The following is a 72,089-nucleotide window of genomic DNA, read 5'->3' as shown; positions in this document are numbered from 1 at the left end:
TCTCTTCATTTTCACTGCTGTATAATATTCCCCAGTGTGGCTAAGAATCTCTAGAAGCTGGAAGTTTGGGTTGTTTCCACCTTTTGTGGTTAGGAATAGTCCTTCATGAATCATTCTTAGATGTGTCTCAGTGCAAAACTCTCTTGTGTGTCCTCACTTCTCTTGATAACAAATCATCCTAGGAGTGAAATCATTGGGAACAAGGTTCCTAAAGGTCCATTTTCATGCAATAATGTACAATTACATTTCAAAATGATATTAGCAACATTTTTAAAGATGGATTTTATATCTACCAATCCCACAAACTTGGTGCCGTGGTTTTTAATTTCTGCCAATTCATAGTAGTAAAATATATCCTGGTGGCTTTGATTTGAATTTTCCTGATCTCTAGTGAGCTTGGCATCTTTCTCTATTTCTTGGCTATATGCCCCATTTATTTGAAATATGTTCTCATTTGTTGTCCATTTTTTTCTTATTGGATAATTTTTTTCCTTGTTTATTTCTAGAAATATGCATTTGTTCTTTAATTATTGCATAAATCTCCAGACCTGAGGCTTGTCTTGTCACATGCTTTAAGGCATCTTAGGATGAGGAAAAGTTCCTGATTTAGTTCAATCACATTTATCTCTCTACTTTATCATATGGGGATATTTGTTTTTTTCTAAGTCCATCCTGCCCCTTTGCTGATATCTTGGATCCAGTCACAAAGACTTGAGTGAGTCCTTCACTGAAGCATTTCCATTCCTGTGTCTTCTCTACCCCATGGAGAAATGAGCCTGCCTGTTCCATTTATCATAAAAGTGTTTGAAGATAAAAGTGCCCAGTATTTTATTTATGAGTCCTCTGTGGGTAAGATGTTTTCACTGACACTATGAATAATACTAATAATTCCAATTTTCTCACAGGTCCTTATTCAATCAAAAATAAAATACAATCATTGGATTGGATTAATTAGGGTTCCAGAAGGCAGGAATCCCTGGCAATGGCTGGATGGCTCACCCCTATCTCAGCAGCTGTAAGTTTTCATTTCACAGCCTTGCTCCCTTTCCTGCTCAATAACGGATTGGTAGATTATTGGTGAAGAGAGGAACAGATCCTTGGGGACTTAGGGAATATCGTTCACTCCATTTGATCTCGCTTCTTAGATCGGCAACCGAGTGCAAATCTGAGACCTCAAGAGACCTAAAGAGCATGATTTATTCCATGTTCTTTAATGGAAGGTCCTTCCAAACCCAGTGAAATGATATTTTGCTTTTGTATCTTGTATGTTATGATACAAGCACGTCCACAGATATGGTTGCAGGAAATGGTAAAAAGATAACGAGGAGAGAAAAGTGGCTACAGCCGGCCTCCTCTGTACGTGAAATTTGTACCTGTTTGCTTGGTATCATTCGAGAACAACAACAACAAAAGAGCTTTTTCCAAAGGAGTCATTTAGTAATCTTGCAGCTCTAATATGGTGTTTAATATCATACATGTTATCGTCCAGCACAAGTCCACAAGAATTTCTGGTAGCCCTGTTTCATTAATACATCACATGGGTTTGTCAGTTGATGTCTCCGAAATGAGTTTAGAAAATGAAGAAAAGTGATCCGTTGTAACTAAATCTAGCTCACATGGGGGACAGTATGAGAAACACGGGCTACTTAACAGGCTGTTTATTGATGGCCCACAATGTGCCTGGCACCCTTCTAGCCACTGAAGCTATGGTGGTGAATGAAGCAAGCTACAGTCTTCTGCCGTTGTGGATAGTACATTCCAATGCAGGCTTGAATGAGCTCTTGGTGATGAGTGACGACAATCTCAAAGTGCCAAGTGAATTTCATGGCACATTAGAGGGTGATACATGTTATGGAGTGATGTGAAATCTCTTCTTTTTTGCTACAGTGCAAAGTGTCTTTTGTGTATGAGGTAAGAGGGAGAGATTTCACTGCTTTCAGTGGAGTGGTCAGGACAGACTCCTTGAGAAATGAAGTTCGCACAGCATCTTGAATGAGTTTGGCATGAAGGTTAGCTGATACAAATGCATCCCAGCAGTAACAACAGCTGTGGTCAAGACTCAGAGGTAGGAGTGTCCTTAGCATTCCTGAGGAAATAGCAAGAGGGCCTGGGATGCTGGAGCAAGGGGAACGAGGTGGGAGAGAAGTAGGTCAGAGAGGGAATGACAGTGGGAGCATGTGGGGATCAGAAAAATGTAAGATCTTGGATTGGTTCCTGAGGGTCATGAGAAGATATTAGAGGGTTTTAAGCGGAGGAGGGACAAAAGCTGGCTCCTGCTTTGGAGACGCTCTCTGGACAGTCTGTTGAGCTGAGATGGCCATGTGGCCAGATTCTACACTTGTTCCACAGATGTGTGCGAGACGGACAAGTCAGGGATGGTGTCAAGGTTTTGGTCCAAGTGTGGTAGGAATGATGTTCCCATTAACATTAATAGGGCATATTTGGAATTCAGTTTTAGAGACAATGCTAGTAAAACTGTTAAGCATTTAGCTATGTATGGGGGTGTCGTATGGGCCTTGTGATAGATGATCATGGCGATCAGGTGAGAGGTCTGTGCCTGGGATGCAAATGTTGTGTGCAGCAGTGTATATAGACAGTATGACAAGTGCGAGGCTGGGATGATTCTCAGGAATCTAAGGGCTGAGCCCTCGGACACCCTCATGTTTAAGGTCATGTAGAGATAAGGGGACAAGAGGATAACCAGAAAACATCACCGAGAAAAGTGTTTCAAGAGACAGAAGGAAACCCATGAAGGGGCAGGGAAGGCAATGGAACCCCGTACAAAGAAGTTCTACTGAAATAACAGCTGAATGTAAAAAGTTGGGGACACCTCCATTTTATTTCCTGAAATCGTTACTTCCCATCAGATTCTTGAGGATTTGGGTGAAAATTAAAACTAAGAAACGTGTTTTTTCTGGGCAGTGTAGCCCAGCCTTCACATTTAAAATCCAGGTACCTCATTCTCATTGCCCAATTTCACCGAAGTCAAATGCTTCGTTTGTTGTGGAAGACATTAGGCTCAGTGGAGAAAAAGTGCACTCTATTTTAAGTGCAAATCAGCACCTTTTTTGCTCAAAGTGAGGCTAGCAGTGGAATTGCTTGCTCTGGGCACATGAGTCTGAATTATAGGCACTTGGAAATATGTTTATAAGTAATTTCAGTGTATCACTTCATACACATTCTTTATTTATCACTTCCCAGACGTGTCAGGAGTCTTAGGAGCATATTTCAAGTGTATATGTATAACTCCCTCTACCTCGCAGTCTACACTACCCTTTGTACTTCTTCACTAGTTCCAGTGGTCCATTGGCAACATTTCATTAGGTTTAGATACAATTACGCTTCCTGATCTTAACGCTCTATGTCCCTGTCAACATTTGTAAGGCCATTGAAATAACTGCACATATGTTTTCAATTTGTGATAAATTTTGCCTGAGAAATGTCTTTCTAAAATGAATTTATTTTCTGGTGCAGGAATTTCCAACAGAGTTTATCTCCTGTGAAATGTGGACACCTGAGACCATCAGCTATTTATAGTGCTGATTGTAGTAAAAGCTTCCGTTACATTTGTGAAAAGGAGTTCTCTGGCCCTGATAATTAAAGAAGTGCTGTGATCAAATATTCACTATTTTCATTCTTTAACAGCTGTAAGGAAAAACACAGGGTATTCGCTCAAATTAGTCAACTACGCATGGCGTATGAAGGATTATGATCTTTCACACATCCCTCAGCATGGATAAAAGAGTAAGTTTTAGAAATAGTAAAATCATCCATCCAAAAATGAAGCTTTTTTTTGAAATTTCAAGAACCATTCCATCAGAGAATGTGAAAAAAGTTTGAGTGTAAGACTTTACATTTAAAATATAACTAAATGATCTTGATTTAGATAGGTAGTGAATACATTTGCAATGTTCACAGTGTAAGAGGTCCTAAACGATGAACACATCCTCTCAACCCATCTTGTATTCTGTTCACCTAGTTGCCACCTCAGAGGCACACATGTAACTGGTTTATATAGTATTCCAGGGGTGTTCTAGTAAAGTACAAGTATACACAGGCCGTCTGCTAAACAAAATGTTATGTGGCTACAAACGACAGTAACGATCCTTTATGTTTCTGTTGAAAATGTACCACGCGTGTGTTCCATATCAGTACATAGGTAGCTGCATTACTTTGTTTAAATTTCTGCAAATGTCACACTGATAAATGTTTTATTTCCAATGGACGTTTAGGTTTGTCCCAGAATTTTAGAATTGTGTGAATGAAAGCACTTAATACTGTATTACTTGCCATAGAGCGTATACATAGGGTAAATGTCTAGCAGTGTCATTTCTATGTCAAAATGTGTCCACATGAAATTTGCATACACGTTGAATTTATAATAGATGCTCTACATCTCTATCTGCAGTCAGCAGCATTCAAGAATTCCTGCTTCCTCCCTTGGTTACCACCGCAACGTGTTATCAGTCTGATTTTGCCAATAAAATCTTCACCAATTAAAAAAAATGTTTATTTGATTCACTTCAATTTACTCTGTCCTGTTATTTGTGTCTCTGAGCATGTGTTTATGGTATTTCTTTTCATTTAAAGTGTCTGTCTGTGTCTTTGTGGATTAATATCACACACGTAAGTTTGAGCAAAGAAAACCCAGACACAAAATCGCTCCTCCTATAAAGTTCCAGTTATTTATAAGGTTCTACACCAGGTAAGTCTAGCCTATGCTATTAGAAATGAGGACAAAATTTCCTGCCATATGGATTTATTCCTAAAACAAATAGTAATGGGAAATGACTAGTCTTTACCATGGTGCAACGTTATGCTTGGAAAGAAACCATGTCCAAGGTACATTTCTCAGGTGCTGATAATATGGAGTGTAACAATCTGGGTGCTGGTTACAGGGTGTTGTAGTGATCCCTTGGGCTGCTATGACAACTACCACAACCTGGGTGTCTTTGAACAACATACATTCATTTTTTCATTATTTTGGAGGCGAGAAGTTTAAACGTGAGGTGGCAAGGTCAAGCTCCATTTGAAACTCTTTAGTTTACTCTGTTGGACTAAATTCTTCCTTGCCTCAGATTAAGTCATGAAGAAAATTTAAAAAATGTTTTTGCCGTTGTTTGTTTGTTTGTTTTTTAACGTTTATTTATTTTTGAGACAGAGAGAGACAGAGCATGAATGGGGGAGGGTCAGAGAGAGAGGGAGACACAGAATGTGAAACAGGCTCCAGGCTCTGAGCAGTCAGCACAGAGCCCGACGCGGGGCTCGAACTCACAGACCGCAAGATCGTGACCTGAGCCGAAGTCGGACGCTCAACCGACTGAGCCACCCAGGTGTCCCTGCCGTTGTTTGTTTTAAAGGATAAATTTGGCATAGTTTGAACTGGATGAAAGCAAATCACCAAGAGATCAAAATATGTGGAGGCAGTTCAATCAGTGTTTACAGGGACAATGCTTACCTGGGAAGCACCTTTTCAATCAAGAATCACAACTTCTGCCTTGAGAAAGTAGAAGGAGGAAAAGAAATAAAACCCAAATCAAATAAAGGTGGAAATCATAAAATGAAGAGCAGAAATCAAGGAAGTTGGAAATAAAAGAAATAATAAAATAAATGTAACAGTGAGTTTTGCAAAGGCCGACAACAGTGATAAACCTCCAGCTGGACCGATCAAGAATAGGCCTAAATGACCAATTTGAAGCATGAATGAGCAGCATTATTAGAGACATTGAAGGATTTACTGATGATTCTAAGGGAACATGATGAAGAATTTTTTGCCAATGAATTCTAAAACCTGAGAGACATTGATTTCTTGAAAGAATTGATCTTTCAAAACACACTTAAGAAGAATTTGATACCTTGAACTTGTTGTATATCCAAAATGAGTTATTCAATTTGTAGTTAAACACTCCAGAGAGAACCCCAGATGGGTTCGCTGGTGAAATCTGTAAATATTTACTGAATAAAGAGTCAAATTTAAAAGGGAAAAAAAAGTGATCCAGGAGACAGAAGAAAATTGAAAATGTTCCAACTTTTTCTGTGAGGCCAGTGTTACTTGGATAGTGAAACCAGATAACCAAGAATCCACAGCCCATGTGCACCAAACAAGCAAAAATTCCTAACAAATAGTGCACATCGAATTGCATGCAGCAATTTATTGAGAAGATTATACATCACGATGGAGTGGGGTTTATTCCACATGTGCAAGATTAATGAATTGGGGTGATTTACTTGATTGATAGGCTGAGGAAGGAAAGCCACATGATAGCCTTAGTAGATGCAGATAAAGCACCCCAAAGTCGCCATCATTTCATGATAAATCGTCTCAGTAAACTAGGAATAAGTAAAGTAGGAATAAGTGAGATTTTTCTCAATATGATAATGACATTAGAAAGAAACAAACCCTCCAGTTAGTAATCTACTGAGCAGGGAAAGATTGAGTGCTTTCCCTTAACACCAGTAAAGAAGCAAAGATATCTGGACTCATCACCCCTCTTGACCATCCCAAGGGAGGCCATTTCAGTTCGATACGCAAGAAATAAAAAAGGGATACAGATTGGAATGCAAAAAGGAACGACCCCCATTTGCAAAGGACATAATTGCCAACATAGAAATCCCAGCGTTTCGCCTCATTCCACCTAACACTAATATGTGAGTTTAATTTGGTTCCAGATCAAGGACAGTATGCGAAATTCAGTAATGTGTCTATGTGCTAAAAATAAGCTATTGGAAATTGAAATAAACAAAAATACCATTTACATTAGTATTGTCACTTGCTAGACCCCAAGATGTGACCTTTACTGCCCACCAGCTTATACTCACCCACCTTCGTCCCACAGTTTTCCTTCCAGTGTCTCTCTTAACTCTGGCAAGTGGAAAGCAATAACATCCCTCAAACAATAGTGACTGTCTTGACCAAACTTCAGCCTGCCCAGATCCCCCAGGGACAGTTTGAGTGTCATCCTGACTCACACCTGCTCAGATGGACCATGGAGTGACCTCTAGAGTGATTGATGATACCTTTACCTCATTATAATTCTAAAATCTCAACCCAAGGAGGAGCCTGAGCCTTATCACAAGCCTTATTTACATAACACACGGTGTGCTTGGAGGCCTGTTTCCTTGAGGTGCATGTGTGACCTCAGGCCCTCCTCTACCTATGGTGACCTGGATCCTCTTTTTCATCCTAATTCAAAAAAAAAAGGAGGGGTGCCCGGGTGGCTCAGTCTGTTGAGCTTCCTACTTCGGTTCAGGTCATGATCTCATGGTTTGTGAGTTCGAGCTCCTAGTCGGGCTCTCTGCTGCCAGCTCAGAGCCTAGAGCCCGCTTCGAGTTCTGTGTCTCCCTCTCTCTCTCTGCCCCTCCCTGCCCCTGCTCACACTCTCCTTTCTCTCTCTCTCAAAAAGAAATAAACATTAAATTTTTTTTTTCACATGAAAAAAGGAAACTATTCACCATTGCTTCGGGAGTCATGACTTTGGAAGTTACTCCCAGGATCTCCTCATTTGCTGCAAATAAAGTTTCCTTTTGTGACAACTCACATGGTGTAGTTCCTTTCTGTGACTCACCAAGGAGCAAACCCATGTTGATTTGGTTACAGTATCGCAGTAAATTAATAGTGTATATGTGCCAAAATATATGTACCATCTATGTGCTGAAAATGATGAAATACTTATAAGAGAAATTAAGACAAGTAAGTTGATAACTATACTATCTATGGTCCTAGATGGGAAGCTTCAAAATGGTTATGATTTCTCCAAGTTGATCTAAGATTAAGTCAATTCAAATCCGAAACCAAGTAACATTTTTTTCTTTTTGGTCGTCACCTACATGCTGATTTTACTTTTTTAAATACAGGTTATTTTTAGGACAATTTTAAATGTACAGAAAGAAAATTCAAAGATAGTACAGAGTTCCCAAATACACTGTACTCTTATATTAACATGCTATCTTAATAGTGTATATTTGTTACAATTCAGAAACAAAAGTGATATATCTTTTTATTATTTAACATGCGTAATTTACTCAGATTTTCTATTCCAGGATCCCATCCAAGTTACCACAGCACAGTTAGCTGCCCTGTCTTCTTAAGTTCCCCCTTGGTGTTACAGATTTCCCTTGTTCTTGATGATGTGGATAGTTTTGAGGAGGACTTTCTAGGTACTTAAAAAATGTATCCTTTAGTTGAGATTTGTCTGATATTTTTCTCATGCGTAGACCGGGGTCATAAATTTGGGGAGGAAGCCCACACAGGCCCAGAGTCACTTTTATCACATTATTATATCAAGAGTGAATGCTATGAATATGGCCTGTCACTGTTGATGATAACTTTCTTCAGTCCGGTACTATTTGCCAGGTGTTCCAGTGTAAAGTTATTCTTTGTTTCCCCTTCCATATGATTCTGTAATGAGTTTTTGGAAGGAAATGATTATGTGCAGTGCGTACTTAGAGAGCGAGGAGTTATACCCCTCTCCTTGAAGCAGGAGTAAAATGATACCTGGAGTTGTATTTGGAATTCTGCATGCAAATTTTGTCTCATTGCCCCCATGTATTTATTTGATCAATTCTTTTATCCTGGTATGGGTTGATGGATATTTATTTTTTATTTTGGTTTATAGTACAATGGTACTTGATTTATTTTGCCATTTATTTAGTTGCTTAAATTGCTGTTGCTTTAGCCATTTGGAATTCGTTCGTCTGGTCTCTCGATCCCTTTGACCACCCCACATTATGTTAAGTGCTCCCCTCTCTTCCAGCAGCACACATGCTCCAGACTCACCTTGTATAACTCCTACCTCTGACTTATAATCAATCATTTCTTCAAGAAGCCCAGATTCCATTAACTGGGTATTGGAATTCTAATAAAACTATGGCCACTACCTGAACTTTTCTTTTAAAAAAAAAAACTGTGACCGCAAATTCGAGAAAGAACAAAGTAGGAGCACTCATATTACCACACTTGAAGACTAGCACAAGGACACAATAATCAAGGTATTTGTAGGGCACCTGGGTAGCTCAGCGGGTTAAGTGTCTGCCTCTTGATCTCAGCTCAGGTCGTATCTCAGGTTCATGAGTTCAAGCCCCACACTGGGCTCCACGCTGAGCATGAACCCTACTTAAAATAAAAGATACTGATGAAAGAAGATAGATACTCAGATCAATGGAACAAGATAGAGAGTTTAGAAATAGATTCACAAATAAATGGTCAATTGACTTTTGGCAAAAGCGCCAATGACATTTCAATAAGAGAATGTTGCTTTCAGCAAGTGATACGGGAATCATTAGACACTTATATGCAAAAAACTTAAAGAAAGGAATTCACGCCATCACAAAAAAATTAACTTGACATGGAGTGTAGAATTCAATGTAAACTTACAGCTTTTAGAAGACTTCATGGGAGAAAAAAATTCAACCTCAGGTTAATTAAAATTTTCTTAGGACAGAAGATGGCAGAACAGCATGGAAGTGTTTTGTGTGTCTTGTGTCCATGAACTACAGCCAGACCAACACTAAACCATCCTACACACTAGAAAGTTGACTGGAGGTTAATACAACAATCTGCACCACCGGAACCCAGAATTCAGCAGTTATGTGGTGCAGAGTGGTGAACTTGGGGAACGAGAAGCCATGGGAAGGGAGGTGCTTTTGTGGGTGGAGAGAGGATGGACACTGGGCAGGGGGGATGAATACAGGAATAGCACCCCTCCCCCAAAGCAGATGGAGAGAAAGTGGAAAATTGGAAACAGCCACAGGGACTAAACTAAGAGGGAGAAAGGAGAGGGTTTATATTCCATTAAGACTGTAACCAAGGGTAGCACAAAGTCTGCAACTCTGCAGCTCGATACCTGGTGGTGCTCTGGGGGGAAGGGTGAATCCCCGCGAACAGAGTGGGGTCCGGGAGGTCCTCGGGCCACATGGGGAAAAGCAGTTCCACTGCTGGAAGGACACTTGGTAGAGACTGTTGAAGCCACTTGGTCCCAGTGGACCCCAGAAAACGGCCACATTCGCTGGTGCTGGAACAAGGTCGTGCAGGGTGAAGCCTGGTGCCAGAGGTGTTGTGAATTTCCATAATCCCTGAAAAGCTGCTGCTACACTATCTCACGAACTTTTTATTATAATCTATTTTAATATGACATTTATTGTCAAATTGGTTTCCATACAACACCCAGTGCTCATTGCACTGGGTGCAATTAACAAATTATTAACAAAATTATTCACCACGACTAAGTGAGGTTTATACCTGGGATGTAGGGATGGTTCAATATCTGCAAAACAATCAGTATGAATCATCAAATCAATAAAAGAAAGGACAAGAGCCATATAATCCTCTCAATAGATGCAGAGAAAGCATTTGACAAAATACAGCATGCTTTCTTGATAAAAAACCTCAAGAAAGTAGGGATAGAAGGATCAAACCACAAGATCAAAAAGCCATATGTGAATGACCCAAGGCTAATATCATCCTCAATGGGGAAAAACAGAGAGCTTTCCCCCTAAGGTCAGGAACAAGACAGGAATGTCCACTCTCACCACTGTTATTCAACATAGTATTGGAAGATGTAACCTCAGCAATCAGATAACACAAAGAAATAAAAGCATCCAAATTGGCCAGGAAGAGGTCAAACTTTCACTCTTCGCAGATGACATGATACTCCTTATGGAAAACCCCGAAGGTTCCACCAAAAAACTGCTAGAAGTGATTCATGAATTCAGCAAAGTTGCAGGAGAGAAAAGCAATGCACAGAAATCCGTTGCATTCCTATACACCAACAATGAAGCGACAGAAAGGGAAATCAAGGAATCGATCCCATTTACAGTTGCACCAAAACCCATAAAATACCTAGGAATAAATCTAACCAAAGAGGTGCAGAATCTATACACTGAAAACTATAGAAAGCTTATGAAAGAAATTGAAGAAGACACACAAAAAAATGGAAAAAGATTCCATGCTCCTGGATAGGAAGAAGAAATATTGTTAAAATGTCGATACTACCCAAAGCAATCTACATATTCAATGCAATCTCTATCAAAAGAACACCAGCATTCTCACAGAGCTAGAACAAATAATCCTAAAATTTGTATGGAACCAGGAAAGACCCCAAATAGTCAAAGAAATCTTGAAAAAGAAAACCAAAGCAGGAGGCATCACCATCCCAGACTTCAAGCTATACTACAAAGCTGTATCATCAAGGCAGTATGGCACAAAAACACTACTGGCACAAGAACAGACGCTCAGATCAATGGAACAGAATAGAGAAACCAGAAATGGACCCATAAGTGGATGGCCAACTAATCTTTGACAGAGCAGGAAGGAATATCCAATGGAATAACGACAATCTCTCCAGCAAGTGGTGCTGGGAAAACTGGAGAGCGAATGCAGGAGAATGAACCTGGACCACTTTCTTACACCATCCACAAAAATAACCTCAAAGTGGATGAAAGACCTCAACGTAAGACAGGAAGCCATCAAAATCCTCGAGGAGAAAGCAGGCAAAAAACGTCTTTGATCTTGGCCGCAGCAACGTCTTACTCAACACGTCTCTGGAGGCAAGGGAAACAAAAGCAAAAGTGAATTACTGGGACCTCATCAAAATAAAAAGCTTCTGGACAGCGAGGGAAACAATCACCAAAACTAAAAGGCAACCGACAGAATGGGAGAAGATATTTGCAAATGACATATCAGACAAAGGGTTAGTATCCAAAATCTATAAAGAACTTACCTAACTCTACACCCAGAAAACAAATAATCCAGTGAAGAAATGGGCAAAAGACGTGAATAGACACTTCTCCAAAGAAGACATCCAGATGGCCAACCGACACATGAAAAGATGCTCCTCATCACTCATCATCAGGAGAATACAAACCAAAACCACGATGAGAAACCACCTCACACCTGTCAGAATGGCAAACATTAACATCTCAGGCAACAACAGATGTTGGCGAGGATGAGGAGAAAGAGGATCTCTTTTGCACTGCTGGTGGGAATGCAAAGTGGTGCAGTCACTCTGGAAAATAGTTATGGAGGTTCCTCAAAAAATTAAAAATAGAACTACCCTACGACCCAGCAATTGCACTACTAGGCATTAATCCAAGGGATACAGGTGTGCTGTTTTGAAAGGACACATGCACCCCAATGTTTATAGCAGCACTATCAACAATAGCCAAAGTGTGGAAAGAGTCCAAACGTCCTTTGATGGATGAATGGATCAAGAAGATGTGGTACACACACACACACACACACACACACACACACACACACACATATACAATGGAGTATTACTCGGCAATCCAAAAGAATGAACTCTTGGCAAGTACAACTATGTGGATGGATCCAGAGAAGATTGTCCTAAGCAAAATTAGTCAGAGAAAGGCAAATATCACATGACTTCACTCATATGAGGACTTTAAGACACAGAACCGATGAACAGAAGGGAAGGGAAGCAAAATAATAGAAAAAGAGGGAGGGGGACAAAACATAAGAGACTCTTGAATAGGAAGAACAAACAGAGGGTTACTGGAGGGGTTGTGGGAGGGGGTTGGGCTAAATGGGTAAGGGGCATTAAGGAATCTACTCCTGAAATCATTGCTGCACTGTATGCTGACTAATTTAGATGTAAATTAAAAAAAAAAAAAAACAAAATAAAAAAACTACAAATAACCTTATGTTAAGTGTGGCTAGCTCCTCATGGCCCTGAAAACCTTGCTTCCAAATTCCTTAGAGGCTTATGCTGTCCTTAATCCCCACTAACTAAACACTATATAATCAGTCACTTCTCACAATCCCAGGATAGCTCTCTCTGTCCACAGGTCCTGTCCCCGTGCTTTAATAAAATCACCTTTTTGCACCAAAGATTCTCAAGAATTCTTTCTTAGCCCTTTGCTCACAAACCCCTTTAAGAGGAAATGATCCTTTGTGTTTTAAATGATAGTGCTGTTTCTACTGACAGCTTTACTGAACTAAAGATTGTTCTTGAAACTAACGTAAGAACAAATTTCGAGAGAAGCAGTGATTGCAGAAGGAAAAATCGTTAACTACTAAAGGCACAAGTATAAAAGAAGTGCTCCCAAATAATTTGAGATGTAATGCACTAATGTGTGTTTTTGACAAACAGTTACACATGGAAAGCCTCTAAGTTCAGAAATAAAGCACACTCATTCACGCCTTTCATTTCTTTTCGCACAAGCTCCTATTTATTTTCAAAGTACATCACTTGTCCCAATTTTTTGCCTTGTTTAACATTGCCAAGAATTCTGCAGTCATGGTTTCTTCATACCCTCTCTCCTTTTCCCAATTTTAGTAGACAAGAGGAAATACGTGAGCATAGTAGATAAGAAATACATAATACGAAAAATACAAACGAAAACCTATTTCCTCTTGCACCTTTGCTCTTGGAATATTATTTCAAAATTTTATGCAGTCTGCCCGCTTTGTTGTAAAGGTCACATGAATTTAGTTAGATTCTGCTACCACACTGCTTGTTCTCTTGACTTATGTTATCATCATCCCTTCTCTCTCTCTCCCTCTCACTTTACTTACTCATTATTTCATCTTGGGGTTAAATCGTGGTTTCCACCACCTTATGCTTTTTTGCTCGATGTCATGATTGTATGTACTTTTCTTGGATGCAGGCGAGGCTTGGAGAATGTAAAGACAGTGCGCATGAGTGATGTTTCAGTGAAACCTTACCGTAAAAATAAAAGTTGAAGTAGAAAAGAGGTATAAGAATCATTTTAAGAAGCACTAAAAATACATTGATGTTGGGGTAAAAAAGTGTGTGGGTGTTTTAAAGACACAGAGGTCTTTGGGGATAATGTTTTTATCATAAACTAATTAAAAGTAGCCTCATTCCTCAAAATAGAAAATTTAACAAGTCAATCTTAAAAGTATAATAATATGCATATATTCTAACCATAATAGTCTATCTTTTTTTACTTGCTGTAAATGCTATCGATAAAATATTTAAAGCTATATAGTTTGAGGGTTTTCTAGAACCTATTCTATCTATGTTAGGTATGATAAAGCCGGCATCTTATTTTAAGAGCCCCAAGGATGAAATTGCTAATAATTGCTTTTCATTGGTGGTTTGTTCCAAATTTGTAGGGATAGATATGTATCAGATGATTTGTTAATATGAAACAAACAAACAAACAACAGCTTTGTACAAGATCAGAGGCAACACATTCCTGGAACCTGGGCTAACTTTTATTAGAGTCCATTTTTTGCTTGGCTCCTGACATACACACCCGGTTTTCAATACCACCTAATAGATTCTGATCCTGAAGCCCAATCTCCCAGCAGACTCATTTGCATAGAAGGTCTGCTGGATGCTGCTGAAGAGCATGGGACTTCCAAAGTCAGTCACTTCACTCAGCTGGTGCTTTGGAAGCACAAGGGGAATAAAGCACAGAGGGTCTTATCACCCCACAACCCGGAAGACAGCGCTGCCCTGAGAGTTTAGAGGTCGTACTCTTCACCCTCTAAAATACACGTCCAAAGTCCATGTGCTGGCCTAATCATTCCTTACCAGTGAGGTATATAATAGTTGGTAGCAAAAGAAATGATGAAATGCATTTCTGTTAAATGATGTCGTTTGGCACTGGGGAATTTGACATACGCCATAGATAGAGATGTCTGGCTGCCGTGCAGAGGAATGACACCCCGGGCCTGGCAGATCACAGTCCATAGGCATGCTTGAAAACCGTGTTTGCCTTTAAGAGAGAGCCCTGTTGCATGGGAAATTTGTAGAATGCTTTCTTCATTATCTCTATTCCTGTCAGAAACCTACTTCCTGAAAGCAGTGAGCTACATCTTAAAAAGAAACAGCGTGAGCCAAAGGCAAACCAGAAAAAAGAAAGCTAGAGACTTCACATGTGTTCCCACCAGTATTTAGAAGAGGATGAGACACTTGTGATTTGGGAGTGATGGAAAAGGGAGGTCCAACCAGGAGCAAGTGCTTTTGAAAAGACTTCCCCTGGTGTGGCTGGCATCGAGGTGGATTTATTGTTATTAGTGCACATTTCTAAGAAGACGCTTGAAGCTTCACAGCATTGGGGGCCCTTCAGATGGACAGATCAATGTGGTTGATATGAAAAAACCATATCATATGGTTCCTGCTTTTGTTCCTGCCTAACACTTACTTGTAGGGTTAAACAGGGCATAGAACTGCTCACTGCACGGAACAAATAATGTCTTTTATTGTTTATTTATTTTTGAGAGTGAGAGAGAGAGAGAGCAAGTACGGGAAGAGCAGAGAGAGAGAGAGAGACAGAATGTGAAGCAGGATCCAGGCTCTGAGCTGTCAGCCCAGAGCCCGACTTGTGGTTTGAACTCAGAAACTGTGAGATCATGACCTGAGCCGAAGTCAGACGCTTAACCGACTGAGCCACCCAGGCACCCCGCAAATAATGTATTTTAAAACATGCTTTCAGAGAGTTGATTTTTTTCTCTAGATTCTAAATGGCCGCTTTGAGCTGCCTTCAAGCAAACAGGCTAACTCCCACTGGGTAAGATATCTGCATTTGGTGTGTAACAGCATAAACAGATTATACAATCCAACAGGGGTAATACGAGGTAACCCAGGTTATAAACTTTAAATTACATACAATTTTTCATATATAAAACCTATTTTATAATATGCATAAATGTGTACTTTTATATTCTAACCATATATTTTTATATTTAAGAAACAAAATAAAAGCATTTCATAAACTATCCTGAAAAACAGCTCATGGCTCAGCTTTAGGGCATGTCTGTGTGTGTGTATTTACTTTCGTACTTAAAAATCATATAAATGTAACAAAAGGTAGATATTGCCACTGTCTTACAAGTGTTGAAGTTCAACAACATTCTTAATGTTAATCTTGTCAATTCTACCTTTATACAATAAATATAATTGCTTACACTCATTACTAAAAAACACAAACATGCTCTGATAGTATTTGGTACAAATAGTGGAACGGATGAATTTGGCTTTGATGCTTTCAAAGGAGTATGGTCAAATGTATTCAATATTTTAATCATGTGTCTTTGTTTTGTCCCAAGTTTTTTTTTTTTATGTAAAGAGTCTGCTTCTTCAACCAATTTAAAGAGAACACAGAATAAGTAGAAATGTGATATTTTTCAAATCATTCATCTCAATTTTTAGGTATTTAGGATTTGTAATATATTAAGCAATCTGGATATCCTTAGGATTTTGTTAAAAATAACAGGCTAACATTTATGCACACTTTGCTATTTATCTACTTTTGCCATATATATATATATATATATATATATATATACATATATATATGTATATATATATGTATATATATTTATAATTGGGAACTTATCTTCATTCTATAAAAGAAAACGTATAAATCATGCCAGGTAGAATATGGATATTTCCCTTTTATTTTTATAATCTTTAAATTTTTTTGTTAAGCATTTCCTAACCTCATGAGATTTTGAGAATGCCTTTTTTTTTTATGCTTCAAGGTAACTGCTGAAGCTCAGGTTTGTACTGATCCACAGAATGTCTGCAAACTTCAGCATTTGAGGTCTCTAGGACTCCTGTCTGACACAGAGTGCAGGAGTAAAGGAGACCCTGACGCCAGTGGAAACCCTGCGGGGGAGTATCTAATGTCACATGGCCATCGGCTATCTTTCTCCTGACACGGTCTCTCTGAGAGTCAGTCAAGCACGTCAACGAGTACCTTCTGGAGTCAGGGCAGAGGCGAGAGGCCCCCAGAGCCAGCACATCATCGTAGCTGTGATCCTGACCAAGCTCTTTTCCGGCTGTGAAATCCCAGGTACGATGAGGTATTGCAGCCAGCGAGGTTGGGTGACCCGTGCCTTGTGCTGTCACATTGTCCAGCAGAGAGGGATAAAGTAGCATTTGCTATGGGAAAGCTGTGGACAAAGTTGGGAGGGCTTTGGATTGTTGCCTCAAGAACTGACTCCTGGATCCGTGTTAATCCATATCGAACGTTACCTTTATTCTGCAAGTGAGAAAACGAGTGGATCAGAATGTGTTGGGTCAAAATATTTCCTATGCTGATATGATTTTTTTAATCCTTAGATGTTCTAAAGAATATTTAATCCTTTTTCAGACAATATAAATCTGTGTTTTTTTTTTTTCTCTTATCTCCTAAACTGATTGGCAAGTCCCTCTTCTTCATTAAGTGTCGTAAAAAAGTTTAATGCTTTGACAGTATGATTACTTTTCTATCAAAATAAACCCAGGTTTCTACTTATACATTTATTTTCTTGTTATTTTATTATACAGTTATTTAATTAAAATACACTTAAAAGTTTGTTAGCTTGGAAAACGACCTTATGACAAGATTTCCCTTATAATTTGCCACTTTGGTAGAGAGAATCTTTTTCTGAAAAACTAATGACAATATGTTTATACATTTTATCATTATTTGGTGAGTGCTCAGGTTCACTGACATTTGAAAGTAATTAAATGGGGAAATATTAAGATATTTTCAAAACCCAAGAGTCAGATCTATTGAAGAAGAACAGTTATCTGGTTGTGTATACATGTATCAAAATATTCTTTTGGGAAAAAATGCTTTCTCACTTGTAATCCCTATGTATATAAATATTTTTCTAGGAGAAAGAGATTATTAGGTATTTTTTAGAAAGCATGATTTATATAAGCAAAGGGTAGGTGAAGGATCATATTTTGGGTACATATAAATAAGTTCCATGTAGTATAGATACTGGAACTAAATATATATTTATTGTATAGTTACATATAATGTATAATATGTTATTATACTTATATCTATATTTGATCTAGACTACATTTAATATATTGTATATATATTTACTTATATAAATTTATTTTAACTCAAGAGTACCATTTACTAGCCTTCTGACCTTGAGAATACTATTTATGCTCCCAGAGCCTCAGTTTTCCGCATCTAGAAAGAAAAGCATCACGGTGCAGCACTGTTGTTAGGACAATTTATGCCTCCCTCATTTAATGTAGTCCTAACCCCCCCTTCCTTGAATCTCATGGTCTCCACATTTTCCTTCCACTGTAAAAAGGAATCAAGAACCACCGATTATGAAGTTCAAGGGATAATGTGAATGAATGAGGAGACTCTGACATAAGCCATGTGGCAGGCACGGTTTTTGTCCATTTGGTGTGTGTGTGTCCTTACTAGGCAGGGGCTTAGTCTATTTGGTATCAATATATTTGCGATTTGGGCATAACCCAGACACTAAGTGGTGAAACATGAATTTTCAAATGATGATATAAATGTAGATTTTTAGGTGAGGCTGGAATAGATCCTTTTTAAAAATTTGGCAATGAATTCAGTTATTTTAAACACAGCAAGAGCTTAACATAACATGCTTGAAAGCATAGTGGACCATTATTAACCATCTGTTAAAAGGTAGTACAAAGAAAAACCAAAATCAAGTTTTTCCTAATATTCGCAGGTAAACATTTGCTTTGCTTATGTCAGATGAACATGCTTACCATTCATGTAGCTGTCCCTGTTACTTCATGATGAATACTGTCATTTTTTGTGCCTCATGGACTATTGCGTAGGAATCGAGCCGTGTCGTTTGCAGCCCTCAGAAATGAGCGAGGAGGGAGTAACATACACAGAGCTGAAATCAGCCCATTTAAGGCAACAGGACAAAAGACGTCCAATGGTTAAAAGGAGAGGTAAAGGTTTTTAGTTTGTTTTCCTGATATCTGAAAACACGACGATGTCAAGTAAAAACTAGTGAAATCGTGATAATGGTGTCTGTACATATTTGATACTCTCTGTCTGGTGCTCAATATGTCAATGGGTCTATTTAAATGTAATAAGCGATGAGATTTGTGACCATCGTAAATAGCGCTATTCATTTTAAATTCCAGAATGAGATTCCATTTTGTTCTGATTCCGAGGACCTTGCTGTGCTCAATGCTTACTGTATATTTTGCTCTCTGGTTTTGGACAGGATTTCCATGGCATATTGTTGCATTAACCCTGGGATTTCTATGTTTGTTCCTCCTGCTGGGAATCACAGGCTTAGGATATATGTGTGAGTATCAGGCACACACATTTCACAAGAACAATGAGCCAGACTGATAAAGGAAATGCTGTAGCTACTGAAACTCTACGGAAACTTTAGAAACTATGGAGCCCTATAGAAATGGTAGTAATCATGATGCTGTTGATGATAATATTGGCGATGTGATTTTATTATTTTGCTATCACTTAACCTTTCTACCACACAAACTAGTGTATGTCATAGCTGTGTTGGCACAAAATTTTGTACCTTGCGGCCTACATATATTGTATATATTTTCCTCCTTATATTTTGTATTGGGGGAGTTTTTCCATGTGAACAGAGAATTGGAAAAATCTTGATTTGAATTTTATATTCCTTACCATAGTGCAACACTGCTTAAAATATCTAGGAATAAAAAGCTTATTTGTTTTCTCTATCAGTTTTTATATATTCCAAGTCAATTTTTAAAACAAATTTGTATGGAACCCTTGTTTTTAATATGAGTTTCCTGATGGTTATAATTCTTTGTTTCATTCTGTGAGCAACAATTTTGAGTATCTTCTCTGGTGCAAGAAACAGGGATTTTAAAAAGTCAGCTCTTTATAAGCTCAGTTTAAAGGGGACATTTTTTTAAAAGAAGCAGTTTTAAAATGAAATATTATTAGTGCTGGGATACTGGCGTGAAGGTAACAGGTGGGTGGCATATTCTATGCTGAGGTCAAGAAAGGTTTCCTGTAGGAGATGATAATTGATATGAGGTAAAGGATAGGTGGAGTTTAAACAGGACACTCAGGGTAGAGAAGACTCATCCAGGCAGAAAACAACATGAACCACAGAACATATTGATGTCCCAGGGAATTACAGCTTCCAGACAATTAAAAGAAGTAGCTAGAAATGGGGTTGACAGTCAAACCCATTTCAGGCTACTTCTTTTATTTGTCCGGAAGCTGTATAATATTAATATCATGTTAAGATATATTAGATTTCTTCTCAAATTAAAGAAACTTGGAAGATTTTCTGTGAGGGAACAACATGACTCATGTCCCATGAGCAGATTGGGATTTGGGAAAGGTCAATCTGAATCGACTGGGAAGTGCATGGAAGGACAAAATAGGAGGATGTTTCAGGATTAAGGGTTAGTTAGAATGACTGAATTAGTGCTATGAAAGAAGTAAAGAAGGTTTAGGGACCATACATGAGAAATATTTAAAATGTAGAATTGCTAAGATGTACATTTTATTGAGTGTGTGAGGGAAACAAGTGAATCAGTGATACCATTTGCATGAAGTTTATACATCTTGGCAAATATATTCCATTAAATGTTATAGAAAAACACAAGAACAGAAGGCTGTGATTTGGGATGTGTATGTGTGTGTGTGTGTGTGTGTGTGTGTGTGTGTGTGTGTGACTGTGTGGGTGCGTGCGTGCGAATAATGGTGAAGAGTGAGGTGCTTGTGACATATCAGTGGAGATGACCAGAAAGAATGAGATTGGTCTGTGTCTGTTAGAGTGAGCTTTGGCGGAAGACACAGATCATCAGCATGTACAGGGTAGAATTAAAAGTCTGGAGATCAAGAGAGACGCCTAGATTAGAGACATGAATTGTGGATTCACCAATTAATGTACAAGTCTGGGAAAAGATAGCAGAGGAAAGCAGAAGCTATACCACGCTCTACCTTGTGAAACCAGGGAGAGTAGATTATGCTAGAAGAACAAGGGTGAGGCGGGGGATCTCAGGGTAAATCAACATTTAGAAGTAGGTAGAAGATGAGTCAACAGTGGCAAGCAATGATGCTTAGTTAAACAAATAGGAGGGGATCCAAAACATTATGGTATCATGGAAAGAAGGCAAAGGTAGTCAAGGGTTCCAACTAGTACTGGAGGATCAGGTATTATAATGGCTAGAGATACGCTTTTTAAATTTGGCAAGAGATGGGGCGCCTGGGTGGCTCAGTCGGTTAAGTGGCTGACTTCGGCTCAGGTCATGATCTCACAGTCTGAGTTCGAGCCCCGCATCGGGCTCTGTGCTGACCGCTCAGAGCCTGGAGCCCATTTCAGATTCTGTGTCTCCCTCTCTCTCTGCCCCTCCCCTGTTCATGCTCTCACTCTGTCTCAAAAATAAATAAATATTTAAAAAAAATTTGGCAAGAGAGAGGCCAAAATGATATTTTTAGAGTATCTCCAGTGGGATAGTGGGTATGGTCAAAGCCTGACTGTAATGGCTAAAACTCATTCAAACATTAGGAAGCAGAGAGGGTGAATACAGTGAATACAGATCAGTGAATTCAGAGATCAGTGAATACAGAAAAGTATTTACTTTAATTGTGGCTAAGCAAAACATTTACCAAGCCTTGAAAGTATGTGGATCTATATGATCTCGAGCGTTGTTAAAGGCAGTATAACCGGATACAAACACTTAGTCAGTTTGGTACTGTCTTCTACAGCTCAACATGATTCAGTAATTCTCACCCTAAGTGTACATCCAACAGATATGCTTGCACATACACAGAAATGAACTTCTACAGAACAGTTTGTAGCAGTGCCATTCACAATTTCGAACATCTCACAACTACTCAAATGATCATTAATGGGAGAGTAAATGAGATCTCTGCAATTGATTTGCCAATGGAATGTATGTAACAGTGAAGACAACGACAATGGTATCCAACAATATGGATGAATTTTAGCAAGAGCATATGAAATGGAAAAACAAAGCAAGAGCACAAAAGTTTGTGCATGTCACGATACACTTTTATAAGATGAAACAGTGCAAAACAGATACAATAAATAGTAATATTTCAGGAAATACACAAAGAGGCAATAACACTATATATGAAATGTAGAAAGGCAGTAATTGAAATGTGCATTAGTTACAGCGTGTGAGAGAAGTAGGGAGATGAGATGAAATGACTATCAAAGTAAATAAATGTAATGCTTAAGGTCCTGGCTACAATTTGGGGTAGCTAACAACTTGCTAACTAAGGAAGAAAAACCAGTTCTGAGAGCAATGTGGTAAGTGTCCCATGAATGCAGGAATGTGAACAATCTTATGTTAGCACCCAATCTGAGAGTAAAGAAAAGAACTCTGTTACAAAAAATATGAAGAAGAAAGGACAGGAACTTTGTGGGAAAGCTGACTTGAGATGATCATATGCAAGAGAAGGGAACCATGAGAAGGAAACTGTGGAGGGTTCAAGAAAGAAAATGACAGTAGGAGATGAAGACCACCAAATATTTAATAGGGGATGAAATCCAGAGCAGGGGTGAGAGTTTCACACTTGTTCGATGTGAAGCACATTATTTTTCTGGGGTAGAGTGAGAGATACCTGTGTATCTATAGGAGGAGGTGCAGGAAGGTGAGGCGAAGGTATCCTTCCTGTGAGTGTTTCCATGCGAAGAAGCAGATGAGGCCATGTGGTGAGAGAGAGGGAGAGTCAAGGAGGTGCCCCAGATAATTTAGGCAAAGTATAAATACTTGAGATAGCTGTTGAATTGAGAAAAGAGTGTGATTCAAGAACTATACTGTGTTAGATTGAGAGGTGAAATGGTGAAGAAAATCTAAGTGTTGGTCAGCATTAGTTTGTATGTGTACAATTTTGTGATTTTTTTGTCATTTGAGTTTTAGAACCTTGAGGGGAGATGAGATGGTGAATGTCAAGTGTGCTCCAAAATTGGCTATTTTATGTATTAAAAAAATATTTTTTCAAAAATGTTTCGAGGAGTCTCCCCACCCAATTTGGGCCTGACCTCATAACCCTGAGATCAAGAGTGGCTTGCTCAATGCAGTGTTAGCCAAGAGCCCCAGTGAAGCTGGCTATTTTTAGATGTGCATAAAGACTATGCTGCAAGCTTCTTGGTGGTCCTGCCAAAATTAGTTCTGTACTATGTGTCCTTGGATGGACAAAAAGGGAAGGACAAGGGAATTGATTGGTCCCAAGAAATTGTAGTATTTAGGTACAGGAGGTCTTAATGTGGAGGGTCGGGGTTAAATGGTTTTTATTTATGGTTGAGAGAAAGAGATAGAGAGAGCACAGGAGAGGTGGGGGGTGGACCCAGGGAGAGGGGGACAGAGGATCCGAAGTGGCCTCTGTGCCAATAACAGTGAGCCAGACGCGGGGCCCAACTCATGAACTGTGAGATCATGACTTGAGCCCAGGTCAGACGCTTAACCACCTGAGCCATCCCTGGGCCCCTGAAGGTGTCTTTTCAATTCAGATCCAGTATATGAAGACTGGAATGGATGACTGAGTTGAACAGGGGTTATATTTATTGCAATGGAGTACATCAGGAGACTGTGCAATTGATGTTGGAGTTTTACAAGTGGACGTTGCATTTGGTTCAGTGATGGGTGGTAGAGAGCTGGAAATGACGATTCCTAGCTGCCTAACAAATCCTTAAGGTACCTTTCATTTCGTGTTTGTACACTAAAAGAGCCATATACTGTGTGATTTTACACTTTTTTATTTGTGAGTTTGGAGAAGATACTGCCAATTTGCTCAGAGATTTTTCACTTACTTTTTGCATATTAGAAGTCGCCATGTGTGCTCTTCCTCTATGTATATTCAGTGAATTAATTATAAGGTTGCACTAGAGGAGAGTCAAATCCTTGGTGTTTAGGTTCCTGTGCAAATACTACATGCTACATAAAATACTGGCTACTTCATTTCACCAACTTTGTAATTATTATATGAAGAGTAGGTGAGATAGAAACTAAAAGTATATTTCATTTCCTGTTTACATTTCTGTTTTATAAAATTGATTCCTCTCTCACGTACTTCCAAAATAATGTATAGCAAGTTATCATTTTATTTAAAAATCGGTTTTATGTTCTGACACTTCAACATATTGTAACCTGGCATTTTCTCTGATCGTACTTTCATTTAGTCAGTGCCACTCACTGTGCCATTTAGAATTAGAGTAAGTGATTATAATAAAATGATCTATTGCAAGCATTCAAGACCTTAATTTTATAAAATGAATTGAAGTTTTTCACAGGTGTTCTGGAGAAATCAGGCAAGATATGAAAGCACCAGAAGACAAGAATGCTTCCTTAGCAGAGGTTGAAGATCGCTTAGTTTTACTACCCACTACAGGTATGTACTGAATGATTATACTGATAGTTTACAGTTTTTTTCCTCCATGGAATTATCTCATTCTGTTCCATTTTAATGTATCATTTTAAAACTTTACATTGTATTTTGTCAAGTCCTTTAATTTTGCTCACTTTTTAAAATTAAATCCATTTTCTTTCTTCTAGCTAATTGAATTCTTGACTTTCACAAAGTCATGTTGATTTGATTAATTTCTGCTTGTGGATGAATTTTCTCCAGTCTAGATCTCTTGGAATTAATACCATCCTCTTACATTCATTGAGGTGGATTTCTCCTGAAGGGAGAACTGGTTCTGATTGGAGCAGTGTATCTGTACTTGGGAAGTCAAGATTTCTCAGTGTCATCTTAACAATGGTCTGACATCTGTCAGTCTCTGGCTCCACAATTTGACCCCAAAGCTATTCTCAACATGAGGCTTTTGGGATACAGGAAAACCACCGATTTTTTAGTCATTCAGTCTGATGTAAGCAAGATATATATATATATATATATATATATATATATATATATATACACACAGACACACACACGTAAAGCAAGCATAGGTCTCTAAGTGGTCTTGTGGTTGAGGATCATGTGGCTTTTGTTTTCAAGATAAAGACCATGACACATTACTTTTTCAAAAAAAATTATTAAATCCCAGCTGGTTAACATATAGTCTGGTAATTCATTCAGGAGTAGAATTTAGGAAATCGTCAAGTATATACAACACCTAGTGCTCATCCCAACAAGTGCCCTCCTTAATGCCCATCACCCATTTGGCCCTCCACTCACCCAACAGCCCTCCAGCAACCCTCAGTTTGTTCTCTGTATTGAAGAGTCTCTTTTGGTTTGCCTCTTATGGTTTGCCTCCCCTTTTTTTTTAGCTTATTTTTCCTTATCTTCCCCTATGTTTGTCTATTGTGTTTCTTAAATTCCACATATGAGTGAAATCTTATATTTCTCTTTCTCTGACTGGCTGATATGCCTAGCACGATACACTCTACTTGCACCCACATTGTTGCAAATGCAAGACTTCATTCCTTTTGGTGGCTGAGTGATATTCCATTGTAGAATATACCGTCTTTACCCATTCATTGGTGATGGCCATTTGGGCTTTTTCCATGATTTAGCTATTATTGATACTGGTGCAAAACATTGGAGTGCAAGTGACACTTCAAATTAACATTTGTGTGTCCTTTGGCCAAATGCCTAGTAGTGCCATTATTGTTTCTAATTATAGGGTAGCTCTATGTTTCATTTTTTGAGAAACAGCCATGCTGTTTTCCAGAGTGACTGCACCAGCTTGCCTTCCCACCAGCAGTGCAAAAACATTCCCCTTTTTCCACATCCTTGCCAACATCTGTTCTTGCCCAAATTGTTCACTTTAGCCATTCTGGCAGGTGTGAGGTGGTATCTCATTGTGATTTTGATTTATTTCTCTGGTCATGAGTGATGTGGAGCATCTTTTCATGTGTCTGTAGGCCGTCTGGATGTCTTCTTTGGAAAAGTGTCTGTTCATGTCTTTGACCCATTTCTTCACTGGATTATTTGCCTTTTGAGTGTTGAGTTCCATAAGTTCTTTATAGATTCTGGATACTAATCCTTTGTCTGGTATGTCATTTGCAAATATTTTCTTCCATTCTGTCGGTTACCTTTTAGTTTTGCTGATTGCTTCCTTCGCGGTGCAGAAGCTTTTTATCTTGAGGACGTCCCAATAGTTAGTTTTTGCTTTTGTTTCTCTTGCCCCTGAAGACATGTATTCATGTAAGTAAGAAGTTCCTGTGGGTGAGGTCAAAGAGATTGCCCTCTGTTTTCTACTGTAGGATTTTGACGGTTTTGACATTTAGATCTGTCATCCATTTTGCGTTGTTTTTGTGTATGGCGTAAGAATGTGGTCCAGGTTCAATCTTCTACATGTTGCTGTCCAGTTTTCTCAACACCATTTGCTGAAGAGACTGTCTTCTTTCCATTGGATATTATTTCCTGCTTGGTCAAAGATTAGCTGGCCGTACATTTGTGGGTCCATTTCTGGGTTCTCTGTTCTGTTCCGTTGATCTATGTGTCTACTTTTGTGCCAGTACCATACTGTTTTGGTGAAAACAGCTTTGTAAAACAGCTGATCCAGGATTGTGATGTGTCGAGCTTTGGTTTTCTTTTTTAACATTCCTTTGGCTATTCAGTGTCTTTTGTGTTCCGTACAAATTAGGGTTTGTTCTAGCTCTGTGAAGAATGCTGGTGTCATTTTGATAGAAATTGCATCGAATGTGTAGATTGCGTTGGGTAGTGTCAGCATTTTAACAATGTTTGTTTTCCAATCCATGAGCATGGAATGAAGACAATGACACATTTCAAGGAAAATGGTACTGCCGTGGAAAAAGCTGTTACCACTTTTCAAAAGAGGAGAAAACTTGGGAGAGGAGCATGGAGTCATGCCAAGATCTGAAGTCTAGTCTCCTGAAGATTGATACTAAAGAGGAGCAAGTATGTCTACTTTCCTAAACCTGATGTAAATGCTTTGAGTATGCCAAGCATGTCTGGAGTTCAGATAATTGTTTTGACTTTCCTCCAATATTATTTGGCATGTTGTTTTGAAGCACTTTGTTAACTGGCACAGATTTCTCTGTGGAAGAGACATAGGTGTAACAGTGACCAAGAAGAACCATTGAAAGAAATCAAGAAGAACAGCTCTTCTGGGCATGCCATGGAATGATTTTCAGTCTTTAGTATTGTACATATTGCATCTTAACACTTAGTATGCTTCAAATGGCTCAGCATTATCTTCTCAGGGCTAATACAGGGCAAAAGAACAACTGCTTCAAGGGTATGAGCATTCTAAAGAGATAATTTCTCATTGTACTGAGTTCTATTGTTCCTTCATCAATATATTGGAGGGATTCAACTTCAAAGGAAAGATGAGTCTCTCCCTTCATGGCCATGGGAAAAGAGGTTGAAAAATGAAGAGGTTGAATGTAGCTAGAATGATTCTTTTTTTTTTTAATTATTTTTTTTTAACATTTATTCACTTTGTAAGAGACAGAGAGAGACAGAGTGTGAGTGGGATAGGGGCAGAGAGAGAGGAAGACAGAATCTGGAGCAGGCTCCAGGCTCTTACCTGTCAGCACAGAGCCTGACGTGGGGCTCAAAATCATATACCGTGTGATGAAGATGTGAGCCAAAATCAGACACTCAACCGATCGAGTCACCCAGGCACCCTGGAATGATTCTTTGGAAATGATTTTTTTCCTTTTGCTTATAATCCAGAATGACAGAGAAAGCCTCTCTTTTCTAGAAGAGAAAATGTAGATCACATTTGCCATTACTTTTAATGTTTGGCAATATAAAGTCAGTAGAATGGATTCTGTGGGGTTCCTTCTAATGATTCCATAAATATTCCATGTAGGCACTGAGTTCTAGTTACACGATCTAGTTCTAGCAGTGATATTTCTATTAGTGTCTTGTGAAGGAGGAGTTAAAAGCCCTATGTTTTCAAAAAAGAAAACAAAATAAAACCCAAACCAGGCCAATACTCAGGGGCATGTGGTTGGCCCAGTTGGTGGGCCATGTGCCTCTTGATCTGTGAGTTCAATCCCATGTTGCATGTAAAGTTTATCTAAAAAAAAACAAACAAAAAAAACAAACAAAAGAGCCCTGTGTTTCTTGTTTATAAAATTCTTTTTAAAATAATGTATTAAATATGAATGATTCACTCATAAGTATGAGAAAGAAATGAAGTAAACATTAGCACATTGGTTCAAGCAAATTTTAAAAATCCAGGACCAATAATCCAGGACCTAAAAATCCAGGACCTAATAAGTACCTTCATTAATTTCAACCTCAGCTGTTATCAATCAACTTCCAAATGGTTGGAGTTTTCTTCTTTCACAAATTAAGTTTATTTTTAATCCGTATTTCCCCTGTCATTTCCTATTCAGTTTTCTTCAGTTTCACTCCTGCCATTGAAGTTTCTGGACTTCAGAGTTTCAATGAAACTTCTTATACTTGTTATCCCTGTTATTCCAGGAACTATCTAGAGCCTTTGAAATTCACTGAGACTTTTGCCATTGTGTAGAGCAAAATTTGAGTTTCATAGTCTAGCATCTCCTTTGATGAGAACTTGGCTGTCGGTATCTGAACTGGGCTGCTGATACTCTCCAAACTGGAGATCGACTTTGCTACAGAACAGCATTACTGTTACACTGATGGTTTAGGATTTGCCATGTTTTGCTGCTTTACCAAGCCCAGGAGTGTAATGACAGCGGGGCTTAAGTCCATTGATACTGCAAACTGAAATTGGGTTTGATACCTATGCATACCCCTACGATCTAGCAAAATTATGTGAGTGAAAGAATCAAGGGACATTGAACATCAGTGTTTATTCGGAGACTTAGAAATGATAACATCTATTTTGGTCGCAATTCTATAATTCCCATTCTTTTTCCTTAGGCACTAACTATACATTCCTCAAATTTTTCTGATACAATGTAATTACTGTGAAGAAATATTGATGCATGTGTGTGTTTTTGGGTACATTTGTGTTTGAGAGAGTGAGAGAGGCTGAGAGAGATTCAATTACGTTGCTTCTAGCAAAGGACATTAATTTGTTACTTTCCATTCAATATGCCAATTGGAATAATGATTACAACGAACTTACAGAATTTTTATGGTAGAGATATTTTAGACACTGCATGCATTATTCAGTGCCCACGCTGTTAACACAGACTGTATGATATCCACTGCATACAGAAGGAAAATTCTCAAGGAAGTTTTATTTCCTGAGGTGTGTAGAGCAAATTAATGGGATACAGCGTTTGACCGCTTGTAGCTACAGTCTCTTCATCTCTAGAAGATGGAAGTTTGGGTTGTTTCCACCTTTTGTGGTTAGGAATAGTCCTTCATGAATCATTCTTAGACGTGTCTCAGTGCAAAACTCTCTTGTGTGTCTTCACTTCTCTTGACCACAAATCATCGTAGGAGTGAAATCATTGGGGACAGGGTTCCTAAAGGTCCATTTTGAGGTGATAATTTAAAATTACATTTCAATATGATTTTAGCAACATTTTTAAAGATGGATTTGATATCTACCATCCCACAAAATTGGTGCTGTTATTTTTAATTTCTGCCAATTCAATACTAGTAAAATATATCCTGGTGGCTTTGATTTGAATTTTTCTGATCTCTAGTGAGCTTGGCATCTTTCTCTATTTCTTGGCTATACTCCCCATTTATTTGAAATGTGTTCTCCTTTGTTGTCCACGTTTTTCTTATTGTATGATCTTTTTCCTTGTTTATTTCTAGAAATACTTATTTGTTCTGTAAATTATTGCATATATCTCCAGACATGAGGCTTGTCTTTTCACATGTTTTTTTTTTAATTTTTTTAACGTTTATTTATTTTTGAGACAGACAGAGATCAGAGCATGAACGGGGGAGGGGCAGAGAGAGAGGGAGACACAGAATCAGAAGCAGGTTCCAGGCTCGGAGCCATCAGCCCAGAGCCCGAGGCGGGGCTCGAGCTCACAGAGCGCGAGATCGTGACCTGAGCTGAAGTCGGGCGCTTAACCGACTGAGCCACCCAGGAGCCGCATCTTTTCACATGCTTTAAGGCGACTTAGGATGAGGAAAAGTTCCTGATTGAGTGCCATCATATTTATCTATCTACTTTATCGTATGGGGAGATTTGTTTATTTCTAAGTCCATCCTGCCCCTTTGCTGATATCTTGGATCCAGTCACAGAGACTTGAGTGATACCTTCATTGAAGCATTTCCATTCCTGTGTCTTCTCTACCCCATGGAGAAATGAGCCTGCCACTTCCATTTATCATAAAAGTGTGTGAACATAACAGTGCCCAGTATTTTATTGATGAGTCCTCTGTGGGTAAGATGTTTTCACTGATGCTATGAATAATACTAATAATTCCAATTTTCTAACAGGTCCTTATTCAATCAAAAATAAAACACAATCATTGGATTGGATTAATTAGGGTTCAAGAAGGCAGGAATCCCTGGCAATGGCTGGATGGCTCACCCCTATCTCAGCAGCTGTAAGTTTTCATTTCATGGCCTTTCTCCATTTCCTGCTCAGTAACGGAGTGGTAGATTATTGGTGAAGAAGAGGAACAGATCCTTGGGGACTTAGGGAATATCGTTCATTCCATTTGATCTCGCTTCTTAGATTGGCAACCGAATGCAAATGTGAGACCTCACTAGACCCAAAGAGCATGATCTATTCCATGTTCTTTAATGGAAAGTCCTGCCAAACCTAGTGAAATGGCATTTTGCTTTTGTATCTTGTATGTCCTATGATACAAGCATGTCCACAGATATGGTTGCAGGAAATGGTAAAAAGATAATGAGGAGAGGAAAGTGGCTACAGCCAGCCTCCTCTGTACATGAAATTTGTACCTGTTTGCTTGGTCTCATTGGAGAACAACAACAACAAAAGAGCTTTTTCCAAAGGAGTCATTTAGTAATCTTGCAGCTCTAATATGGTGTTTAATATCATACATGTTATTGTCTAGCACAAGTCCACAGAATTTCTAGTAGCCCTGTTTCATTAATAAATCACATGGGTTTGTCAGTTGATGTCTCCGAAATGAGTTTAGAAAATGAAGAAAAGTGATCCGTTGTAACTAAATCTAGGTAACATGGGGGACAGTATGAGAAACATGGGCTACTTAACAGGCTGTTTATTGATGGCCCACAATGTGCCAGGCACCCTTCTAGCCAGTGAGCTATAGTGGTGAATGAAACACGCTACAGTCTTCTGCCGTTGTGGATACTACATTCCAATGCAGGCTTGATGGAGCTCTTGGTGATGAGCGACGACAATCTCAACGTGCCATGTGAATTTCATGGCACATTAGGGGGTGATATATGCTATGGAGTGATGTGAAATCTCTCACTTTTTGCTACAGTGCAAAGTGCCTTTTCTGTATGAAGGAAAGAAGGAGAGATTTCACTGCTTACAGTGGAGTGGTCAGGACAGACTCCTTGAGAAATGAAGTTCACACAGCATGTTGAGTGAGCAGGGCATGTGGATTAGCTGATACAAATGCATCCCAGCAGTAACAACAATTGTGGTCAAGACTCAGAGGTAGGAGCGTCCTTAGAATTCCTGAGGAAATAGCAAGAGGGCCTGGGATGCTGGAGCAAGGGGAACGAGGTGGGAGAGAAGTAGGTCAGAGAGGGAATGACAGTGAGAGCATGTGGGGATCAGAAAAATGTAAGACCTTGGATTGGTTCATGAGGGTCATGAGAAGCTATTAGAGGGTTTTAAGCGGAGGAGGGACAAAAGCTGGCCCCTGCTTTGGCGACGCACTCTGGACAGTCTGTTGAGCTGAGATGGCCAAGTGGCCTGATTCTACACTTGTTCCAAAGATGTGTGTGAGACGGACAAGTCAGGGATGGTGTCAAGGTTTTGGTCCAGGAGTGGTAAGAATGACGTTCCCATTAACGCTAATGAGGCATATTTGGAATTCAGTTTTAGATACAATATTAGTAAAACTGTTAAGCATTTAGGTATGTACGGGGTGTCGCATGGGCCTTGTGATAGATGATCATGCCGATCAGGTGAGAGGTCTGTGCCTGGGATGCAAATGTTGTGTGAAGCAGTGGATAGACAGTGTGACAAGTGCGAGGCTGGGATGATTCTCGGGAATCTAAGGGCTGAGCCCTCGGACATCCTCATGTTTAAGGTCATGTGAAGATAAGGGGACAAGAGGATAACCAGAAAACATCACCGAGAAAAGTGCTTCAAGAGACAGAAGGAAACCCATGAAGGGGCAGGGAAGGCAATGGAACCCCGTACAAAGAAGTTCTACTGACACAACAGCTGAATGTAAAAAGTTGGGGACACCTCCATTTTATTTCTTGATATCGTTACTTCCCATCAGATTCTTGAGGATTTGGGTGAAAATTGAAACTAAGAAACGTGTTTTTTCTGGGCAGTGTAGCCCAGTCTTCACATTTAAAATCCAGGTACCTCATTCTCATTGCCCAATTTCACCGAAGTCTAATGCTTCGTTTGGTGTGGAAGACATTAGGCTCAGTGGAGAAAAAGTGCACTCTATTTTAAGTGCAAATCAGCACCTTTTTTGCTCAAAGTGAGGCTAGCAGTGGAATTGCTTGCTCTGGGCACATCAGTCTGAATTATAGGCACTTGGAAATATGTTTATATGTAATTTCAGTGTATCACTTCATACACATTCTTTATTTGATCACTTCCCAGACGTGTCAGGAGTCTTAGGAGCATATTTCAAGTGTATATGTATAACTCCCTCTACCTCACAGTCTACACTAACCTTTGTACTTCTTCACTAGTTCCAGTGGTCCATTGGCAACATTTCATTAGGTTTAGATACAATTACGCTTCCTAATAATAACGCTATATGACCTTCTCAACATTTGTAAGGCCATTGAAATAACTGCACATATGTTTTCAATTTGTGATAAATTTTGCCTGAGAAATGTCTTTCTAAAATGAATTTATTTTCTGGTGCAGGAATTTCCAACAGAGTTTATCTCCTGTGAAATGTGGACACATGAGACCATCAACAATTTATACCGCTGACTGTAGTAACCATTTCCGTTACATTTGTGAAAAGGAGTTCTCTGGCCCTGATAATTAAAGAAGTGCTGTGATCAAATATTCACTATTTTCATTCTTTAACAGCTGTAAGGAAAAACACAGGGTATTCACTCAAATTAGTCAACTACGCGTGGTGTATGAAGGATTATGATCTTTCACACATCCCTCAGCATGGATAAAAGAGTAAGTTTTAGAAATAGTAAAATCAGCCATCCAAAAATGAAGCTTTTTTTTTGAAATTTCAAGAACCATTCCATCAGAGAATGTGAAAAAGTTTGAGTGTAAGACTTTACATTTAAAATATAACTAAATGATCTTGATTTAGATAGGTAGTGAATACATTTGCAATGTTCACAGTGTAAGAGGTCCTAAACGATGAACACATCCTCTCAACCCATCTTGTATTCTGTTCACCTAGTTGCCACCTCAGAAGCACACATGTAACTGGTTTATATAGTATTCCAGAGGTATTCTAATGAAATACAACTATACACAGGCTGTCTGCTAAACAAAATGTTATGTGGCTACAAACGACAGTAACGATCCTTTATGTTTCTGTTGAAAATGTACCATGCGTGTGTTCCATATCAGTACATAGGTAGCTGTATTACTTTGTATAAATTTCTGCAAATGTCACACTGATAAACGTTTTATTTCCAATGGACGTCTAGGTTTGTCCCAGAATTTTAGAATTGTGTGAATGAAAGCACTTAATACAGTATTACTTGCCATAGAGCGTATACATAGGGTAAATGTCTAGCAGTGTCATTTCTATGTCAAAATGTGTCCACATGAAATTTGCATACACGTTGAATTTACAATAGATGCTCTACATCTCTATCTGCAGTCAGCAGCATTCAAGAATTCCTGCTTCCTCTCTTGGTTCCCACTGCAACGTGTTATCAGTCTGTGATTTTGCCAATAAAATCTTTAGCAATTAAAAAAAAATGTTTATTTGATTCACGTCAGTTTACGATGTCCTGTTATTTGTGTCTCTGAGCATATGTTTATGGTATTTCTTTTCATTTAAAGTGTCTGTCCGTGTCTTTGTGGATTAATATCACAAACGTAAGTTTGAGCAAAATAAAACCCAGACACAAAATCGCTCCTCCTATAACGTTCCAGTTATTTATAAGGTTCTACACCAGGTAAGTCTAGCCTATGCTATTAGAAATGAGGACAAGATTTCCTGCCACATGGATTATTCCTAAAACAAATAGTAATGGGAAATGACTAGTCTTTACCATGGTGCAACGTTATGCTTGGAAAGAAACCATGTCCAAGGTACATTTCTCAGGTGCTGATAATATGGAGTGTAACAATCTGGGTGCTGGTTACAGGGTGTTGTAGTGATCCTTTGGGCTGCTATGACAACTACCACAACCTGGGTGTCTTTGAACAACATACATTCATTTTTTCATTGTTGTGGAGGCGAGAAATTTAAAAGTGAGGTGGCAAGGTCAAGCTCCATTTGAAACTCTTGTTTACTCTGTTGGAATAAATTCTTCCACGCCTCAGATTTAGTCATGAAGAAAATTAAAAAAATGTTTTTGCCGTTGTTTGTTTTAAAGGATAAATTTGGCATAGTTTGAACTGGATGAAAGCAAATCATCAAGAGATCAAAATAGGTGGAGGCAGATCGATCAGTGTTCGCAGGGAAATGCTTACATCGGAAGCAGCTTTTCCAATCAAGAATCACAACTTCTGCCTTGAGAAAGTAGAATGAGGAAAAGACATAAAACCCAAATCAAATAAAGGTGGAAATCACAAAATGAAGAGCAGAAATCAGTGAAGTTGGAAATAAAAGAAATAATAAAACAAATATAACAGTGAGTTTTGCAAAGGCCGACAACAGTGAAAAACCTCCGTCTGGACCGATCAAGAATAGGCATAAATGGCCAATTTGAAGCATGAATGAGCAGCATTATTAGAGACATTGAAGGATTTACTGATGATTATAAGGGAACATGATGAAGAATTGTTTGCCAATGAATTCTAAAACCTAAAAGACATCGATTTCTGGAAAAAATTGATCTTTCAAAACACACTTAAGAAGAATTTGATAACTTGAACTCATTGTACATCTAAGATGAGCTATTCGATTTGTAGTTAAAACATTCTGGAGAGAACCACAGATGGGTTCTCTGGTGAATTCTGGTAAATATTTACTGAATAAAGAATAAAATTTAAAAAGGAAAAAAAAGCGTGTTCCAGGAGACAGAAGAAAATTGAAAATGTTCCAACTTTTTCTGTGAGGCCAGTGTTACTTGGATAGTGAAACCAGATAGCCAAGAGTCCACAGCCCATGTGCACCAAACAAGCAAAAATTCCTAACAAATAGTTGCACATCGAATTGCATAGAGCAATTTATTGAGAAGATTATACATCATGATGGAGTGGGGTTTATTCCACATGTGCAAGATTAATGAATTGGGGTGATTTACCTGAATGATAGGCTGAGGAAGGAAAACCACATGATAGCCTTAGTAGATGCAGATAAAGCACCCCAAAGTCACCATCATTTCATGATAAATCGTCTCAGTAAACTAGGAATAAGTAAAGTAGGAATAAGTGAGATTTTTCTCAATATGATAATGACATTAGAAGGAAACAAACCCTCCAGTTAGTAATCTACTGAGCAGCGAAAGATTGAGTGCTTTCCCTTAACACCAGTAAAGAAGCAAAGATATCTGGACTCATCACCCCTCTTGACCATCCCAAGGGAGGCCATTTCAGTTCGATATGCAAGAAATAAAAAAGGGATACAGATTGGAATGCAAAAAGGAACGACACCCATTTGCAAAGGACATAATTGCCAACATAGAAATCCCAGTGTTTCGCCTCATTCCTCCTAACACTAATATGTGAGTTTAATTTGGTTCCAGATATAGGACAGTATGTTAAAATTCAGTAATGTGTCTATATGCTAAAATTAAGCTATTGGAAATTGAAATAAAAATACCATTTACAGTGGTATTGTCACATGCTAGACCCTAAGACCTGACCTTTACTGCCCACCAGCTTATACTCCCCGAACTTTGTCCCACATTTTGCCTTAAGGGCATCTTCTTTCCAGTTTCTCTCTTAACTTTGGCACGTGGAAAGCAATACCACCCCTCAAGCAACAATGACTATTCTGACAAAAGCTTCAGCCTGCTAGATCCCTCGAGCCAGTTTGAGTGTCACCCTGACTCACACCTGCTCAGATGGACCATGGAGTGACCTCTAGAATGATTGATAATATCTGTACCTCATAATACTAAAATCTCCCCCCAGTGAAGAGCACAAGCCTTATTTACACAACACACAGTGTGTGTGGTGGCCTGTTTCCTTAAGGTGCATGTGTGACCTCATGCCCTCCTCTACATATGGTGATGTGGATCCTCTTTTTCATCCTAAGTCTAAAAAAAAAAAATAAAGAAAGGAAAAGGAAGAAAAAGAAAAAGAAAAGCAATCTATTCACCCTTGTTTGGGGAGTCACGACTTTGGAAGTTACTCCCCATGATGTCCTTATTTGCTGTAAACAAAGTTTCCTTTATGTGACAACTCAGTGTAATTTCCTTTTGTGACTCACCAAGGAGCAAACTCACGTTGATTTGGTTACAGTATCCCATTAAATTAATAGTGTGTATGTGCCAAAATGTATGTGCCATCTATATGCTGGAAATGAAAAAAAACACTTATAAGAGAAATTAAGACAAGTAAATTGATAACTATACTATGGCCCTGGATGGGAAGCTTCAGAATGGTTATGATTTCTCTTCTCTCCAAATTGATCTAAGATTTAAGGCATTCCAAATCAGAAATCCAGTAAGATTTTTTTTTTGTCATCACTTACATTCTGATTTTACTTTTTTAAATACACTTTATTTTTAGGACAATTTTAAATGCACAGAAGGAAGATGCAAAGATAGTACAGAGTTCCCAAATATTCTGCACTCAATCCCCTATATTAACATGCCATATTAGTATTGCATATTTGTTATAATTAAGAAGGCAAAACTGATATATTTTTTGTTATTTAAAATGCATAATTTTCTCAGATTTTCTATTCCAGGATCTCATCCATGTTACCACATCACAGTTAGCTGTCATCTGTTCTTAAGTTCTCCCTTGGTGTTACAGATTTTCCTTGTTCTTGGTGATCTTGATAGTTTTGAGGAGTGCTTTCTAGGTATTTAAAAATATATCCTTCAGTTGAGATTTGTCTGATATTTTTCTCATGCGTAGACCGAGGTCGTAAGTTTGGGGAGGAAGCCCACACAGGTACAGAGGCAGTTTTATTATATTATATCAAGAGTGCATGGTATGGGGGCGCCTGGGTGGCTCAGTGGGTTGGACGTCCGACTTCGGCTCAGGTTGGGCATCTGACTTCGGCTTAGGTGGCTTAGGTGGTGATCTCAGGGTTCGTGAGTGAGTTCAAGCCCCGTGTTGGGCTCTGTGCTGACAACTCAGAGCCTGGAGCCTGCTTCAGATTCTGTACCTTTCTCTCTTTGCCTCTCTGCCACTAACGCTCTGTCTCTTTCAGTCTCTCAAAAGTGAGAGAAAAAATGAGTTAAATAAAAAAAATAAAAAGAGTGCATGCTCTGAATATGGCCTGTCACTGTTGATCACTTTCTTCAGTCTGGTACTATTTGTCAGGTGTTCCATGGTAAAGTTATTCTTTGTTTCCCCTTCCATATGATTCTATAATGATTTTTTGGAAGGAAATCATGATGTGCAGTGCGTACTTACAGAGCGAGGAGTTATGCCCCTCTCCTTGAAGTGGGGGTAAAATTATTCTTGGAATTGTATTTGGAATTCTTCATGCAAATTTTGTCTCATTGCCCCCATGTATTTATTTGATCTTTTTTTTTTTTAATTTTTTTTTTCAACGTTTATTTATTTTTGGGACAGAGAGAGACAGAGCATGAACGGGGGAGGGGCAGAGAGAGAGGGAGACACAGAATCGGAAGCAGGCTCCAGGCTCTGAGCCATCAGCCCAGAGCCCGACGCGGGGCTCGAACTCACGGACCGCGAGACCGTGACCTGGCTGAAGTCGGACGCTTAACCGACTGTGCCACCCAGGCGCCCCTGATCATTTCTTTAATACTGTTATGGTCTGATGGGTATTTGTTTTATATTTTGGTTTATAGTCCAATAGTACTTTATTTATTTTTTTGCTTAAATTGCAGTTGCTTTAGCCATTGGGAATTCGTTCGTCTGGTCTCTCGATCCCTTTGACACACCCCGTTCTTTGAAGTACTCCCCTATTTTCTAGTAGTACACATGCTCCAGGCTCATATTGTATATTCCTACCCCTCACTTAAAAGCAACCATTTCTACAAGGAGCCAAGATTCCTTTAACTGGGTATTGGAATTATAATAAAATTATGGCCACTAACTGACCTTTTTTTTTTTTTTAATGTCAAAGAGAAAGACAGATACCATATGTTTTCACTCTTATGTGGATCCTGAGAAACTTAACAGAAACCCATGGGGGAGGGGAAGGAAAAAAAAAGAGGGTAGAGTGGGAGAGAGCCAAAGCATAAGAGACTCTTAAAAACTGAGAACAAACTGAAGGTTGATGGGGGGTGGGAGGGAGGGGAGGGTAGGTGATGGGCATGGAAGAGGGCATCTTTTGGGATGAGCACTGGGTGTTGTATGGAAACCAATTTGACAATAAATTTAATATATTACAAAAAAACAATTTTGAGAAAGGACAAAGTAGGAGAACTCATATTACCATACTTGAAGACTTCTACAAGGCACAATAATCAAGATATTGGTAGGGCACCTGGGTGGCTCAGTGGGTTAAGTGTTCGACTCCTGATCTCAGTTCAGGTTTTATCTCAGGGTCGTGAGTTCAAGTCCCACATTGGGCTCCACGTTGAGCATGGACCCCTACTTAAGAAAAAAAAATGATACTGATGAAAGAAGATAGATACTCAGATCAATGGAACAGGATAGAGAGTTTCGAAATAGATTCACAAATAAGTGGTTGATTGATTTTTGACAAAAGCGCCAATGATATTTCAACAAATATCATTTGCTGTTTTCAACAAATGATACTAGAATAATTAGACATTTATATGCAAAAGTTTAAAGAAAGGAAACATGTCATATACAAAAATTAATTTGAAGTAGAGTGTAGAATTCACTGTAAACTTACAGCTTTTAGAGACCACATAGGAGAAAAAAATTCAACTTCAGGTAAATTGAAATTTTCATAGGACCAAAAACCCCTCAGAAGTCATGACTCAAGAAAAAATGATTACACTTCATCAAACTAAAACTCTGCCCTTCTTTTCTTCTAAAGACAATGTTAAGAGAATAAAAGATAAGAATGAGAGACTGCAAACAATATTCATAAAACACATGTCTGATAAAATATCAGTATCAAACATATAATGAACTTTCATTACTCATCAACAAGAAAACAATGAAATAACAGTAGGCAAAAATTTGAATCAATACTTTACCACAAAAGATACCTGATTAACAAAAAAACACATGAAAATATGGCTAGAATTATTCATTAGAAAAATACAAATTAAAACCACACTTAATTATGCTGTACCCTTATGAAACTGGTTTTAAAAACTGGCAGCATTAAACTTGTGGTTTTTTTTTTTAATTTTTTTTTCAACATTTATTTATTTTTGGGACAGAGAGAGACAGAGCATGAACGGGAGAGGGGCAGAGAGAGAGGGAGACACAGAATCGGAAACACGCTCCAGGCTCCGAGCCATCAGCCCAGAGCCCGACGCGGGGCTCGAACTCACGGACCGCGAGATCGTGACCTGGCTGAAGTCGGACGCTTAACCGACTGCGCCACCCAGGCGCCCCAAACTGGCAGCATTAAATGTTGGAGGGATTCAAACAAATGCAATTTCATACCCTGCTGATAGGAATGCAAAATGGTACAGCCACTTTGCAAATGCAGTTTGTAGTTACCCACTGATGAGGAAATTATGACCCAGAAGTTTCAAGCTGCCAGAGGGCACATCGCTAACTGAGACTCCAATCTGATTCGAGATCCTATTGCTTTCTAGGATACAGCACAGTCTTCCTCTTGAAAAGGAAGGAATCAAATAGAAATGTATACGCATTAATAGAGAATAATCCTTGTCATGACTGGTGGCATTGATTTCCAGACAAAACGTGCATGATGGTGACTGAAGTTTGCGGGATTCCTTCCTAAATCCGTGTGAGTTGTAGAAACAGTATGGAGAAGTTTCCTTCTTAATCCTCATCAGGAAAGCTGATACTCTCTTACTCCACCAACCTGTGCTCGTAACGTGGCTGTCTCCACGTGCAAGGGCAGAGGTGAGGGGTCTGATGTCGCTCACGCTGGTGCACCCAATATTCCAGCATCATCTCTGCCAGAGGCTGGCATATTGGTACAGGCCATAAAAAAGCAAAGACATTCTGAAATGAGAGAGGAAGACTCTAGGACTTTAAGAAGTCTGGTTCTTTACAAGAAAAAATATCGTCCTTGTCTTTTGTTGTTGTTCCTATTATGAGGTAGCCACACAAGGAATTCTCTTCTCACAAGTAAAGGGCAGGAGTTTGTAACAGTCAGAAGCAATCATCCTCATTTTTGTCATACTTGCACAGTTTCCACCTTTTGTCTCTTTCCAGTCACTTATCCTGAAATAGGAACATATAAACGATGTGAAATATACGCGGATGTAGACAGAATAGAAAATATTGGTCCAAAATTAAGGTGATGTGTCTTTTCTTTCCTTGTAGAAACTGTTCTTTTACACCCTAGGCTATCCCAGAGTAACTGATAAAGAAGAAAGCATAAAGTTGGAAAGCCTCTCTCTCTCTCCACATACTCACTGCCTGAACATAAGTCCTTTGGAAGTGTGTGTGTGTGTGTGTGTGTGTGTGTGTGTGTGTGTGTGATCTCTGTGTGTGTGTGAGTACACATATATGTGTGTATGTATGTATGTATGCCTATATATTTATGTGTGCATGTTTTTCCTATATACTTTCAGAAATGTAAATGCACATCTGTGATTATAGAACCTACTAGTTAGTATCTATTCTAGAAACTTACACTTGGAGAAAGGGATTTGAGTTATCTTCCCATTTCCATGACCCGCTGGTTCCTTTACGGGAGAGCCCAATCCAAGTGTACAAGTGCATCTGACTTCGAATGAAGTTCTGTAATAAAAGGAACATATTTTATGACCAAAATCTTTTTATGTTCCTGAATATAAGTAACAATCCTGTTATCATTATTATTTTATTGTTGTGTATAACATAAAACAGAAAATTAACTTCATCCCGATTCTATTTAAATTGTAAAACAATGAAATCTCAGTTATTGATATTTTATTAAATACCGAGGCATGAAAGAAGACTCTCTTCTCTTCACTATGTTTATTTTTCAATTTCTTTTCATAACTTATTCCTGTAGCTCAAAGATGAGTTCTGAACAAAGTCTGATTTTTACCTTGGAGTGCAGGTGTGATAGATATGACATTTTTTTTTTACCAATGTCGTCTTATATTTTTGTTACACAAGCACCGCATTTATTTCTTGCAAAATGGGCATCTTGAGGAAGGAGTCCTTACCCCATCAGATGAGCATTTCTATAGCTGGCTGGAAACTACTTAGTAAGTATTAAATAATCGATATTCACCTTGTACTTTAATTTTTGCAAAGCATTTGCACATGTACTGTCTTCCTTGATCTTCCTAATTGTATTGTAAGGAAAACGCAGTCTTTCACAGGGGGGTTATAATAGGTCACTCATTTCTTTTTTATTTATTTGAAAACAGTCGACACACAATTATTGATTTAAGGGGTACAGTAAGTATAGCAGTTCAACTTTCCACACGTTATGCTCTGCTCACTCCGGGTGTAGTTACCATGACAGCCAGTTTCATTGCCTACTCTCCACCTTTTCCAAGTGAGGAGACTGACGCTCTGGTTGATTTAGTCACACAAGACAACAAGTGAAAGGGGGTTCAATTGAGGGTTTCTGGCCGTACTTTCTATTTTTCTCCATTCTGCTTTAATTTTCACCCTCCGTTTTTATTTTTCTGTTTGTCTTCTACTCCTTTGGGAAGATGATGAAAGCTTAGTCACTCTACCCAGAGATGTGTGCATCTAAATACAAAGCTTTGGCATCAATTTCAGGGTTTGCGTATACATGGCATTAATTCTCAATGAAGATAACCTGTAGGAAAGATACAGTTTCTAGATCCTGAAACTCATACTTGGACCCTCTGTATAACTGTGAACCCCAAGTTGAGATTTCTTTTGTCAACAGATGCATCACCTGTGGGTAAGTCAAGAGAGGATTAATGAATACATCTTTTACAACGTTCTGAAATTTCTGTAAGCCTATGGAAAGGCTGAAGATGTACTCAGTTACGGAATACACACTCACAGTTAAAGCCAGAGTTACACAGGCTAACACATCTCACACGTTTTCCAGTGTTTCTATAATAATTCTGGTTAGGATGAGTATAGCTATATAATATTTGTGAAAATGTGGTCACTATTCATGTATATTCTATAGTTCTCATCTAAGAAGATGATAATGTATTTTGTCACTTAATGTGCTTATTAATTTATGCTGAACAGATTTCACATTCACTCTTTTAACACTCTAACATCTTTTCAATATATTATATTTTTATATAAATTCTTTACCATCTCTGTAATCAAATTAGGATTTAAAAATTTATCCTATTGGGGTGTCTGGGTGGCTCAGCCTGTTGGGTGGCTGACTTTGGCTCAGGTCATGATTTCACAGTTCATGAGTTCAAGCCCCGTGTCAGGCTTTGTGCTGACAGCTCGGAGTCTGAAACCTGCTTTGGATTCTGTGTCTCCCTCTCCTTCTGCCCTTCCTTTGCTCACGCTGTCTCTCTCTCAAAAATAAATAAACATAAAAACATAAAATAAAAATAAAAATTTATCCTATTAATATTACAATTATAATTTTCTTTTTTTTAATCTGAGATATAATGGACATATAAGATTATATTAGTTTCAAGTGTACAACACAATGATTCACTATTTGCTTGTATTGAGAAATGATCACAGTAAATCTAGTAAACACCTTTACCATACATGAAGTTTTGTATTGGAGTAAAAAGGAGATTAATTCAGACTCTACAAATGTCTTCTTTCTGGATTCCACATTTGCTTGGTTTTGTTGATGATTTTCAAGTTCTTTATATTTTTATAGCTATTTTAGAGCAGTTGAAAGCCAAGTATATGGACAGTTGGACTAGTACCAAAACCAAGTGATTTTTACAGTCAATCTATATTTGAGAGGATATTAAATGATTACCCTTAACTTAGAATTCTAATATATATTAGCTCTTTGGTAGAAATAATAGTAAATCATTTCAATATTCAAAGCAAGGCATAATGATAAGGATTATGAAACATTTAGTTCGGTTCTTGGGAAGCTAATATGAGTTAATGTAATATGAGTTGGAATGAGCTGATCTTCAATTTTAAATTTATATAGAGGTTTTCTTTTACATCGAGCTCAGTGACAATGCTATATTTCTTGATTTTGTTACAGGTATAATGATTTTCCTCAGAGAAGCTGAAAATAAATTTCTATGAAATTGTTGATATGGGATATAGAGTTATCTGTGATAAAGCAATATGCTTTAAAGGTAAATAATTTCTTTTTTTAAAGTTTATTAATTTTTAGACACACACACACACACACACACACACACACAGCATGAGTGGGGGAGGAGCAGAGAAAGAAGGAGACAGAGAATCCCAAGCAGGCTCCCCACCTGCAGCACAGAGCCTGATGCAGGGCTTCAACTCACTAACTGTGAGATCACGACCTGAGAGAAATCAAGAGTCGGATGCTTAACCAACTGAGCCACCCAGGGGCCCCAAAGACAAATATTTTCTCATTGCTTCATGTGTGACTTTACATTGGCTACACTGTGGAAATTCTAACTGTGGATGAATCAGTTGAGTTACATGAACTTTTAACCTCATTTCAATTGGTATGTCTCACTTTAACATGACCACTGTCTGGATCCGAGTTAGCTGATGACTGTAAACTCTTCAAATCACTCGAATACTATTGAGCGCTAAGATTTAACCTACCTACAACTAAGGGCTAGACAAATACAGTGTGGGGTAGAAAACAGAACATATACATCACCAGTTCTTCTTCATCTTCTATCTTAACAAGTGTGGCGCCCATATTCTTGCAGATATTCTTACTGTCTTGAAAAGTGTTGAAATCACGTGAAAAATGGTAACATTTATCTCCACAACATGACCATTGAGTTTTACATATGTTCCTCTTGTGTCCTTGAAAACAAAAGATATCGCCCGGAGACCACTCGGTAAGTACCCTCATAGGCACCCCTGGGCTGAGAGATTGAGTCCTAGTTATTCTAGGAACATTTATTCTATGAGACTGATGGGCTTTATTTCTGCTTTCTGAAAAGAGCCATGACTTGGGAAGAGGGTCACATATCTTACAAACATCCAAAAATACCTAGGAAAACCTTCTAAAAAGATTGGCATTTTCCCTCACAACCGCTGCCAAAAGGACTTCACAGTGGAAAGTAACCTCTCTGTCTTTTTCAGACAAGGAAAATCTGTAGGTACAAAGCTCATCGTAACATAGTACCTGACTACGTACCAGTATTAAGGGGTGTGATAATGATCAGAGAATATGATAAGGGAGATCTACAGGGTTTTTTTTGTAGAAAAAAAATACCATTTTGAGAGATGGTGATATAGTACACACTGAAAAATCTAAGCTCTGGGAAAGACTGAGTTTTTTCAGTTGAATAAGATTGAAAATGGGGCTCTAGTTCGTTTAATCTGTGAGAAAATCTAAGTGAGCAGAAAAGAAGAAGATTGAGGGAAATAGAGAAGAAACCTGTTGGTCTTATTCTTCAATCCATTCAGATTCATACCTGTGTTAAGTGGAAACTCTATGATAGTCGTGTTTTTAAATGTGGACTCGTCTTGCTGGGTCCTATTGTCCAGTGGAAGCTTCTGCGTTTCATTTGTCGTATGACCCTGGAAAACTTTATTTTATATCATTAGCTTGAGGGAATGGGCAACTCTTCTCTGCATATGATTTACAGACTTACACCTCATTTAGTGAAAATACATTAATTGATGACAAGACATCTTCCCACACCGTGATAAGTGAGAACAACAGCAACAGTGAGAAATGAAAAGTTTCTGCCTTCAAGGAACTCACTCACTATAATGGAGATAGTATGAGATTAGAGGACTTTATATGGTAGGTGATAGAGCAAAGGTAATGGAGAGCTACTCTTAGAATTCAGAAAAGGGTTGACTGGCTAAAGGTAGGTTCTAGAATAGTGTGACAGGTCAGCCAGACCTCACATATTAGTGTTCATCTTAAAGTTGCTTTTTGTCTATGGATCATGCAGAGATAGTAGAGTGAAAAAGGTAGACAATAAAATTCTAGATCTGTGCACTCAATTTTCTAAAGTAGACAAATGGTGACAAAATGATGCATTAACTTGGTTCAATTAGTCAGTACATTCAGAAGACATGCTGTGTATAAGGGATTTTAGGGGTATAAGGCTGTAAAGGAAAACAGAAAGTGCATCATAAAAAACCCCTTATATGGACGTTAAGTTATTAATATAAGAACGGCAGTCTAAATGTTTTTAAGTTCCACAGTTCACTTGCGAAATATCAGTAATGTTCAATATTTTGCTAGTTATGTTAATGGCCTTAATCGTTATAACGACTGCTTCACTACCCCAGAACTTGTTACTCCTTGAGCGTCATTGATATGGGGGTTGTTTAGCTTTTGAGAGCCAGTTAAAAGGAAAGCCAAATAATCAGATTTTAAAACATCACTTGATTGCTAAGTAAAGGATGAGTACAAGTGCAAAGATATGGGAATCATGAAGAATAATTCAGAGGCACAATTTCTTTCCCACATTTTCTTATGCTGCAATCCTACAACTATAACATTACTAGCTCCATACTTGGATGTTAGTCACTTTGAACTCAAAACTTCTTATACAGCTCAATGTTTCTCATACAGAAACATTTTCTGAACAGTTCACTTCCGATTCTATCTAAGGAATATCCTTACTATGCTACTATGATAAAAACTTCCCTGCACAGTTATGTGGTTTAGTTTTTATTATTTTTGTGTTTTGATTATAAAAGGATAAAAGCAATATTTGATTGCTTACAGTGCTACACAAACTGCTTGTAATACTTTATTATATGAATTCTTCGATATTTGCAACAACATAGAATGTTGGTCCTGGCCACGCGATAAAAGTACCTTGACGAATTTATTAATTTTGTTCAATAATTTTTTTGGTTGTGGTTAGCCCTACCTGTCCCACTTACTGCGGTATGCAAAGGGTGATTTTCTACTAGCACCTTTAAAAATATTCATGATGAATGCTTACATTTTAATTTTTTTAATTTTTTTAATTTTTTAAAACTGTTATTGAAATATTGTCAACACATAATTTCACGTTACTTTCAGGTGTTGACAATTCTATCCATTATGCTATGTTTACACAAGTATAGTTACCATCTGGCACTTTGCAAAGCTAATATGATACCACTAACAACATTCTTTATGTTACACCTTTCATCCCCGTGACTTACTCACTCCATAACTGGAAGCCTGTACCTTCCACTCCTCTTTACCCATTTTGCTCTCCACCTACCATCTTCCCCTTTGGGAACCGTGAGTTTGTTCTCTGTATTTATGGGTCTGTTTCTGTTTTTTGGTTGTGTGTACGTCTTTACAAAATTCCACATATAAGTGAAATCATTTGGTATTTGTTTTTCTCCGACCGGTCTATTCCACTTAGCATAATACCCTCTAGGTCCAACTGTACTGTCATGAAAGGCAAGATCTTTTTCTCTTTTATGGCTGAATAACATTCAGGGGAATTCTTATGCACTGTTGCAGGGAATGGAAATTGGTAAATTACTGTGGAAAACAGTAGGCTCCTCAAGAGATAAACGATAGAAATACCATACATTCCAGTAATTCAAAAACTGTATATTTATCCAAAGAAAATGAAAACACTAATTCAGAAAGATATATGCACCCTTAGGTTTATAGCAGAATTATTTACAGTAGCTGAGAAATGGAATCAACCTCAGTGTCCACTGACAGATGAATGGATAAAAATATGGTGCGCATATGTAAAATGGAATATATTTTTAAATTAACATATATCAGAACGTCTTTTATTTTTATTTATCATTTATTTATTTATTTATTTATTTATTTATTTTTTAATGTTTATTTTTATTTTTGAGAGACAGAGTGCATGTGCGCATGTGAGTGAGGGAGAGGCAGAGAGAGAGACCGAGAATCTGAATCAGTCTCTGCACTGTCAGCGCAAAACCCGATGTGGGGCTGGAACCCACAAACTGTGAGATCATGACCTGAGCCTAAGTCAGATGCTCAACCGACTGGAGACACCCAGGCGCCCCAGAACGTGTCTTTTAAAGAGAACAGTTTAATGCTTACACATCATATTCGACTTATTTTTAAGGAGAAATAAGTATATTTCAAAAGGTATATGTTATTTTTAAAATAAAAAATACTCTTTTTAAAACTCAAACTCTTATTAAGAACTGCTTTTTAAACTCAATCGTTCATTTCTTTTCTTTTTTTACTGAAGTGTAATTAACATACAGTGTTACTTTAGTCTCAGATGCACAATATAATAATTCAACACCTATACATTAATCAGTGCTCATCAAGATAAGTTACTCTAAGTCTTTTTTTATCTATTTGACCCATCTCCCAACCCACATCTTCTCTGGAAACCACCAGCTTGTTCTTTTTTATTTAAGGGTCTTTTTGTTCATCTCTTTTTTCTTCTGTTTGTTCATTTGTTTTGTTTCTTTAATTCCACATATGAGTGGAGCCATATGGTACTTGCCTTTCTCCGAACATTATATTCTCTAGGCCCTTCTATGTCATTGCAAATGATAAGGGTTCATTATTTTTTTTTTAATTTTTTTGTTTTACGTTTTTTAAAATTTATTTTTGAGAGAGAGAGAGAGACAGAGCACAAGTGGGGGAGAGGCAGAGAGAGAGAGAGGGAGACACAGAATCTGAAGCAGGCTCCTGGCTCCAAGCTGTCAGCACAGAGCTCGACGTGGGGCTCAAACCCACAAACCGGGAGATCACGACCTGAGCCAGAGTCAGACACCCAACGGACCGAGCCACCCAGGTGCCCCAAGGGTTCATTATTTTTAATGGCTAGATAATATTTCCTTGTGTGTGTGTGTGTGTGTGTGTGTGTACCATCTTTTCTTTATCCATTCCTCAGTTGATGGATACCTGAGCTGTTTCCATTTCTTGGTTATCGCTAATAATACTGCTCTTATAAATATAGGGGTAGGCACACCTGGGTGCCTCAGTTGGTTAAGCGCCTGACTTTGGCTCAGGTCATGATCTCATGGTTCATGAGTTCTGGTCTTGTGTCAGGCTCTGTACTAACAGCTCAGAGCCAGGAACCTGCTTTGGATTCTGTGTCTCCCTCTCTCTCAAAAAAACAAATAAACATAAATATACGGGCACCTGTATTCATTTGACTTAGTGTTTTGTATTTGTTACAAACCCCAGTCATTTATATACTACATGAAAATTTTTGCTATATTTTTCTCAATCCATATAATTATATAAACAGTATTTTGTGTTAACTATTTTTCAACTTAAGTAAATTTACTTTAAAGGAAAAATTAATACCACCACCATAAATGGAGTCCTATATTTTTCGCCACAATGAATTTCAAGTAACCTATAACTAGTAAAAAATAAATTATATCCATTGATCTTCAAATCGTTTCACGTTAAGGATGCATGCACTATATTTTACTTATTTTATTTTTAAAAAATGTGTATTTATTTATTTTGAGAGAGAAGAAGTGCCGGTGCATGTGAGTGGGGGAGGGCCATAGAGAGAGGGAGAGAGAGACTCCCATGCAGCCTCCATGCTGTCAATGTGCAGAGCCTGATGTGGGGCTCAATGTAATGAACCGTGAGATGAGGACTGGAGCCGAAATCAAGAGTTGAATGATTAACTGACTTGAGCCACTCAGGCACCCCTATGCACTACATTAAAAAAAAATTTTTTTTTAATGTTTATTTTTATTTTTGACAGAGAGAGAGACAGAGCATGAGCGGGGGACGGGCAGAGAGAGAGGGAGACACAGAATCCGAAGCAGGCTCCAGGCTCCGAGCTGGCAGCACAGAGCCCGACGCCGGGCTCGAACTCAGACTGTGAGATCACGACCTGAGCCGAAGTCCGACTGAGCCACCCAGGCGCCCCGTCTATGCACTACATTTTAAAATGATCATACTATGATGTATTTACTAAACTGAATTTGTGAAAAAACAATAAAATAAAAATAACGTGGGCATGAAACTCATCTCTCAGAGCTTGAAGAAAGAAAAAAGTGGAAAAAAAATGTAGCTTGGAAGTTCTTCTAGGTGTTCATTAATGAATAAGGAATAAAAAACTTGCATCATGGTATCGTGAGGCACTCTGATTATATCAGTTGAATCATGCTGAGGTTGTTTTTCACTCTTCTTTCTTTGTTCTTCACCCTTCTCTCTTTGCTGTATTTGTGTGAGATTGTTTGGATCTCTATTTCAATCCAGAAGATACTAGATAAGCATCCATTATGTGTAAGTTGTCATAAAGGGGTTGTGTCTAAGGAATATAGAGGTTTTCAAAACTTCTAAAGAGAACATTAAAAATACACATAGAGGAGTGTTTCTGCCAGAATGGTGGCATGATTAGTTCCGTGGGACTGCTCCTTAGCAGAACCGTAATGAATGAAAACAATCATTAAAAAAATCAACCACTTGGGGTGCCTGGGTGGCTTACTTGGTTAAGTGTCTGACTTTGGCTCAGGTAGTGATCTCGTGGACCATGGGTTCGAGCCCTGTGTCAGGCTCTATGCTGACAGCTCAGAGCCTAGAGCCTGATTTGGATTCTGCGTCTCCTTCTCTCTCTGCTTCTCCCCGCGTATACTCTGTCTCTTTCTCAAAAATAAATATACCTTTAAAAAATCAACCACTTAAAGTCTTTGAAACTTGTGTTAAATATTTATTTAAGAAAATGTACTGAATCTTGATAAGAGCAGTGAGAGTCTATGGCACTTGAGCTATGAACTGTAAAGCTTAAAATTATTTGGTTGAGGGGCGCCTGGGTGGCTCAGTCGGTTGAGCAGATGACTTCGGCTCAGGTCATGATCTCGCAGTTCGTGAGTTCGAGTCCCGCATCAGGCTCTGTGCTGACAGCTCAGAGCCTGCGGTCTGCTTCCGATTCTGTGTCTCCCTCTCTCTCTGCCCCTTCCCCGCTCATGCTCTGTCTCTCAAAAATGAATAAACGTTAAAAAAAATTTTTTTTAATTATTTGGTTGAAATAAGATTATGATTCGTGGAAACAAAGGTAAGTAAGGAGGGAAATTTTAACATAAATCAGGAGTGAATAAAAAAACTGCTAATGGTTTCTTGGCACTTGGATGACATGATCTGAAGTTTATTTGGCAGTTTCAGTAGGAATTTGAAAGTCTATTGACTTCAGAGTTAATTAGCCGGCGATTGGAATAGTACAGGAGACATGTATTAATGATTGTATGAAACGTTTGAGAATAAACAATTTAAAAAGTAAATTTGAGCTGCCAACCGGAGACATGGAGGTAAAGCCAACAGGACTGGGGAGTTCATCGAGAGGAGGTGTCATAGAGGAGAGAGAAATTTTCTCTACACCCAGCACGATTGATCATAAACGAAACCTCAAAGGCAACCTTCCCTGGAAACATCCTGAATGCGATCCAGGCTTTAAGAGTAAAGCTTAGAACATTTTTACTTTTGGCCTGGCTAGATTTTAATTCTTTTATCAACACAGAAAGGGATTTTCTGGTGTCTTCTATGCTTTTGTCAACCCCAGGTAGTATTCTTATAATCGTGGTTTCAAATTCTAGTTCAGACATCCTACTTATATCCGTGTTGATTAAATCCCTGGCCATCATTTCTTCCTGTCCTTTCTTTTGCGGTGAGTTCCTCCATCTTGTCATTTTGGAGGATGAAAATAAAAAAATAAAAAATTAAAATTGAAAAAGTAAGAACAAAACACACACACAAAAGCAAATGAAGGAAGCTAGTTCCTAGGTATGCTTTGGTCTGCTCATTGAAGAAGGCTATATAGAATAGAGAAAAAGAGAAAGAAAAAATAAGTTAAAAAAATTAAAAAATTAAGTGATAAAATAGAATAAAATAAAAAAATAAAAGTCAATTAAAAAACAAAATAAAAATAAAGAATTTGCTCTTTCTGTATCCAAGAAAGAGAAAGGAAAAAAAAAAAACAAATAAAAAAGAAAACAGCGTAAACAAAAACAGAAACAAAGAAAATGAGCAGATAAATGAACCAGTAAACAGAATGACCACTCGACTGAAGTCATGTCCAGTTTCCCCTAGTTCAGTTTCCAGAACTGAAACTGCAGCACACTGTAGTCTGTAGACTATAAGCAGGTGGAAGGGATTTTTGCTGGTCTTCTGGGGGATGTGCCTAAACGGCACAGGTGGGCAGGGCTTGGTGTTATGACTCAGTTCTCCACTTGGTGGCTCTGCTTTACTTACTGGGGTCCATCTGTGTGCGCACTATTTCACTAGAAGTGAAAATGGCTTCACCAAGCTTCATAATCTCTGGTGCAGGAGCCACATGCCCTCACCGACCTGCAATCAAGCACACCTCCCCTTTGACTCAGGCCTCTGTCTGATCCTTGCGTCTATCCTGTTCACGTCCAAGTTGTCCGCCTGCCAGCCAGCACCTCCCTCCAGAGTTTTATCTCAGAGGGGGCTGTGTTTCAAAACCCTGAACTTCAGAGACCCCTGTGGCTTGGACCCAAGCCAACTCTCTGGGGGAGTGTCTCACCAAGCGATGGCCGGGCACCGGCTCGTCCCAGAAATATGCTCCCGCGATCACACAGTGGCAGAGTCCCAGAGTTTATGGCAAATCACAACACGCAGCCCACACCGGGTTTTGCTGCCCTCCAGTGTCTTTGTTCCAATATCAGTAAATGTGGCTACTCTCCACAGGGTCTGCTTGGACTTTTGCCTGTAGGGAGACCACATGGCCTCTACCAAATGCACTCCAATCCGGGGAATCACTTTTCCCCCTGTGGAACACGGATCCCTCAGATAGTGCTGCCTGTTTCTAGGGATTTGTCCTACTTCCTCATCAGACACCACCAGGCACTGAGCTCAAGACTTCAGACTTATACTCCACTGTTTATAGGATCCTGGCAGTATTGAAACCCTCTCCTTTCTCCCTGTCAGTGGTTTAGGGGGACAGATTTTTTGTCCAGTCCCCTACAAGTGTTTTCACCCTTTCACTCACTCTCTCTTTCTCTCCAACTACTTTTGGGAGGAGTGCTTTTCTTGCATGATCCTGATGTGCTGCATTCTCTCCCTTTCTCTTTCTCTCTCTCTGTCCTCTCTCCTTGAAAACGGCTCCTTATCCTTGGCTCTATGGCTTTTCACTCCCCCAGTTCACCTCTCTGCACCACATACCTGCCAAGTTCTCTGGCTCCAATTACTCAGATTGTTGCGTTCATTAATCCTCAAATCAGTTTCCTAGGTGTTCAAAATGATTTGATGCTGTATGACAAAGCTTTAATAGTCATCAAGACAGTATGGTACTGGCACAAGAACAGACACTCAGATCAATGGAACAAAATAGGACCAGAAATGGACCCACAAACGTATGGTCAACTAATCTTCGACCAAGCAGGAAAGAATATCTGATGGAAAAAAGGCAGTCTCTTCAGCAAATGGTGTTGGGAAAACTGGACAGCGACGTGCAGAAAAATGAACCTGGACCACTTTCTTACACCATACACAAAAATAAACTCAAAATCGATATAAGACTTAAATGTAAGACAGGAGACCATCAAAATCCTAGAGGAGAAAACAGGCAGCAACCTCTTTGACCTCAGCCACAGGAACTTCTTACTAGACATTATTCCAGATGCAAGGGGAACAAAAGCAAAAAATGAACTATTGGGACCTCATCAAAATAAAAAGCTTCTGCACAGCAAAGGAAACAATCAGCAAAACGAAAAGGCAAGTGATGGAATGGGAGAAGATATGTGCAAATGACACGTCAGATAAAGGGTTAGTATCCAAAATCTATAAAGAACTTATCAAATTCAACACTCAAAAAGCAAATAATCCAGTGAAGAAATGGACAAGAGACATGAACAGACACTTTTCCAAAGAAGACATCCAGATGGTCTACAGACACATGAAAAGATGCTCCATATCACTCATCATCAGGGAAATACAAATCAAAACCACAATGAGATACCACCTCACACCTGTCAGAATGGCTTACATTAACAACTCAGGCAACAACAGATGTTGGCAAGGATGCAGAGAAAGAGGATCACTTTTACACTGCTGGTGGGAATGCAAGCTGGAGCAGCCACTCTGGAGAACAGTATGAAGGTTCCTCAAAAAATTAAAAATAGAACTACCTTATGACCCAGCAATTGTACTACTAGCTATTTATCCAAAGGATACAAAAATGCTGATTCAAAGGCGCACATGTACTCCAAAGTTTATAGCAATACTATCAACAATACCTACGTTATGGAAGGACTCCAAATGTCCACCGACTGACACATGGGTAAAGGAGAGGCGGTGTATATATACAATGGAATATTACTCAGCCATCAAAAAGAATGATATCTTGCCATTTACAACAATGTGGATGAACTACAATGTAGGACGCTCAGTGAAATCAGTCAGGCAGAGAAAGATAAATATCATAAGATTTCACTCATATGTGGAATTTAAGAAACAAAACAGATGAACATAGGGGAAGGGAAAGAAAAAGAAGGTAAAAACAGAGAGGGAGACAAACTATAAGAGACTTGTAAATACAAAGACCAAACTGAGGGTTGCTGGGCAGGTGTTGAGTGGGGGGATGGGCTAAATGGGCGATGGGCATGAAGGCGGGCACTTGTTGGGATGAGCACTGGGTGTTATTTATACATACGAGATGAATCACTAAATTCATCTAAATTCATCCTAGTTAACTAACTTGGATTTAAATAAAATTAAAACAACAACAACAACGACAGAAAAAAAAACTAAAAAGAGTAAAGGATACATCAGAAGCTTCTGAGGAATTTTGTAAATGGCCAAGTAATTACATTAGAGGTGAAGGTAGAACGGTTTCCTGGGTAGAACTAGAGATCACAGCTATGGAACCCCCCAGAAGAAGAAAAGCAGTAAAAATTCCTGGGGTATTGCTAGGAATGGCTAGTGGTTCAGTCAGTTGAGTGTCTGACTCTAGATATTGGCTCAGGTCATGATCTCACAGTTTGTGGGATCGAGCCCCACTTCAGGATCTGTGCTCAGAGCACAGAGCCTGCTTGGGATTCTCTCTCTCCCTCTCTCTCCCTCTGCCCCTCCTCTGCACGCTCTCTCTCTCTCAAAATAAATGAATATTTAAAAAATTCTGTAAAAGAAATAGAAATTCTTAAAGCAGGAGATATTCGGTTCAGGGCACAGATCCTGATTAACTTACCAATGGATCCCAAGACTGCAGTTGTTACGAGGAGAAGGAAACAGAGGATTCCAAGAATCACTACAGCGAGACACCAGACAAATGGCACTGAAGGCCCTGGCCAGAGAGAAAGTGAGACACTGAGGAGGTCAGCATAAAAAAAAAAGACTGAATTAAAGACCAGGATTTTGAGGGAGACTTTCCTGTAAATTCAAGGCCCTAACTCTTGAACGTCCTCAAACTGGGAATTATAAGTTGAGGAGAACATTGATCAGTCGGAAACAATTGTGAACCAAGAGTAACACGTCTGGGTTCTCCTCCCTACTCTGTTACCAAGCATTTCTTAGGGAAGTCACTTATTCTCACTTTATTAAAAAAAATCCCCTGATTCATCTCAGTGGTTTAGGGATTCAAAGTGGAATATTAGATCTATACACTTGTTTTCAAAAGGTAAAAATGCTTCTAAAATATATCACTTTTATACGTAAAAGTAGAAATCCCTTTTATTGACCCACAACCAGAAGATATTTATTAGTTTGTAATATCATATGTTTTCATACATACATAAACATCCGCAGTTTCCTCACTGGAGTCTCACTACTGTTCTCATCATTAGCAACAACCATTGCCATTACGTAGAAGAAATCGTAGGGGCGCCTGGGTGGCTTAGTTTGTTAAGCCTCCGGCTTCAACTCAAGTCATGATCTTACAGTTTGTGAGTTACAGCCGTACGTGGGACTCCTGAAGCCTGGAGCCTGCCTCGGATTCTGTGTCTCCCTCTCTCTCTGCCCCTCCCCTGCTTGCTCTCTCTCTCTCTCTCCCTCTCAAGAATAAATAAACATTAAAAAAAGAAGAAACTATAATCAGAGACGTGAATCAAATAATGTTAATCAAGTGTTATTTCTTGAAACATCATAGAATGAGTCAGTAGTGACGTCAGAAGATTCAGATGTTTCCAAACAAACTGAAAAGAAATAATTTCCATCCTTGCCTCAGTAATGAATGTATGGCTATGGCACCCACACGACTTTAATTCTCTGGAATATACTAACCACGGGTATCGGTTTTTCAACACGGCTTTTTCTTTAGAGTGTAAGACACAGTTGAAGCAATCTTGTGAAAGTGGGTAAGCTGACTCTTGGCACAGTGGCTTTTGTTTTGTTACTTGAATCACATACACATAGGCTAAGCAATGGGAAGCTAGGTCCTCTACGGGCACTTTACCTTTTTCTATAGAAGATTCCATTCTCATTACCTTTGTCTGATTGGAACTTGAAGTGTAAGTTTTCACTTTTGAGTAAACTGGGATGTGGTCACCATTTCATATTCTTATTATTTCTGAGAAAGCATGTAAGTTATGAATGCATGAAGAGAGTTGGCAGGATAGGGTGTTTCCCAAATAAAGGAGATCAATGGAATTGTTTTCTGCTTACGAGGTAAAGTCCATCAGGTAAGTCTTTTAAATGACAGAATCTTGAAAATAAGTTAGACATAATGTGTCATATGCTAAATTATAATGAACTTCTTTAGAAGAAATGCTTAACAAGGAACAGAAAATAATATCAGAATTCAGTAAGGCGGGGGGACTGGGTGGCTCAGTCGGTTGAGCACCCAACTCTCAGTTTCGACTCAGGTCATACTCTCACAGTTTCGTGAGTTCGAGCCCCACGTTGGACTCCACAATGACGGTGTGGATCCTGCTCGGGATTCTCTCTCTCCCTTTCTCTATCCCTCCTTCGCTCCCATTGTCTCTGTCTCTCTCAAAATAAATATAAACTTTAAAAAAATTTTTTAAAAATCCAAAAGGATTTATGTTGAAAAAAAAAGAATTCAGTAAGGATTGGGGAAAAATACTCACTTTTTTTTGGCATCTGCTTCTTAGGAGGATGTTTGATATCCATATATGTTGTATGTGTTTCATTCATCTCTGAGAAATTTTAGGATACAATTCTAAAAGACACAAAAATTAGCAGTTTTTTTTAAAAGTAAGTTTCGAGGTTCTGCCCGTGGGTTTTCTCTAGACCACTGAAATTAGTGTTTCGTGCCATTTAATTGCTAATGCATGATTTTACCTTTGCAATTTTCTTCCAAGAAAGCTTTTTGCCTCAGATTATTTTTTTTATCAGTTATCAGCATCTCTCTTTGTTCATATTTATTTATTTATTTATTTGCATCTATCTTTAGATGCTTAGGTAATTGTCATTTTGCTTGCCACTTGTAATTTTCCGAATGTGGTGTTAAATTAATTTTAAAAGATCAACACTGTCACGATCCTTGAAATATTTACACTACACTTAAAAATTGTCCCTACGCAGAATAATACACAGAAAATTTGTATGCATCATTTGTATTGTAAAGATAATGTTACATAATAGGTTATTCTAAAACTTCTCCCTCATGATCTTTCCTGATATGTATTTTTTTCAATTTATCTTTACTCTTTCTGTTTTATGGCTCAAAGGCAATTCACTTCCAGCAGTCTCCTAAAGGCTTATTGTCACCTCTTGTAACGTGATGTTGGAAATGAATGCCCTACAATTAGGACAATTTGGTTTAGTCGTCATCCAGTGGGTGTGTTGTGTTATTTCCATAATATTTGAAAGCATAAGCTAAAAGCAACCAGTTCTCCTTGCAAATTTTTGAAGAATTAATGAATTTGTTTCAAGTATTTTTTTTATGTCTATTTATTTTGGAGAGAGAGACGGAGTGCAAGCGAGGGAGGGACAGAGAGAGAGGGAGACAAAATCCAAAGCAGGCTCCAGGCTCTGAGCTGTTAGCACAGAGCCCGATGTGGGGCTCAAACCCACGAACCTGAGCTAAAGCCAGAGGCTTAACCAACTGAGCCACCCAGGCACTCCTGTTTCAAGTATTTTAAAATCAAAGAAATTTATATGAACTAAACTCCTGATTCCATAAAAACCTTAACATTTCTTATCATGACCGGTTTGCCAGCGTACCATCAAATTAAACACTTTTTACGTATTTTAATTTTTCAGAGAATTATGCTTCATTGTTATCTTTTATAATTAGATATATATAGGTGTCTGTATGTTCATAGTATTCAGTTGATGACATTTAATAATTTCCAACGTGATAACTTCTCCCAAAAACTTATGATCATAGAGAAAAGTATTTATAATGCTTTACATATGTTTGCCAAGTCTGGAGTATATCAGAATGTGGAAGCCCTATCATACAAATAAGCAAAGACAAGACGTGGATATGAAAGAGAGAAACATTGATTAAATAACTAATTATTCATATCCTACCTTCATCGATGTGCTCTTTTGCTCCATTAACTCACGTGGTTAATCCAAGAGATAAATTGAAATATTTGCCTGGAAAACTATAGTTGTATGCGATGGTAAACCATGAAAAATTACAGGAGATACTCCCCTTGAAAAGCAATTGTAAAATCTGAACTGGTTGGCTCGTGTGCTGCAAGGCTAGATTTACTGGACTGCTTTTTAAAATTTCTATTCTTCGTGGGGCGCCTGGGTGGCTCAGTCAGTTAAGCGTCGGTCTTCGGCTCAGGTCATGATCTCGGGGTTCATGAGTTCGAGCCCTGTGTCTGGCTCTGTGCTGACAGCTTGGAGCCTGGAGTCTGCTTCAGATTCTGTGTCTCCCTCTCTCTCTGTTCCTCCCCTGCTCGCTCTCTCTCTCTCTCTCTCAAACATAAAATAAAAAAAAAATTCTATTCTTTGTAATCTCTATACACAATCAAGTGGCCCTAGTAACAGATGTGCTGAGAGCAACAGCTATAGATAAGAGTTGGTGATACCTGTGTTAGTGCGGTGAGCTTCTGCTGGCACTGGAGTCCGATCCAAACAGAAGAGGTGAGCCCCAGCGGGCAAATGGAATAGATTCTTCTGGGCTCTAGTACCCTCTGCTCTGGTGAGGCTTCGGTGTTTGTCAGTTACATGTGAACACGTTAGAACACAGTTCATATTTGAACTTCTGGCTTCTCATTTGCATCTTTGATTGCGGAAATAGGCGGTTGGTTTTTTTTCAGCAGAGAAGATACAAGGGCAAAATAATTTAAAGGGCCATGCCCATTTTGCACAAAATCCAAACACATCATTGTTAAAAAAAACAAAAGGCCACCATCACCACTAGACCATCACCAACAAATACTAAGCTTCTAAACCTATCTCTATTACAGACACAAACCTTTGGGGTTTTATTTAAAATTTTTTTTAACGTTTTATTTATTTTTGAGACAGAGAGAGACAGAGCATGAACGGGGGAGGGTCAGAAAGAGGGAGACACAGAATCTGAAACAGGCTCCAGGCTCTGAGCTGTCAGCACAGAGCCGGACACGGGGCTCGAACTCACGAACTGTGAGATCGTGACCTGAGCCGAAGTCGGACGCTTAATCGACTGAGCCACCCAAGCGCCCCAAACCTTTGGGGTTCTAAATAGAAACTCTGCTTAACAAGACATTGAAATCTACCTTCTAAACTAGCATAGTATCAATTACGTGAAATTCCATGAGCACTAATAGTCCATCATTCCTCACATTTATCTGGAAGAGATTTTGAATAATAAATTCTCAAGTCTTAAGGCAGATTGAGAGCCATTCAATCCCTGGTTCCTTTAAAAGACATCTCAATTCAATTGCTTTATGTTTTCAAACTCCCCCCCCCCCCCCATCATGGTATCTTTGCAGTCTGCTTTTCAGTTGTTCCAGCATACACACAGAGCATACTTGCACTAATTTTCAAGCCTTAATGATTTTTGGTGCCCTTCCCCTCCAGTCTGTAATTATAAAGAATAGAAATATGTTCGCTTCCTCCTTTGTAGTCTGAGGCAACATTCCCTACGATATTAAAAACAGGCGTTTACAGAAGTGTTCAAACAGAATGAGCGCAATCAGAGGATAAATGGGGCAGCCTGGGAAAGAGTAATCCTATTTCTACTCTGTCTATATGTTCCTTTTGGTTTTCTAACAGCCATTTCTCATGTTTGTCCTGCTCTCCCCAACCTCTAAAGATGTCACCACAACAGCCATCACGCAAGCTCAGCACTCAACACCATTGTGATTGCAATATTAGACCCTGAAGCTATTTGCTTAAGGCTTTAGTTGCCCACATTTGTAAATCCATCAAATGTTTCCATTCTTCTTAGTTACTCCTCCTCTTAATCAAAAAGTCAATTCTCTGTCCCACTTGTTGATCATTGTCTTTTCATTACTGCACCTTTTTATAGCATTTTATCTTTTTTCAACCAATAATATACAGTCATAATTATTTTCATCACACAGCACATGTACCCCATTACTTCCAAAAATTTCACTGATTCTTTTTTTTTTTTTTTTACTTTTATTTATTTATTTTGAGAGAGAGAGAGAGAGAGAGCATGAACAAGGGAGGGGCAGAGAGAGGGACTGAGAGTTCCAAACAAGCTCCGTGCTGTCAGCACGGATCCCAAGGTGGACCTCGAACTCAAGAACTGTGAGATCACCCATGAACCAAAATCAAGAGCTGATACTTCACTGACTGAGCCACCACTATTTCTTTAAACTTTCACATCCAACATAGTTCTCTTAGTCTTTCCTATGATTATGCTTTACCTTACAAATTGCTTTCTCAAAGTTTTAAGTATCAATTCACCCAGGTTACTGAACACTTTATAAGAAGTCAGCACTGTGCTAAGCACTTTGCGGGTGTTATCACAATCCTGAAATAGTTTGAAGTTTCTAAAAAATCACATTTGCTATTACTAGGTAATGATAAAAGTAATAGGCATTGTTAGCTTTTTGTTGGTTTTCTTTTTTGTCTTCATTTCAAGAATATACACAAGTAGAGAAACACAAAACAATCCTAAACTTAGAGTCCACTCAAGAGCCTGTTATTTCATATAAGCCTCAGGTAGCTGTTGAATAGCATTAAGAACCAAAAAACAAGCTCAAAGAAATCAACGTTTAAAATATGGAAAAGAGGAGACTCTAAAGAAAATATTAACACTGGGAACACAATATTTGTCATCTCCAAAGCATACTTATTCTTAAAATTAATCAGTGGTATTACATTTTTCAAAATCTTTATGCTTTATTTCTCTGATTATAAAAATTAAGACTCAGTTTCATATTTTCTGACTTCCCTTATACACTAAATACGGTGCAAGCTTTTTTACTTTTGTGTTATTTACTATTTGAATAACATGAGCTAATTGGTTATAGCCATTAGTAGTAAATATTTTGCTTTTTGAAGAAAGAAGTATTTCTTACTATGTAAGTAGAGTACAAACAAAATTTTAACAAGACAATAACCACTCAATAAAACATTCAATTATTAAGCAAACAGAAAGACCTTTATTATGACCTTTTGCAAAATTATTGATAGCTTTTATATCTTCTATTTTCTTCCAATGACTAGCAGGGCTAAGTGTTACACGTTTTTGTACAAGAGTATTCCTTAAGTGTTTTTTTTTAATCAGTTGTTTATTTTATAATAATTTTAGATTTACAGAAAGGTTACATAGTACAGTTTCCTTACAGTCCTCACCCAGTTTCCATAATGTAATCCTTTGTTACCACAATCAAAACCCAAAGTACTCAACCTTGATACATCGCTAATGAAGAATCTCCAGACTGTGTTAGAATTTCATCACTTCTTCCATTAATATCCTTTTTGTTTTTAAAGATTCAATTGAGGCTACAACATGACATTTAGCCACCATGTCTACTTTGAACTGTGACACTTGCCGTCTTTTCTTGTCGTTAGGTTGTACGTAAATGTCTCTCAATTTTGTCTTTCTGATATTTTTTCACATGTTCAGACTGGAGTTACGGGTTTCTAGAATGGCAGTTCCAAAGGTGAAATCAAATCTCACCACAGATACATGTTATCCACATGATATCACTGTGGATATTAACCTTATTGCTTGGGTAATTTAGTGTTTGCCAGATGTCCCCACTGTAAAGTTAACCGTTGTCTGCCTTTCCTTTGTAAAAGGTCATCGAGTTCTGTCCACTCCGGGTGGGGTTAAACATGTTGAAGAGGAGTATTTGAAACGTTTCCCTGAAGATTTGTCTTTCTCCCCTTTATTCCTTTTTATTAAATCATTTATAATAGCATAGGCTCACAGATATTAATTTTCTACTTCAGTTATGATGGAATGCTGCTTCATTTATTTTGTGGCTTACATTGTTTCAGTTTTGGCCATTGGGAAGTTTTTCAGGTTGGCTCCTTTATGTATTCCTTTGACATGCCCCAAACTTTTTTTTTTTTTTAAGAGAGAAAGAGAGAGAGAGAGAGAGAAAGAAAGAGTCTCAAGCAGGCTACACAACCTTGATCTCACCACCCTGAGATCATGACCTGAGCTGAAATCAAGAGTCAGATGCTGGGGTGCCTGGGTGGCGCAGCCCGTTAAGTGTCCGACTTCAGCCAGGTCACGATCTCGCGGTCCGTGAGTTCGAGCCCCGCGTCGGGCTCTGGCCTGATGGCTCAGAGCCTGGAGCCTGTTTCCGATTCTGTGTCTCCCTCTCTCTCTGCCCCTCCCCCGTTCATGCTCTGTCTCTCTCTGTCCCAAAAATAAATAAACGTTGGAAAAAAAAATAAAAAAAAAAAAAGAGTCAGATGCTTGGGGCACCTGGGTGGCTCAGTCGCTGAAGCATCCGACTTCAGTTCAGGTCACAATCTCTCGGCTCGTGAGTTTAAGCCCTGCATCAGGCTTTTTGCTGACAGCTCAGCCTGGAGCCTGCTTTGGATTCAGTGTCTCCCTCTCTCTCTGCCCCTCCCCCACTTGAGCCTCTGTCTCTCTTTCCAAAAAAATAAATAAACATGAAAAAAAAATTAAAAAAAAAAGAGTAAGATGCTTAACTGACTGAGCCACCCAGGCACTCCATGACCCAATCTTTATTCACACACACACACACACACACACACACACACACACACATATATGTCCTTTAAGTCTTTTAAGCATATAATATGAGAGGAAAATAGCTGGGCAAGGTAGTCTATTAATTAGTCATTTGAGAATAATTTTCTAAGCAGTGAAACTTGAATAATAATCTCAAAAATTTGTTCAGGGTTGTTTTGCTATGTATGTACGTATATGTGAGTAGGAGGAATTCATGTTAAGAGCAGCTCCAGTGCGTTAGACGTAACCTTAACGATACGGATTGGTTTGCAGTCTTTGTTTACCAAATTATACTTTTTAAGTTTGAGTGAAACCAACAAAAAGGATATGAGTTATATCTATAAGAGTTTGAGATTAAATTTAGTGTTAAAATGCAAATAATAAGTGAAAAGTGTCCTCAGAGACCGTGTCACTTGTATTATATTGATCTTATATACGTACGGTGCTTTCTCGAGGTCGCAAGATCAGAATTATTATGTTTTTTACTGCATACGTATCTAGCCAGTATCCTGTTGTGTATAGGTTTTATGAATTAAAACGTTGCAGGGCATTTCAGAGAATGATTTACCAAATCAATTTAGTTTCTTCTCTTCAGAAAGAGGTATCCACAAATTGTTACAAATTTGTTTTCACCGGAAATATCATTTTGAAGTTGAAAGTTCATGTATGTTTCTTGACCAAAGTGATGTGATGCTCTACTATTTTTCTCTTCAACACTGGTGTACTACTTTACTAAGGGTACTGTCGTCTTACGGTGTCCCTGGAGAAAATGGCAACGTGGTCTGGCAAAATCTCTTTTAATTTTGGAAAGCTGAATCAGCTGTCTCATACTTTACCTCAATAGAAGCAAACCAAAAATATGACAGTCAAAGTACCTAATTGGATGTTTAAATATTTTGCTGATAAAGACAAAAATTGGCCTTAGGTACATATTAAAGCATTTTAGCTATTTTCATAGTACGATAAGGACTAATTTCAAACATAGCCTTGACATGTTTTTGTCTCCCTCATTCAAAGTTGAAGGTTTGAACTGCCTTTTCCTGGTCATACCACAACAAAGTCAGTGATAGTGGTCTAAGTCTATTAATTTCGACATGTTTAGTCTACTTACCATTATTAAATATTTTTAAGTGCCTTCAAATGACACAGAGAGGATAAACATGCACATTAAGAGTGCATTTGTAATTTATGAAGGTAGATTTGAAGTGAAGCATTACCTCGAAATGCATTCTACATTTAAAATTTTAAACGGTTGAAGGAGTTTCAGTTGAATTGACTTAATACTGTATAAAAATGGCTATTTTACCTGATGGATTAAAATATCCCATGTCTTGGGGCGCCTGGGTGGCTCAGTCGGTTAAGCCTCCGACTTCAGCTCAGGTCACGATCTCGCGGTCCGTGAGTTCGAGCCCCGCGTCGGGCTCTGGGCTGATGGCTCAGAGCCTGGAGCCTGCTTCCGATTCTGTGTCTCCCTCTCTCTCTGCCCCTCTCCCGTCCATGCTCTGTCTCTCTCTGTCTCAAAAATAAAATAAACTTAAAAAAAAAAAGTAAAAAAAAAAAACATATCCCATGTCTTGTCCTACGTGAGAGCTAGTAACCATTTGGACAGAATTGAGTTATCTCTATACTGGTCGGCTGAGAATCTGAGTCTTGTGATTCCATTTCTTCTTTCTCCATGTCCAACACTATAACCCTAGGTTTTCTTTCTCCAAGGATACGTTCTACGAATTGGTCTATAATCCCCCCTCCTCCTTTTGCTTTTGTTTTATGGACCTCTGCAAAGTCTGCATGCCTATTAGCTAATTTACAGAACAGGATCCATTTTGCACGGAACTATCAAGATGTAGATGGCAATCTAAGTCAGACACGTTGGCTGATCATAGGAGCATGTTGATGTAGAACCACTCTTAACTATAGTAACGTCTAAGACAAAACAATTTTGAGGCTATTTCCCCTTTGTTTACTTCGTGAAATGATGAAGGTTTTTAAGATTGTGTGATATTAGCCTTCCAATAAACTGTAAAATTACCTTAGCAGTTTGCTTAAAACCTAGGATAATTGTAGTAATAAGAGATTACAAGGACAACAACAACAAAATAGTTCTAAATATCCTGAAGAAAAAGTAACATTTATCTGATATTTATTAGTAATTTCTTTAATATTTTCAGTTAAACTATCCTTAGATATTAACTTTGTATTAAATATTAAATACTAAGTATTAAAATCTTAAAGATTTTATAAATCTTTTTAATTAGATGTATAATAAATGGATATTAAATAGATATAAATATATCTAAAATAGATATAAATAGATATAAAAATATTTTATAAATCTTTTTAATTAGATGTATAAATAAATAGAGATTAAATAGATATACATAGATATAGATATAAATAGATATAAAAATATTTTATAAATCTTTTTAATTAAATGTATAAATACATCTTCTCTGATGGATTTATAGGAGAATTTGACTGGCTTCCCGGTCACTTCATGGACAATGGAAAATTATACCTTCCTTTCCTTAATAATGACATTAAATAAAACCTAAAGGCCAAATGTCCTTTCCTTACAGTGAGGAAGTGAAATATCTACTGAAGTGTGATGTGAAACATTGAATATGCTTTTACTGCTTTCCCACGTATTTTTTTTTTTTAATGCAAACTTTTTCTTTTAGAATTAACCTTAGGTCTGTTTCACAGCCCACATTCTCGGTGGTAAGACATGAATAAATGATTTAAACACAACGGCCAGGTAGAAAAACAGTAACAAAACATTGCCATTGGAATTGTCCCCAGGAAGAGAGCTTGACCTTGGGTGAGAGGATTCTCCTCAGAGGAGCCCAATTCCTGATAGGACTTGCTTTACCTACAGCGTCCTGAGTAACGTCTTCCGTCCTGAAGGGGAGATCTAGATGGTTCAGTACAACATTTGTGGCAGGTAGCAAGCCTATCCTTCCGTCACCATTTAATCAACACTTAGTGTGTCAACATTTTGCTGAATTTTATGGTTAACTGTTGAAGGTGAATAAAGCTGTTTCCTCAAGAATCTGAAAATCTAGTAGGAAAAACCCAATGAGAAAACATAATGGCCTGTAATGTAATGAGCGTCATTGTCTGCATTTATCTGCATATCATATAGATTTACTACTTGTGAAAGTAATGGGGTCTGAATTCCTTTTGATATTTCGTCTTTTATAGATTATTATCACAAGGACCGGATTGTCCCGTGAAATAGGGGGAGGTTGCTGTACTTGGCAATTTTATTAACTGCATTTGGGGAAAAATATGCCCAGAATCTTGCTGGCTTTCTGATTCCGCAGTTCAGCTTTCTGACCTGACTTTGCTCTTCAGTGAGTCGCAGGGAAAGACAACACCAAGTGGAGGTGTCTCATAAAGGAAACTTTATTTGCAGCAAAGGAGATCACGGGGACTTACCTTCCAAAAGGGTGACTCCCCAGGTAGAAGTCAGTGGGTTTCTTTTGTTTAGAGTTAAGATGAATATTCAAACAGGGGAGTTGTGTCATCAGCCTTATGAAGGCAGGCATAAGATTGCCCAGGGGTACAGAGAGAACAGGCCTACACATGCATTCTCTGTTGTGTTAATGAACCTTGTGTTCCTTTTTGGGGGGAGCTTTTTAACATTATAACGAGGCAGAAGTCACTGTGGACAGACACCCTGTGGTCTATCTACACTGCGCAGGTGTGAGTTGGTGGTCAGGCTCAAACTGGTTTAGGCCAGAGCTCTGGTTGTTTGCCTCTAAAAGCTGAGGTTAACAGTCCCGTGATGAAGGGGGTCAGTGGGCAGCTTGCTGGTGACACTTTTAACCTCATTGACTCTATGGCTCATGGTGGTAGGTGAGGGTGGAGGTTAGGAGATAGGCAAGCGAAACAGTATTTATTCCAAAATGACATCTTTTGTAAAACATATGCCCTATAGTTTCATGTGCTCAGGAGCAACAGATTTTATTAAGGAAAGCATCTCAAAATTCCTCTTGTGTTAACTTCTTCATTTATACATTCCTAAACTATCTCTAAAGCATTTGCTTTATAGATATATTGCTGTATTTTATTGAGCCTCATAGAAAGACAATGTAAATTAGAAGAGAGTTAGATAATTATACATTTTCTGACCTCTTAGAGTTTTAGACATCACTAATAGATAATATAGTGGATTTTTTTCGTGTGTTTTCCACAAAATTGAAAGTATTCTTTTCATCCCACAGAGGTTTTCCAGATGGATTGGAGGATGTGTAAGATACGGTCACATAGTGAAACACATGGGTGGAGATTTCAAGTAAATGTGATAGCATTTCTTAAGTTTACGGTGAAAATAAGGCTAAAATTCTTCCTATTTTTATTCAGTTGTACTATAATTTCACATTTCGTATATCCTAAGCAATTACAGAACACTGGCAAATAAGTCTTGCATCAAAAGGGGATGCAACTCATTGGAAAGAAGCAGTAATTTCAATTCATTTGTTCCGTTTTTCTCAGCATTAAATAGTACCTTTTAAGCATCCTATTGAGGTTAGGGTAGGAATACCAGATAAAACGCAGAGGCCCCGTTAAATTTGTATTTTCAGATAAACAATGAACATTTTTATAGTGTAAATATTCCTCTGAAAATTTTTTTATTTATCTGAAATTCAAAGTATTCTGTATTTTTATTTGCTAAATTCAAAAACCCTATAGTGACGCTATACTACAGAGATTAAGGGGAAACGTTACAACCTTTGCCCTTAAGAGGTGTATTTACAACATAGTCACATATGGCAAGTGTTATATAAAGATATGTGGGAAATTATCATCTTTGTCCTCTCCTGGTTCATAATTCAGAATATTTACTGATGAAAAAGAACTTTAAAATATTATATATAGAAAATTCCTTTTGGGGCACGTAGGTGGCTCAGTTGGTTAAGCATCTGACTCTTGATTCCGTCCCAGGTCATGATCTCACAGTTCCTGAGATCGAGCCCTGCCTAAGGCTCTGTGCTCACGGCTCAGAGCCGCTTGGCATTCTCTCTCTTCCTGTCTCACTGCCGTTCCCCTGCTCACTTGGGCATACTCTTTCTCTCAAAATAAATAAATAAACTTAAAAAAAAAGAAAATTCCTTTAACATCTAGTAGATATTGCAAAAACAAACAAACAAAGAAATCTTACCTTAGTATTATGTTACTAGCATTTTGTTCTGTGAAGAATAATGAAATGGTGTAATTCCAATGTCAAGACAAGTTTTGCTGAAAGAGTTGCTCTGATTACTAAAGTTAGCAAATACATCACAATAAAAAAAAAGGGATTTCTAGTCATCCTAGAAACTTTTAAGAGAAATAATTCATAATTATTCAAATTCAGAGTTCACTGTAGGTCTGGCTGGAACAAAAATTAATTTAAAGTTAAGTGGCTTCAGAAGGACCACATATGCTTAACTTCAAGAGTATGTTAAGGATCATTTATTCTAGTTTTTTGGCAAGTTTTTATTTAAATTCAAGTTAGTTAATATAAAGTGTAGTATTGGTTTAAGGAGTAGAATTTAATGATTCGTCGCTTACATATAGCGCCCAGTGCTCATCGCAACATGTGCCCTCCTTAATACCCATCACTCATTTAGCCCAACACTTACCCACCACCCCTCCAGCAACCCTTAGTTGTTCTCTATATTTAAGAGTCTCTCATGGTTTGCCTCCTTCTCTTTTTATCTTTTTGTTTGTTTATTTGTTTGTTTTTAGGTGCAGGGCAGTGGAGCAATGGATAATGTATCTGACTATGGATCAGAAGGATTATTCATTCTAATTTATTACATTCTAGATGGAGAAGCGTGCTAAATGGCAATTGACTAAAACACTGATATTTCAAAGCTACAAAACTTGGATGAGAATTTAACTATGTTGACTCCCGTACCTATTTTAGGAAACTATTCAAAGTTTTTTCTATTATATTATACATTTTTCAATTCAATTCAATTTGGTCAGGTATACTGACCTTCTGATTTTCAATCAGAAAGTGAAGCAGTTGTACTGTACAATTTAGGACTGCGTATAATTAGAACAAATGGGTTCTTACAGATGACATCCTTAACTGAATTTAGGTAGCAATTATTAAATACGAAAAGGTAAACAGGGAATAAAAACAAATATGTTATGCATCTATGATTTTGGAATGAAAAGAGAAAAAATGTACTAACAGAAGAAAAATTGGATAATGATGCCTGTGCTGAGATGAAAATGAAGGATGATGACGAAATGATATACTGATTTGTAGTTTATTTAACAATTTAAATAGTTTTGTTGTTATATGTTCTTACAAATGTAAAGCATGTTTCTTATAGAAAATTAAAAAAAAATGATTAAACCGCAGAGAAAATAAGCGCCAGGCATGATCGACTGCCTAGTGGCATCTACTAGCAACATTTTCAAGTATATTCCTCCATTCCTTTCTATCCTTGTATGCTTTCGTTTCCCATCTTTTATTTTCAGCTTTATCGAAACAATCGTTGGGGGGGGGGCGTGAAAACATTTAAGTCCCGTCTTTGCAAATTTCAATTATACGTACAGTGTTATCAACTATAGCCACTGTATTACCATATTAGTTCCTCCGACCTTATTCGTCTTATAGCTGAAAGTTTGTATCCTTTTAACAAGCTCTCCCTGTTTCCTCTACCCTGCAACCCTTGACAACCCATCTTCTACTTTCTGTTTTTATGCGTTTGATCTTCTTTTTTAGATTCTACATAAATGATGCCATGCAGGATTTGTCTTTGTCTGTCTGGCTTATTTCACTTAGCACAATGCCCCCATGGCCCCTCCATGGTGTGGCAAATGGCAGGATTTCTTTCTTTCTCATGGTTGAATAATATTTGTGCATGTGTGTATGTGTATGTATCAAATCTTTATCCATTTGTTGGCAGACACTGAAGGTGTTTCCATATCTTGGCTGTTGTTAATAATGCTGCAATGAGCATGGGGAGGGCAGGTGTCTCTTTGAGATCTTGTTTTCATTTCCTTTGGACGTATCTCTAGAAGTGGAATTGCTCAATCATAGGATACTTCTATTATTATATATTTAATTATATATCAATATAAACAATATATCTATTATTATTATTTACATATTATATAATAATTATTAATTATATACAGAGAGAGAGAGAGAGAGGCAGAGAGAGAGAGAGATACTTAAGGCGGTTCCATGCTCTGCGTGAAGCTTGATGCACGTCACGATTTCATGACCCTAGGATCATGACCTGGGTCCCACTTGCCTATGATCACCGGTGTAAATCATTATTTATGCTCCTATGAATTAAATAAGTATATTTACGTATATTATTTCTTCTTTTTTTCCATCCTCTCCTTTTCTTCCTCTTGTTGCTCATTTTCCTTCCACTTTTCCTTTTCCTATGCCATGTAACTGCCCCCTAGTCTGCAACTTGATTTTTGTTTTTAAACAACAGAACATGTAGAACCTTCTTCTGATTTATTCTTTAAAGAATTCTTTCTTTTATTAAAAAAATTAATGTTTATTTATTTTTGAGAGAGAGAGAGAGAGAGAGAGAGAGATTACAAGCAGGGGTGGGGCAGAGAGAGAGAGAGAGAGAGAGAGGGAGGCACAGAATCTGAAGCAGGCTCCAGGCTCGAGCTGTCAGCACAGAGCCTGACGCGGGGCTTGAACTCATGAACCCCGAGATCATGACCTGACCTAAAGTCAGATACTTAACTGGTTGAGCCACCCAGGTGCCCCAAGAATACTTTCTTAAAAATGCATGGTTATAGGGGCATCTGGGTGGCTCAGTCGTTTAAGCGTCCAACTTCAGCTCAGGTCATGATCTCACAGTCCAGGAGTTCGAGCCCCACGTCGTGCTCTGTGCTAACAGCTTAGAGCCTGGAGCCTGCTTCAGATTCTGTGTCTCCCTCCCTTTCTGCCCCTCTCCTGCTCATGCTCTCTCTCTGTCTCAAAAATAAATAAAAACAGTAAAAAAATTTAAAAAAATGCATGGTTATATAACTACTCATGTGGAGAGGTGATTAATCATATCAAAAGGCTATAGTATAGTCAACTTTATTTCATTCTAAATAGAATGAATAGATCCATGAATGGAATATTATATATGCCCACATGATATTTTTCATATTTGCTTATTATAAGTGATATTCAAACATTAATGATTAATACTTTCTCTTTTTTCCCACTTATATATTTATCTGAATCCTGATCCAATGCAATACAATGAGAGTTTTATATTTAGAGTCAGAGAGTAAACAAAATAAAAATGAATCACAGTATAGGCAGAAAGTTAATGTATGATATCTTTTGACTAAGTCTCAACTCTCTCCATCCCGAGATTTACTGAGATCTTTGAGCGAACAGTAATGTTATAATACTCTCATTAGCCAACCTTGTATTTCATATACTAAAAGATAAAATGCAATATATTTTTAAGATTACTTGTAAGGCCATTCTGAACTGGACATAGAAGAATGGAAAGCATGACAACCGCCTGTGTCTAAGGTATCTTGTGTGGTTTCAACCAGACTGGCCTAAATATATATTCGTTTCTGTGAGGTTATAACACCAATGATGAGAAAGAGTCTTATGCCTATTTTTATTTGTGTACAATATCGATTTCTACGCACTCCAGGTTTTTTTTTTTTCATCTGAGTTCAATAAATAGCACATGGTAGATTGTTAGTGGTTACCCAATTTTATTTCTATGAATAGAACTTGTTTTTACTTGAAAAAAAAGTGGCAGAGGGGCTTAGCACCAAAAAACCTTAAGCCAACCTGTCAATATCTTGATCTATAGATTTTATTATGCGGTCTAATTCCTCAATAGGTATTTATTATAGGGTGTCATTTAAATGTCTCTTTAACAGATATCTGTTATTTCCAATATTTCCTTCTTATCCCTCGAGCTGGCTAGACCCTTAGTTCCATGTACCTATGTCTTTCTTTAGTACATACCCAATTCTCACGAAAATTTTCACTGGGGACTGCTTATTTACAAGTTTTTGTTATGACAGTGACTTTTCCTAATTTATTTTCAGACCATTACTTGCACAAACCAGATGCTATTAAAAGGCTTGCTGTACATAATTTAATGAAGTAGGAACAGTTTTTATGTTTGCAAAGCTGTTAGAAATATATCCAGTTGCTTTCACATTTCCTCTGTGGTTTTTACCAAAGTAAGTTAGTATCATACACTGTAAGTAGCCTCCCATTTAGGGTAGGTCCGTACTTTTCATCAACTCTAGGGTAGTGGCAGAACAAATCTCTTCATTCACTTACCACCATCTTTGTGTATTTCTTTTCAGCACGGGACTCAAGGAACTATCCAGAAGGCTTCATCATGTCCAATGCTCCAGACTCTCAGCAGCCTCCAGGTATTTTTTTTTTTTCATTCAAAATCCTATGCCATTTTAATGAAAATAAAATTTTCATTATCTTTGTCTATCATCATTGATGGTTACGATTATAACAGGGGCATAAAGGCCTTATATTTTCTTTAATATTTTTCAGATATACTCAAAGAAAGGATGCTTTTAAATAAAATTAACAGAAATAATGATGTAGTTCCCAGCTCAACCAAAAGCATAATCAATCATTTAAATAGTTTTAGCTGAGTGGGCTTTTAGATGGAAATGTGATTTGAATGTTTCTGATTTCAGTACTACTATAATCATTTTTCTAACAATTTTTGAAAATAATCATGAATCTCTAAATTAAGTTCTAATCTTATTTGCTTTACAAGAATATAAATTAATGGTGGATGGGAGAAAGGCTAGATGGGTGATGCGTATTAATGAGGGCACCTGTTGTGATGAGCCCTGGGTGTTGTGTGTAAGTGACGAACCTCTTAATTCTGCTCCTGAAACCAATATTGCATTGTATGTTAACTAACTAAAATTTAAATACATTAAAAACAATTCATTATGTATTTTCTATGCTAAAGAAATCACAGAGCAGACAGAGACAATTGTGGACT

At 38.2% G+C, this 72,089-nt stretch overlaps 2 protein-coding genes and 1 long non-coding RNA gene across 3 annotated transcripts in view; 2 read left to right on the top strand and 1 right to left on the bottom strand.

Annotated features, from left to right (window-relative positions):
- The first annotated feature begins 29,635 nt into the window (after window positions 1-29,635).
- LOC123386824 lies at window positions 29,636-33,643 on the top strand. The gene is made up of 3 exons (XR_006601267.1): window positions 29,636-29,919; window positions 30,025-30,134; window positions 32,594-33,643. It is a non-coding gene; the product is annotated as an uncharacterized LOC123386824 (long non-coding RNA).
- A 9,885-nt stretch (window positions 33,644-43,528) lies between these two features.
- On the bottom strand, window positions 43,529-58,213 carry LOC123386823 (killer cell lectin-like receptor 2). Its single transcript, XM_045062641.1, has 5 exons — window positions 58,025-58,213; window positions 56,102-56,193; window positions 54,265-54,360; window positions 44,596-44,709; window positions 43,529-43,978 (listed from the first exon to the last, which is right to left on the bottom strand). The coding sequence occupies exons 2-5, from the start codon at window positions 56,166-56,168 to the stop codon at window positions 43,782-43,784; spliced, it is 474 nt and encodes a 157-aa protein (XP_044918576.1). The 5' UTR covers window positions 56,169-56,193; window positions 58,025-58,213; the 3' UTR covers window positions 43,529-43,781.
- Window positions 58,214-71,349: 13,136 nt separating this feature from the next.
- LOC102899070 (C-type lectin domain family 9 member A-like) overlaps window positions 71,350-72,089 on the top strand; it is an 11,140-nt gene continuing 10,400 nt past the window's right edge. Inside the window, exons 1-2 of the mRNA XM_045062640.1 lie at window positions 71,350-71,487; window positions 72,057-72,089. The exon at window positions 72,057-72,089 is cut by the window's right edge and continues 78 nt beyond it. Coding sequence (XP_044918575.1) covers window positions 71,454-71,487; window positions 72,057-72,089 — 67 coding nt within the window. The 5' untranslated portion in view covers window positions 71,350-71,453. The remainder of the gene's footprint in view (window positions 71,488-72,056) is intronic.

This window comes from Felis catus, chromosome B4 (genome assembly GCF_018350175.1).
Source record: "Felis catus isolate Fca126 chromosome B4, F.catus_Fca126_mat1.0, whole genome shotgun sequence".
Classification (NCBI taxonomy): domain Eukaryota; kingdom Metazoa; phylum Chordata; class Mammalia; order Carnivora; family Felidae; genus Felis; species Felis catus.
This window is presented reverse-complemented; position numbering and strand designations above follow the sequence as displayed.

What these genes read in the sequence shown, in the direction of transcription:
- LOC123386823 (XM_045062641.1), bottom strand. Translation starts at nt 56,168, where the DNA reads ATGAATGAAACACATACAACATATATGGATATCAAACATCCTCCTAAG. An exon ending in GAAGCAGATGCCAAAAAAAA is followed by an intron (nt 54,361 to 56,101) that starts GTGAGTATTTTT and finishes CTCTCTGGCCAG; the next exon opens with GGCCTTCAGTGCCATTTGTC. An exon ending in AGAGTTTCCACTTAACACAG is followed by an intron (nt 43,979 to 44,595) that starts GTATGAATCTGA and finishes TTTGTTTTCAAG; the next exon opens with GACACAAGAGGAACATATGT.